The following is a 72,089-nucleotide window of genomic DNA, read 5'->3' on the forward strand; positions in this document are numbered from 1 at the left end:
TAAATGGCTTGCGCTCAAAAATGGTAGCTTCAAATGTGGTAAATGCATCAATTGCCAGTTTATACTAACTTCCGATGTTTTTGTTGACCCTAGAACTTCAAACTCTTATCCAATTCATTTTCATCTCACCTGTGACAGCCGCTTTGTCGTGTATGCGATTACTTGCACATGCAAGTTGGTATATATTGGAAAAACAATAAGGACATTGAAAGAACGTATTGCAATGCATCGCTCCTCGTTGAAGAAAGCCCTTACTGTCATCGATGCTACTACTCCGCCTGTGGCCAGGCATTTCCATCGGGATACGGTCGTTTTATCGAATGACATTAGGTCGAATGTCATTTGGTCGACCCCACTAGGTCGTATGTGTAAAAAGGTCGACATGGGTTTATGTCGAACTTCCGACTATGTCGACTGCCATTAGGTCGACTGGGGTTAGGTCGAATTGCTCTTTTGGGGTTTTTTTTGGTGCCGACATGTGCCGACAGGCGGTGGTTCATGCCCTACCATCCACTAGGGCGTGGAGGAGGTTATTAAAGCTGTGGCGAGCGAAGCGAGCCACCGTGCCCGAAGCATTGCGAGCGAAGCAAGCGATGCGAGGGTCCGATTCACTATGTCAACAGTGTCCATGTCGACACTGTTGACATTTCGGCCAAAAAAAAACCAAAAAGAGCAATTCGACCTAACCCCAGTCGACCTAATGGCAGTCGACATAGTCGGAAGTTCAACATAAACCCATGTCGACCTTTTCACACATTCGACCTAGTGGGGTCGACCAAATGACATTCGACCTAATGTCATTCTATAAAACGAACTGTATCCATTTCCATCAGTTAAAGCACTCCATGAAGGACTTTCACTTTATGCCCGTTGATCACGTCCCCCCACTGAGAAGAGGGGGTGATCGTGGCAACCTATTATTGAGAAGAGAAAGCTTTTGGATTCGTCAACTTGGCTGCATGTCACCTTATGGACTTAATGAGGAATATTCCCTCAGTTGCTTCCTTTGAATGTGGTTATTTAACTGGACATTTTTCATATCTCTCTGCATATTTTCTTTTTTCTTATTTACAGGGTTTATTGCACTTTTATTGTGATGTTTTTTGTATGTTATATATATGGCTGGGTTATCATTTTGCATTTCATCTGCTGTCCCACCGTAAATATCCAGCAACTATACACCAAGCGCTGCCCAGCATCATGGTCCCTTTAAGTGATTACTGCGCTTTATATGTATTTATGCCTACTCGCTAATACGGTGTATCCCGTCAGTTTGCCGGCATCGCTGTTCATTTGGCTGAGATGTGCAACATTGTTAGACCTTGCCATGGTAACGGACGCCAGTACTGGGTTTGTACCTAGTCTGACGCCGTAGATCCAGGCGTTAGGTTTGTTCTATGTATATGCGGCGGGTTGCCATGGAGACGGACGCGGGGAAGGACTTTTTGCCTGTACCCGCGTAACGTCATATCCGGCTGTCCGTACTGCATACAGCGCGCTTCCGGGCTTATTTCTTAGTGATAGCGGGCATGCACAGGTGAGAGTTGTTGGCGACAATCATACAGGTGTTTTAATTCACTTTGGATTGGCCTTGCTATATATATGTGGTCTAACTGATAGCCATTTATGCTCCTGACGACGGTAACCATACCGAAACGGCCGTCGGGCATCAGTGGCTTGAAAGTGGACACCCATGCTAACTTTTGCTGGATTGTGGTAACGTTCCTTGCTTGGACTGTCATAATGCTGACACTGTTTACCTTACATGGTGTGTCCCCATGTTGTTTTTTCTATTTTTGACTTTCATATATAAAAGATTTTTTTCCACTTGGAAATGGATGTGCTGGCTTCCTTCATTACTCTATACGTTACCTTATGTGGCCCTGGCACTCCGGTGCTGTTGATCTAAGTGTGCGAATTGCTTTGGACTATATATATATATATATATATATATATATATATATATATATATTCCACTGGTGCTGCCTGCACTGAATCTGCCAGTATTATTTAGTTACTCAGTCCACTGTTGCCACTGACAGTGCTACTGCCTACCTAGTACATACTAGGCTGCTACAAATATATCTAATTTAATTCAAAAATAATACTTGTGCTGTGTGGGACTGTAAAAAATAATTACATGCTGCTGGTGCACTGACGTGTGCCACTGCCAAGCAGTACCTAATAATTAATTATTATAAATTCTGCTGGTGCACAATATTAGTATTGCTGACGTATCTACCTGTCTTGTGCCTAGTAGTACTGTCTTATCTACCTGTCTGGTGCCTAGTACTGCCATATCTACCATCTGGTCTGGGGCTCACTGCCTAATACTGGCGTACCTGTGTGGTCTGTGGCTCACTGCCTAATAAATACTGCCGTATATCTACCTGTGTGGTCCGGGGCTCACTGCCTAATACTCCCATACCTGTGTGGTCTGGGGCTCACTGCCTAATACTGCCGTGCCTGTGTGGTCTGTGGCTCACTGCCTAATACTGCCGTATCTACCGTCTGGTCCGGGGGTCACTGCCTAATAAATAATGCCGTATATCTACCTTTGTGGTCTGGGGCTCTCTGCCTAATACTGCCGTACCTGTCTGGTCTGTGGCTCACTGCCTAATACTTCCGTATCTAACGTCTGGTCTGGGGCTCACTGCCTAATAAATACTGCCATATATCTACCTGTGTGGTCTGGGGCTCACTGCCTAATTGATACTGACATATATCTACCTTTGTGGTCTGGGGCTCTCTGCCTAATACTGCCCTACCTGTCTGGTCTGAGGCTCACTGCCTAATACTGCCGTACCTGTCTGGTCTGTGGCTCACTGCCTAATAAATACTGCCGTATATCTACCTTTGTGGTCTGGGGCTCTCTGCCTAATACTGCCGTACCTGTGTGGTCTGGGGCTCACTGCCTAATACTGCCGTACCTGTGTGGTCTGGGGCTCACTGCCTAATAAATACTGCCGTATATCTACCTGTGTGGTCTGGGGCTCAATGCCTAATAAATACTGCCGTATATCTACCTGTGTGGTCTGGGGCTCACTGCCTAATAAATACTGCCGTATATCTACCTTTGTGGTATGGGGCTCTCTGCCTAATACTGCCATACCTGTCTGGTCTGGGGCTCACTGCCTAATACTGCTGTATCTGTATAACTGCCTGCTGGTGCATACTCACTGACATATATTAATTGCACTCCAGTGGCGCTGTCCTGTGACATAACTCCACAAAAATAATGGAGATCCAAAATATGGAGGTTAACAAACAAAGGAAAGATGAAGATCCATTTCCTCATAGTTCTGAAGCTGCTGCCACTAGTCATGATATAGACGATGAAATGCCAACAACGTCGTCTGCCACGGCCGATGCCCAGTGTGATAGCAGAGGGCATGTACAATCGAAACCAAACTTCCGTAAAAGGAATAAAAATATGAAATGTAAATCGTTGGAAGAGAAACTTAAACTTGACAATATGCCATTTACGACACGGAGTGGCAATGAACGGCTAAGGCCATGGCCTAACTTCATGACTAGTGGTGCAGCTTCAGATGACGAAGAGAGTCCTCCTCTCTCCCCGCCCAATAGGAAATTAAAGAGAGTTAGGCTGACACCGACTCAAAAAAGTCTGAAAAAATTTCAGAAAAAAAAACAGATAAAAATTCGGAAAATAAATCAGCCTTCTAAAGACATGTCCCAAATCCCCACGGAGAGTCCTAGGGTGGCGGTGGTTGTGATGCCAGACCTTCCCATCACTGTACGTGAAGAGGTGGCTCTTTCCACCATTTGCAGTACGCCTGCATATGCTGGAAGGATCACCCACAGTCCAGTTCCAGATTTTATTAGTGAAGGTGATGTTGTACACCAGGAGGAGGATATTGATGTAGCTGGCACTGAGGAGGAAGTTGTCGAGGAGGATGGAGAGTTGAGTTGCTTAAATGACGCACCAGGGGGGAATGAGGCACCTGTGGGGGAAAAAGTTGTTGTCCATGGGATGAAAAAGTCCATCATCATGCCTGGACAAAGGACCAATAAATCCACCTCTGCGGTCTGGAATTTTTTTTATCCGCATCCGGACAACAAAAGTATTGCCATTTGTAGCTTATGTAAAACTCCAATAAGCAGGGGTAAGGATCTTGCCCACCTAGGGACAACCTCCCTTTAACTTCACCTAAAGACGCGTCATGGTTCAGTGTTTAGTCCAGAAAGTGCGGCTAGCAGTCCAGCAACACCTAAATCACTTGGTCCTCCTTTTGGAGCCAAGTGCCTGAAAAGCACACCACCAACTCCCTCCTCGACAAATTCCTCCTCGATCCGGATAGGGGGGAGTCCTGCAGTCCATCTCACCTGCATGAATGACTCCTTTCGTAGCAGCGCTACGCCTACTACTACTGCCGCTGCTCCTGAAAGTCAGTCATCATCCCAGAGGGGAAGTCGTACGACCGCTAAGTCTTTAACTAAGCAATTGACTGTCCAACAGTCGTTTTCCATGAGGATGAAATACGACAGCAGTCATCCTATGGCAAAGCAGATAACTGCGGCCTTGACAGCTATGTTGGTGTTAGACGTGCGTCCGGTGTCGGCCATCAATGGAGTGGGATTTAAATGGTTGATGCAGGTATTGTGTCCCCGGTACCAAATCCCGTCTAGATTCCACTTCGCTAGGCAGGCGATACCCGCAATGTACAGGGACGTCAGAAAAAGTGTCCTCAGTGCCCTGAAAATTGCGGCTGTACCCACTGTACACTTAACTACAGACATGTGGACAAGTGGATCAGGGCAAACTAAGGACTATATGACTGACAGCCCACTGGGAAGATGCACCGCCTTCCACAGCAGCAGCATCTCCTGCACGCCAGCTCCTTCCAAGGCAGGCTACGCTGTGTATCACCGGTTTCAAGAAGAGGCACAACGCTGACAACCTCTTAGAGAAACTGAGGGAAATCATCTCCCTGTGGCTTATCCCCCTTAGACTCTCCTGGGGATTTGTGGTGTCGGACAACGCCAGTAACATTGTGCGGGCATTAAACATGGGCAATTTCCAGCACGTGCCATGTTTTGCCCACACAATAAATTTGGTGGTGCAGCATTTCATAAAAAATGACAGGAGTGTGCAGGAGATGCTTGTGGTGGCACGCAAAATTTGCGGACACTTTCGGCATTCTGCCACTGCCTGCCGAAGGCTGGAGTGGGAGCAAAAACTCTGCAACCTGCCCTGCCATCAGCTGAAACAAGAGGTGGTGACGCGCTGGAACTCCACCCTCTATATGCTACAGAGAATGGAGGAGCAGCAAAAGGCCATTCAAGCCTACACGGCCACCTACGACATAGGCAGAGGAGCGGGGCTGCACCTGACTCAAGCGCAGTGGAGGCTGATTTCCGTGTTGTGCAAGGTTCTCCAGCCGTTTGAAGTAGCCACACGTGAAGTCAGTTCCGACACTGCCTGCATTAGTCAGGTGATTCCCCTGATCAGGCTGTTACAAAAGCAGCTGGAGAAAGTGAAGGAGGAGCTAAAGTGTAGTGATTCCGCAAAGCATGTCGCTATTGTGGATGAAGCCCTCCATACGCTTTGCCAGGATACGAGGGTGGTCAGTCTGTTAAAGTCAGAGGAATACATTTTGGCCACAGTGCTCGATCCTCGGTTTAAAGCGTATGTTGTGTCTCTGTTTCCAGCGGACACAAGTCTACAAAAGGTGCAAAGACCTGCTGGTCAGGAGATTGTCATCTGAAGGGGACCGTGACACGGCCCCAGCTCCTCCTTCATTTTCTCCCCCACCTGTGCCTGTGAGGAAACAGCTGCGATTTCCCACACAACCCACTGGTGGGGATGCAGGGCAGGCAGGAGGGAGTTTGGACATCTGGTCCAGACTCAAGGACCTGCCAACGATTGCTGACATGTCTACTCTCGGTGCATTGGATGCTGTCAACATTGAAAAAATGGTGGATGATCACTTTGGTGACAGCATCCAAGTAGACATGTCAGACAGTCCTTACCTGTACTGGCAGGAAAAAAAGGAAGTTTGGAAACCCCTGTACAAACTGGCTCTATTTTACCTGAGTTGTCCCCCCTCCAGTGTGTACTCCGAAAGAGTATTCAGTGCAGCGGGGAACCTGGTCAGTGAGTGGCGAAGGAGGTTGCTCCCGAAAAATGTTGAGAAAATGATGTTTATAAAAATGAATTATCACTTATTCAATGAAGACCAGGAATTGCCTCCAGAGATTATAACGGGACCTGTGATTGTGGAGTCCAGTGGGGACGAATTGATAATCTTTGAGAATGAGGAAGTACACACTGAAGGGGGCGAGGAATCAGTGGAGGAGGAGGATGACGATGAGTGACGATGACATCTTGTTGCTGTAGAGCCAGTTTATACAGGGAGATATTATGAATAGTTTTTTTGGTGTGAGGGCCCAAAAAAAACAATCATTTCAGCCACCGTTTTGTAGGCCCTGTCGCTGAAATGTTTGGTTTGTTAAAGTGTGCATGTCCTATTTTCGCAACAAAAGGGTGGGTGGGAGGGCCCAAGGACAATTCCATCTTGCATCACCATTAATTATTCCTACTGCTGAGTGTCATTCATATCTGGGACTTGTCTTTTCAATGCATACAACTGTTTGCATTCCACTAACGAGAGTAATTGATTGCTGCACCAATCGCCCACTGCTGGTTGCAACTCTCACCCTGCATTAATTTGGGAGTCTGCCACTGCAGCCTTTTTTTTTGGAGCCTTGAGACTTTTAGGGATGCTGTACTAGCCGACACCTTTAGGTGGACTCTGGTCTGTCTTGTATCAAGCACAGTGGTCTCATGTGCATGAGATTGTTCTCTGTCCTCTTTTAGAATTGTGTAACCATCACCATCTTCATGGGTGAGAATGTGATCTCCCTGACCTGGGGGAGTCAGGGCTGGGGCAGGAAGGGTACAGGCTGAGTGGGGGCACCCTTGTACTCTGCTGCTGTTGCCGGCTCCGGCCAGTAGAGTCTCCTTGGTGTCACGGCTGGCACTCTGCAGGGCCTCCCTCTTGCCTTCCTCATGATGTTGGCTGCTGGCTCTCTCTCTGTGTGCGTCGCTGTCCATCACAGATGGGTCTCCTGCATGGAAATGCAGGCTCTCTCCTCTCTAGCGGGTCTCACTTCTGCATGCTTCCAGGCTGCGCACTCTGCTGCTCTCCTCTCTGTGGATCTTTAGGGTGCCCAGCGTGTCTTCTCTCTCTAAGCACGCGTCATCCTCTCTCATGCTGCTGCAAACCCTTCTCCGTCACGCTGCACAGTTTCATGTCACCTCTGAGCTCTCCTTTCGCGCTCCCTGGGCAGCCAATCAGGGGGGTGTCAGGCTCCCTGCACATGGACTAAGCTGGGGCTGTTTAACCCCTCACATCCCAGCAGTTTTCCTCTGAGCAGCATTGGCTGCAATTAAACTTCTTTGGGGGCACAGGGGGTATGCTGTAGTGGGCTGCCACACAAGACCATTCACATTTTTTGAAATATGGCTATCCACAGGTTGCTCAGTCTGCCATTTGAGATTGGGATCTTTCAGCACAGAGACAAACTGCACATAAGGGTAAGGATCAGGCAAGTTGTTAAACGGGGTTTCGACCATGAAAAAATCACATCATTAAATTAATTAATAATCAATCAATCACAATCAAGACAGATAGGGGTCTTATGAAATATTAAACTGACCAAAACAGATACACACTCTGCACCATCGAGCAGGTGATCGCTGACATGCCAGGTGCAATGGTCTTTAGCACCCTGAATGCCAAGTGTGGGTTTTGACAGAACCCTCTGGACAGAGCCTCTTCCATGCTTACTGCTTTCATGACCCCTATTGGGTGCTACGTCTTCCAGCGCATGCCCTATGGCATCACCACGGGCAGCAAAGTTTTCCAGCGCTGCATGGAGCAACAGTTTGCTGGCTCTCCCTGTGACATAATCTCTGTCAGCATCCTTATCTGCACAGCCGGGTCCATCAGTTACTGCCACTGCTGCAACCAATGCTAGTGATGGTTTACATTACATTACATCTTCCATCTGCCACCTTAAAATTGATTAGCCCCCTCCCCTACACCCATTAGGCAATGATTTAAGAGACGACTGGTAATAAATGAATAATAATCACAAAATTAAACAATCAGATTACATTAATTAATCATAAGCACACAATCAAGCCAGATAGGGGTCTTGTTGGATGTTAAAGTGATCAAAACAGTTACACACTTGCAGACAAACTCTGTGCTGCACAAAATGCCCACCGCTCCTTGGCTGCACATGGTAAACAGTGCATGATCAAGCAAGATAGGGGTCTTTTTTGGGCCTATTTTTTTAAACTGCCATCCTGTCTGACACTGCAGTGCCACTCTTACATGAGCCACGTGTTTGTGCCACACACTTGTGTGGCTTAGCATAGTTATCCAGCTACCTCAGTGCAAACTTTTGCCCTAAAAACAATATTGTGAGGTGTGAGGTGTTCAGAATAGACTGGACATGAGTGTAAATGAATGTTATTGAGGTTAATATAGCATAGGAGCAAAAAAAAAACACCCAAATTCTGCAATTTTAGCAGTTTTTATGCTTTTTTAACAAAAAAAATCATAACCCAAAACCCAAAAAATCCAAACACAAAACACTTAGGAGGTGTTTTGCCAAAACCCATTAGAACCCAAAACCTCAAGGTAATCAGAACCCAAAACCCGAAAAGTGGCCGGTGCACGTCTCTAGTATGGGGACCTTTAGTCGTACTTGCTTAATTTTGAAAACTAGTTTCAGGGAGATTCTAATTGATAGGGAAAAGTGTCTAAATTGCACACCCTCAGTAATGAAAGGTGCCATCTGCTGAGAATAAAAAGGTTTACAGAGAGAGAGAGAGAGAGAGAGAGGGTGCAAATGCACTATGCAATCATTACATCAATAATAAGAGGTTGTTAGTATATAATTGGCCAGTGATATTGGCCCGCCCACAAATCGTCCAGGTCACCTCTTGTCGAGCAGGTCCCTAACACTATGGGGTCACCACCTGGGATGCAGGGAACCCCAAACATGATCCAGCTAAGGACCTCCCCCCCCCCCAGGGCATCACAATAAAGAATAGTGATAGTAAAGTGGTAAAATTATAAGTATGAAGGTCCCTACTATATGTTTAAAGGTAGAGAGTATGTGAAATAAAGAGTGCATACATAAATAATAAACAAACATGATGTAAAAAGTGACTGTGTATTTAAGTTGTGATGCCCTGAGACAGTCCAGCGAGAGCAGCCTGGGGGCCCCACGCCCAGATGCCAACCCCAAATTTTTTGACACTATATACAAAACAATAGGACTTACTTGTAATTATGCCTCTATCTCAGTGGAGTCCATGCTGGTTCCCTGCTTAAAAACATAGAGGGTGGTGGGGGAGGGGTGCCAAACTAGATAAGGCATTTTCAAACCCCAGGTGTGTATTCCATATACATAGTAGGGAAAAGTGGCTCTAAATTGCACACCCTCAGTAATGAAAGGTGCCATCTGCTGAGAATAAAATGGTTTACACAGAAAGAGAGAGGGTGCAAATGCACTATGCAATCATTACATTAATAATAAGAGGTTGTTAGTATATCATTGGCCAGTTTTATTGACCTGCCCACCAATTGTCCAGGTCACCTCTTGTCGAGCAGATCCTTAACACTATGGGGTCATGCAGGGAACCCCGAAACATGATCCAGCTAAGGACCAAAATTGATAAAATAATTTTGCACAGCGCCCCATTGAGGGGGCATGTCATGCTCCTCCCAAAGGGCGTGCCTAGTCCCATATATGGAGGGATTGTGAAGGTGGCACCTAGAAGCGTGGGTGTGTACTGCTACATCTGAGAGAAATCATTTAAAATATCTTTTATACAAATGTCAATGAGCCCCAAAGCAGTTAGTAAGAGCTACTATACTTGCTGAAGTGATGGGAAATGGTGTTGATGATTCAATGAAAATGTATCTATCTCTCATTTCTTTTTTCCCAAAAATTGTAACAATGTATGTGGGTAGGGGAAGTGAGGGAGATTGCTAGACTTATGAGGGAGAGAGGGAGATTGCTGTTATTTCAGGGAGTTTCCTGCAGAATGCAGGAGGGTAGGTGGCTATGAGCTTAGTGCATCTGGCCTTAAGGATATGCAAATTTGTGGGACTAACCCCCGGCATGTGGGAGGAGTTGCAAATGTAAACAAACATTCGGACTGCTCTCACAGTGGTGCTCCCAGCCGGGGAAGCCAGCGAATGATCCGGGAGGCCTCTGGTAAGTATGTTTACTCTCAACAGGTACTTCTTGGGAGTCTACATGGACAAGAGGACAGGCCATCAGTGGACCCATAGGTAATGTACAGATGTAGCGGGATTCATCTTTGCAGGGGATGGCGATGGCGTCGCCATCCCCTGCCCCGCCGCCATCTGTATGCCGGAAGGGGACGCGCGCGCACGGGGTGCGCGCACGTCCCCTTACGATGGTGCTGCCCTCGGTCGCCCGGTCTGGGTCGACCACACCCCCCCCCGCAGCCTCCTTGGGTCCCCCCCCTGCCCCCTCGAGCGGGAGGCGGACAGTAATGCGTCCGCCTCGCCGCCCGGATACTGAGACGCGTGTGCGTGGGGGACATATTCATGATTCATCTGTAGGAGTGGAAGATTGTAGTATGTAATAAAGTTTTTTCACTATTTGTACTGATACGCAACTACAAGACGCAGCGGGCCCTTTAATTTCCTGCATGCTGGGACTTGTGGATCTCCAAGTCCCAGCATGTGGGACAGGCTTTCTGGTACTTGTAGTTCTACAACATTACACATTAGTTTAATCTATTTTTCACCAATTATCAGGAAATGAATATGTGATTTTCACGGCACAAAGTGTGATTTTTACTGCAGTTTGCATCCTATTAAGTTGGCGATTTGACGATCATCCTATTAAATGGCACACCTTATATTTTCTGAATTAAAATTTTGGGGGATCTTTTGGGTCTGTTACTGAGTTATATTCTCATTCAATTGATCTCCGTTTTATTTCTATCTCGTCTTTCTGCATCCTGCATACTGTGTAAATATTTAGCAGATTCTCATTATGTTTGTTAGGTTATGAATCTAGCCAAAGTCTTCTCAGAACTCCAGGTGCAGAAAATACGCAGACGCCTGACATTAAACAAAGACGTTATAAAAGCCACCCCATAAAACTGGTTTCCTTATTGGCAGAATCATTACTTGGTTGCACAATTCATAAAGGTACAGTAGCTTGTGTGACACATTCACATATCCTCAAGTGTCCCTGTTACTTGTGCCACTGTTTGAGACCAAAAACCTGGAACCCTTTTAGTTTTCCAAGGAGAAAACTACAATTTATGAGAGTTATTGAATAGTTCTTCCCAAAAACATAGGTAATATTGTGTAATATTGTGCATATGTACAGATCATCAGTGACAGGACAATATAAGACAAATGTACAGGGCTGGTGCAAGGCGCCGGTGCGCTCCGGGGGGGGAGGCGGGGGTTGTGCCAGGAGTGTTGCGGTGCGAGTCTTACTAGCATAGGTGTGCGCACATTGAGTGTTAGGGGTGCATAGGCACCCCCTAATGCTGTGTCCACCCTTATGAACACCTCCCTGCCGCTAGCAATACCCTTTTACCAAATACTTTTGTTTTTTATAACTGTAATCAAATAAAAGAAGCGCCCATCAGTCAATTATGTTTTGCATTATTCATTTTACTAGACCATTGTCATATCACTACATACCTGCGTCATCCATATATGTTTGTGACTTTATTTGCATGTACTGTTACACAGAGTAATTAGAACTGAAATAGGCAGGAGATTATGGTGTGGTGGAGAGACGTTTTATATAGTAGCTAGTGCCAATAGATGATGCTAGAAACGCCTGATTGGTGGTGTTAGACACACTCAATAGGTGGTGCTAGGCACACACCTTTGATGGTGCCCCCCCTAATAAAATGTGCTGTGCACGCCTATGCTTACTAGCACTATTTCTTTAATATTTTAATTACATTTATTTTTTTATTTAGTTTCTTCTCGGTCTCACTTCTATAGCTTTGGCTTCATCTCACTAATCTCTATTAACACTTTAGTATATTCACTGGTGTGCTGCTCTGGGCTTTCTAGCTTATGTTTGTATTTGGGTGCCGCACCCTGCACCTAGATATAGTGCTAGAGACCCCCAATATACCCTAATATTGATTTTGGCTTGTGGCTTGCCGGAATACACATACTTTTGTGCAAATATATCAGGGTTGCCGACTTTTTAATGCTCCTCTCCGGGAGAAGCCCGGAGAGGAGACTTTCCTTACCCGATAGGGGGCGGGGCTTGACGGTGACGTAATTAAGCCCCGCCCCCACTACGGGAAATAGTATAAATTACTGATATCCATGGAGGGGGCGGGGCTAAAATGACGCGATTGTGCCATTTTAGCTCCGCCCCCTCCTCTGAGACCCGCGGATTGCGGCATTTACATGCCGCAAATCGGGGAAATCAGGGGCGTCCCCCAGATTCCGGGAGGGTTGCCCACCCTTCCGGTGGGCCGGGAGGGGGACCCGATTTTCGGGAGACTCCCGGGAATTCCGGTAGGGTCGGCAACCCTGAAATATATGTAACCAATATCTCTGCATTCTATTATCATGTAGTGTTCTAGACTGGTTACGAATACCATTCAGTTAGCTGGGAGAAACTATGTATTGTTACTTACTCAGTTTTACCCCTCCTTTCCATGCACCTGAGTAGTATTACTAAGCTAATTGAGCACTTGCCACCATCTACAGTATATGTAACCCTTTATACTGCCTTTAAAAAAACTGTGATTTTGCCCATGAAAATGCATCAGCCTGTGTTTATCTCAGTTGAAACTGGACCCCCTAAAGTCTTGAGTACAGTGATCGAGTTATGGATTCAGGAAGAACCTGGGTAAGGATGCAGTGTAAATGGGTAACCCAGATCACCTGATTCACATACCCCCCAACTGTCCCATTTAGCCCGGGCTTTTGGGGACATTCCCACAGCCTGCTTGGGGCCAGAAGTGTCCCATGGTTGGGGGGGCAGTTAGGAGTCCCAGATGCCACCCGCTTGTCAGTGGGGAATAGATGCTGTGCGCATGAGCACAGCGTCTATTCCACGCAGGCAGAGGGGTAGCAACAGCAAAATGGGGCATGGTCTCACAAAAGTGACGTAATTTGAAGGCCACGCCCAAATGTCAGCTTTAAGATGTCAGCTGCCCCCTGCACCGCCGGCCCATTGGGCATTCCCATGCTAATGAGCCACCTCCACCATCCGCTCGCAAGGATGGGTGCATGCACACAGCAAACAGTTTATTCACCGTGGGCACACACACCCTGCATCTGCACATGTGCAGAAATGACCCTGCGCATGTGCAGATGCAAAACATAGGACCCCTTGCGAACGAAGGGGTCTGTATGAACAGACCTGATTAAGGTCCCATAACTGCAGTGTCCTGCAGGTAGTCAGAAGGTGCTGTCTGTAATGTTGCTTTCCCTGATGTGCAGACTAGCAGCTGTTCCGATGAAAGTGAATTAAAGTCAAATGCATGCATGAGGCATCCATTCATTTCACAGAGGTTGAGGCTGGTTGCAGCTCAACAACAGCTGGAGTACTGGCCTTGCAAACTCTGGGTGAGATGTACTAAGCTTTGAAAAGTGATAAAATGGAAAGTGATAAACAACCAACCAATCAGCTCCTGCCTGTGTGACAATGCCCCTGTAACGTGTGGTGTGATGGGGTACCTGGACTCTGGACTTGCCGGCTTCAGATCTTCATGGCCTCTTCTTGGAAGAACCTGCGGCAGGGAATGGCACAACCCAAAGAGACCCACAAAAGCAACACTACCACGGTTAGCAGCGACAGTAATTTATTTACTAACACACGCCTGGCCGCTGCAATATTTAAATAGACTGCAAGTGACATAACAAATACTCAATAAACAGACATTTACAGTAAATGATAAAATCAAACAATCACTCTAGTGATTGGAGGGGCAATCGCATCCCTAAAGGGCAACCGCTCTGCAGTGGGTATGGGTCATTGGGTCCACTTAACCAAGGTTGACATGCATTAGGTCAACCACTGAAGGTCGACACTTGAAAAAGGTCGACATGCTTAAAGTGGTCATGGATGGAAGGTTGACAAAAGCAATAGGTCAACAATGGCTAGGTTGATAGTGAAATATTCTCCCCCCATGCCCTAGTAGATGGTAAGGCATGAAATACCGCATTTTGGGACATGTCAGCTCAAATGAAAGTGAAAACCCATGTCAACCTTTTGACTGTCAACCTAGCCAATGTCGACCTAATGCTTGTGTTGACCTTCCATCCATGTCGACCTTAAGCATGTCAACCTAAGCCATGTTGACCGTCAGTGGTCGACCCAATGCATGTCAACCTTCACTGTGTCGACCTAACAATGATACAACCTTTGCAGCTACCTTGAATGCCCCAGAAAACATTCAGACATGCCTCCTTTGCCCAGTCTGCACCCTCCCAACCCCCCAGCACCCTTGGACTGATATGGCACACATGGCAGAACCCCTGGAATTATACGGAACACATGGAAGCACCCTAGGAATTATATGGTACACATGTTGGCACCTCATGAAATTATACGGCAGACATGGTGGCACCCTGTATTTATATGGCATACATGGCATCAGCACACTTATGCTGGCCACACATCAGAACAACTTTTCTCCAACCATCCGACTAGTTGGTTGGATGGAATAAAAACCTGGTACTGGATAGGAGCAAATGTAATTTGTAATTAAGTCATTTGTTTCCCAAATCTGAAAATGGACAACAATTGTCCCTCAGACAATGTACTGTATTTGGACCTATTTGATTTAAACAATTTTACTGAATGTTTTTGTCCAGTCTCCTGAGTTTGTGAGAAAATAGCTTATAGGCATTTGCCCTCATACAGTACCAGATTTTCAGTCCAACCAGCCAACTAGTTGGCTGGTTGGAGGAAAGTTGGTCTGATGTGTGGCCAGCATAAGATTGATACGGCACACTTAACACCTTGCAGTAAGAAAAAAAAAATATATATAAAAAAATAAGCCAGCTCTCCTGGACTGATATGGCACACATGGTGGTACACATGGATTTATACAGCACACATGGTGACACCCCTGGAATATAGAGCACACATGGTAGCACACTTGTAATTATATGCCACACATGTTGTCATCTCTGGAATTATATGGCAGACATGGCGGCACAACTGGAATTATACAGGACACAGGGCAGCACCCCTGGAATGATACAGCACACATGGGGCACCCCTGAAACTATACGGCACACATTGCAGAACCCCTAGAATTGTACAGCACACATGGTAGCACACCTGCAATTATACATCACACATAGCACACCCCTGGAGTTATATGGCACACATGGCAGCACAACTGGAAATATAGAGCACAGGTGGTAGCACACCTAAAGTTATATGTCATGTCACAATGTGTCCCGGATTAAAGGGATGAGTTGGTCACCCTAGTCACCAGTTACCTGCACCGCTGACCTTCAGCTATCTGCACCTGTTGTCACCTGATACCTGCACCGCTGACCTTCAGTTACCTGCACATGTGGTCGCCAGTTACCTGCACCAGATCTGGAGGCACACCTTGCTTGTGAATTGTTGCTACTAAGCTTCATGCTGTAGGAGCTCTCTCTGAACAAGCTCCCAAGACCTGAACCACTCTGGCTGCAAGCACCTGTTACCTGCATCCAGTTCTGTTACCTGTGTCCAGCACTTGTTACCAGTGTACAGCATCAGTTACCTGCACCTGTGGTCACCAGTTACCTGAACCGCTGACCTTCAGCTATCTGCACATGTGGTCACCAGTTACTTGCACCGCTGACCTTCAGCTATCTGCACCTGTGGTCACCTGATACCTGCACCGCTGACCTTCAGCTATCTGCACATGTGGTCACCAGTTACTTGCACCGCTGACCTTCAGCTATCTGCACCTGTGGTCACCTGATACCTGCACCGCTGACCTTCAGCTATCTGCACATGTGGTCACCAGTTACTTGCACCGCTGACCTTCAGCTATCTGCACCTGTGGTCACCTGATACCTGCACCGCTGACCTTCAGTTACCTGCATCTGTGGTTACCTGCACCACTGACCTTCAATTACCTGCATCTGTGCTTCTGCTGCACCAACTCCGTGCTTCCGGCACTTGTGCTTCTGCTGCACCAACTCCGTGCTTCCAGGCACCTGTGCTCCTGCTACAGCTACTCCGTGCTTCCAGGCACCTGTGCTCCTGCTCCATATTCATCAGTCCCAGCTGCCAGCACCCGTGTTCCTCCAGTCCTCTATACCTCCACACCTCCAGCTACAGTTTCCAGGTGTCCGGTCCAAATCCCATGGTGACTTCTTCCAATCCCAGTCATTCTCACTAGCTTCTTCAAAGACTATTACAAACTCTGAGTTTTCATCTGTACCATTTTTCCCATTATGCAGTAAACTGCATTAATCTTATTCACGTGCCTCCGATCTCTGTTTCCATTGGTAATAAGCTAGCCACCAAGGTCACTCCCGGGTCCCAATCCCCAGTTGTGACATGTCACACATGGTGGCTCCCCTGGAGTTATAAGGCACACATGTCAGCACAACTGGTATTATACACAACACATGGGGCACCCCTGGAATTATATGGCACACATGGCTGTACTAACTTTGGGAGAAAAAAGAGTTGCACTGAGGATGCACACCAAAGAAGGAGGATCTTTTTGCAAGGGAGAAAAAGAATCCTTAAATCTTAAAACTTATACTTTTATTGGTATTTGTTAAAAAGAAGAAAGAGCAGATCTGTGTAGATTTTTTAGCATATAGAATCTCACGAGGTGATCTTCTTCTGTGCCTTGTGAAAATTTTTTAAGAGGTTAAGACTTTTACATACATACATATAACATATATAGTGTTTGTGCTGATGCACAGGAAAAGATAGGGGTGTTTATAGGGATTAAAATAAATTTCCCTTTGGCTGGCTACTTATTGATGCTGTGATTTTGGTTCAAGTCCTCATAGAAAGGAAGGTTTGTGTCATTCGATCACTGACTGGTTTAGTTTTTTTTGGTGGGTTATCTCCCACGTATAAATACGTCGGTTTAATTGGATATTATGTTTATCTGGCAGATGTTTATTTCAGGATTACGTGCATTGATTTGGTTTTATTTTGTTTTGGATACACATTAAGTGTATCTACCTCTCAATTTCTCGTGATTCGAGTATTCGGGATAATTCCTCCAGATAGTTGTGTTCAAACTAATTCTCTGGTTCCCTCTGAGTGTTTTCTTTAAATAATTGTTGCCATCTAGTGGCTAATTTCCAATAATGCACGTAAGTAGGCCTGTTTCAGATTTACCCTAGATCCCCACTGTATCTCTCTCCCAATTTATTAGCTCTCTCTCACTGAGCTGTTTTTATTGGCAGCTTTATGTTAATATACTGGTTTTCTGATTTTTTACTACTGAGACTGCTTATCCCAGCAATTCGGCTCTCTCTCACTGAGCTCATATATTTTGCTTAGTGTATTTGGGAATTATTTTTATGTAGACAGTTTCGTTTTCATTTAAGTAACCAGATTGTGGTTTTAATTCCACTTGCTTAATCCAGTATAGTATTACTATCTTATATATTCTGCTTTATGGCGCAGTTAGGATAGTATTAGTATTACAACCCCGGACTCTGTATTTCATGTAAACGCAACTACCCAGGACATACAGAGTCCGGGGCGGACTTACCAGATTCATGATAACATAATCATGAAATACAGAGTCCGGGGTTGGTAAACCCCGCAGAGGTCTAAAAGTATAGCATAAAACGGAATAAGATAAGACCCTCAAAACACAAGAAGTCCCCAAGATAGGGACAAATAGAATAATGAACGCCAGGTCGCTAGCATAATTACATAAACCGAAACCTAAAAGAAAAATACATGTATTACAAACTGAATCCATTAACTTATACACTATTCAGAGTCCGGGGTGAGAGAATAAACCCCGAACTTCCGGGTTGCAGCAAACAGCAACCGCGATTGGCCAAAAAACATACCTCCCAACTGTCACGATTCCGTCGGGACAGTCCCGATTTTCGGGTCCTGTCCCGACATCCCACCCGCGGCAGGCATTGTCCCGCTGCGGGGGGTGGCAGTTGGGAGACCCCCCAATGTAGTAGAATAGACGCTGTGCGCATGCGCACAGCGTCTATTCTCGTATGAAAATGAGGTCGCGGCTAATTAGCATAATCTGCGCCCTCATTTGCATACGCCACGCCCCCTTTTCGGGCGCCCGCGCGGCTTCGCCGTGCGAGTGTCCCTATTTCTTAACATGAAAAGTTGGGAGGTATGTTGCTGGGATAAGCAGTCTCAGTAGTAAAAAATCAGAAAACCAGTATATCAACATAAAACTCACCAGCCCCCCCCCCCCCCTCCCAAAAAAACAGCTCAGTGAGAGAGAGCTAATAAATTGGGAGAGATACAGTGGGGATCTAGGGTAAATCTGAAACAGGCCTACTTACGTGCATTATTGGAAATTAGCCACTAGATGGCAACAATTATTTAAAGAAAACACTCAGAGGGAACCAGAGAATTAGTTTGAACACAACTAGAGAGAGCGAGGGCTGCCTAGGCATGAGGGAATATAAGAGTCGGTGCAGTTTGAGATGGTATGACAAAGATAGAAATCAGAGTGTCACTTACCCATAGAAGTGCAGTGTAGATGGGGTAGCCAATCAGGTGTAGAAGGGGTGGTAGCTTAGGTGGAGATATATAAGAGGTAGTCAGTTGATCCATCTTCCTCTTGAGTCTGGATTCTTCGGTCAGGGATCAGCAGCAGTTAAGTGGCTAATCACTTGCCTTCCTTTCGCTTATTACCCCACTCCTTCCCATAGTTTCCCCACTCCCCAAAGCCACTTGCCTCTGTTTTTTTTTTCCCTTCAAGCCAGAGCCCTGTTCCCTGTGGCTCCGTGACTTGTGGCGGCGGGAGGCCATGTTTCTCACACCCTGCCGTCGCCGCGGCGGGGGGAGGGCTTCGGGGCGGCGAGCAGCATCTTCCCCACCCGCCTGCTCCTTCTTCGGTATGGAGCCGGCTCCCTCCCTGCGGCCCCGTGACCCGTGGCGGCGGGAGGCGGGCAGGCCGCTGTGCTTCTCACCCCCTGCCGCCGCCGCGACGGGGGGAGGGCTGCCGGCTCAACTAGCATCTTCCTCACCCCCCCCCCCCGCTGCTCCGTCGCCGGTACGGAGCCGGCTTCCTCCCTGCGGCTCCGTGACTAGTGGAGGCGGGCAGGCCGCTATGCTGCTCGCCCCCTGTCCATCGCCGCGGCAGCGGGGGAGGGCCGCCGGCTCATCCGCAATGTCCCCACACCCCCCGCCTGGTCCGGAGCTGGCCGTGACTCGTGGCGGCGGGAGGCGCGCAGGACGCGACGCGGCAGGGATCACGTCGGCTTCAATGCCACTAGGTCCTCTCCGGCCGGGACGGCAGTGATCCGGTCCCGGGGGAGGGGCCGCCGGTCAAGCAGGCAATAATAACCTCGGCAGCGGGTAGCGCTGCCGAGGGCCTGAGCCCTCAGTGCATAAGGGTGTCCACTCCAGTGGCACCCGTGTAGCAGGCAGCCAGGCCGATTATAAGTTAACAGACGGCCATAAGGCACTCAGGTCCCAGGCAGCCAATCATCCCCCTTTATTCCCAGCAGCAGTGGCTCCGCTCTGCTGGCCCATACATCAAGGCCAGTTCCCAAACCCATGCTGGGGTTTAGCACGGGGCAGCATATTTTGTCTGGGCATCGCCCCTCCAGGTTCAGCGCATGGGTCATTGCAGCGGTTTCAGGTGCAGACCCAGAGTACAGGTTGCTCCCCATGGGTATAACCCGGGCATTCCTCCCCTGCTTCTCCTCCCCCTTTTTGGCGGGCAGCGGGCTCCCGCATCGTGGCGGTCCCCGCACAGTCATCTCCCAAACAACCTTCCCAGTTCCCTGCCCAGCGGGTTTTAGGGTGCCAGTCCCTCCCGGGGCAAATGCAGGCGCACCAGCCGCACGTGACTCCCGCCCATGCCCCTTATGGCCCGTGCGGCCAGGGTTGGGCAGGCACACCCCCTAACCGGGCCCCCACCGGCGTCATGGTATCCCGGCGCATCATTCCCTTACGCGCCTACTCCCGCCAGCTCTCAGACATTTGCTGGCCCTCAGCCCCCTATTGTCACCCGGTTCCCCCAGTTTATGGGATCCACAAGGGGGTCACAGGGTTTTGATGCAGCATTAACACCTGTCTACGTTTCTCCCGAGGTCTCATATGACGCAAGTCACGCGGCTGCAGCACAGCCTGCAAGGGAGAATGCTCCAGCTGGGGCGCAGAACATGGACGCGACATCAACAGGGACGCAGTCGGCTGTACCTCTCCATACTGCGGCCTCTGCCGCTCCAGAAGCCGCGGAAGTGGATCATCATTCTGGAGAGAACATTACGGCAGGTGCCGCAGGCGCTGAAGTGTGGTCGACAGGTGAACAGGCAACAACGGCGATCGCTTCTCCAGGCAGCTGCAGCAGGGGCGTCGCATGAGGCCAGGTCTCGGGAGGCTGACGACTTTCCGGGCGATGGTGAGCATGATGATTATGATACCTCTGAGTCTTTTCCGGGCCATTCCTATGCCGGCTGCGAGGAGTCAGGAACCATTAGACGCCCCCGCAGGTTTGCAAAGCTTAGCGCGTGCAGTTGCACAGCAAGCAGGGGAAGGGGTTAGCGGGCTAGCAAGACTAAATCCTTCGCTGAGTCCCAGCTTTCCTCTGACATGGTCCATCGCAGCGACACTGCAGGGTCCAGGGGTCTCATATGGACACATAAGGGTAAAATAGCCAAGGGGGAGTTCGTGGATGTTTCAGGTTGCTAGCAACATGTAACTGATTTCGACAAGGCCAAGAAATCGGCCGGTGTCGGTTTTCACCCTAGCTTAAGCACTTCCTTATATTCCATCTGGCTATTTTAACCCTAGACTCAAGGAGCGCAACAGCGTTAGGCGATGCACTTTCCTTGGGCACGGGTTTTTCTCGCTTACAGGGTACGGCTCGAGGGATTAGTATGAGAAATTTCGTCTCACCCACGCCGACACACGGGTTACGCCCGTGGGCCTTAAGCGCGTCAGGACATGATTGCAGGTCATGGGTAAAGGCCACGCTACTTCTTAGTACCATCCCAAGAAGCCATTTTTCCCCTGGCAAGTAGGGTACGAAGCCAGCCGCTAAAGGCCAGTGGTTGGCCTTCAAGGATTCAAAGGGCGATAGAGGCGTCAAATGCCGTTTTCGCCGCATATCCTGGAATTGGGGGGCCAGTCACCACTGCCGAACCATTGCCCAACATGTGTTTTTCGCCCGTGGAAGTAGTACCCAAGAAGGCTCTGGTTAAATACCGGTTAAGCCAGCACCCGCTTGCCCTCGCTGGGCATCCATGAAAGATGCTATTACTGAGTAGGCATGCAAGTGCGTCATCAGCTGTTTGATAAACTACACTGGCTAGTTAATAAGTTGGGCACTGTGCACTCAGGGCCAAGTTGGGCATAGAGTCCTTTCTGCCTCATTACGTACACCCTAACTTAGGGGATCGGTGGCCCACGCCAGGACCAAGGGCCCAGCATGTGTCATATCTGGCCATGCTTAGGGATTGGCACTGCGGCCGGCGGCTGTAGCCTGCCGGCCGACCGAGCCTGCAGGTTTCAGGTCCTTATACAGGGCTGTCGGGCCAAGAAGAAGGCCAATCTAAGGCAGGTCCAGTCATTACTGGGGGTCCCTTAACTTTGAGTGCTGGGCCGCCCCCCAGGGGCGGTGTTTTGCCACAAGTGGGTAGGGGCTACAGCGGGGACTAAGGCTCCCCTTACATGTAGGCTGTCCCGGGAGATACGCTACGACCTGGTCGGCTGGTCTCCACTTCTGGTGGACTTTAATGAGGAGTTTCTTTAGACCGCAGAGCCTTCGCCTATGGCCAGGCTTCAGTTATTTACGCAGGCCCCGGGGGCCCTTGGGTTCCGGGGCATTTTGTCAGGGCGAATGGCGTGCACCCACATGGCCTCAATCATGGATTGGGAAGGGTTTCATGGCTAATTTGGTGCTATTATAGTCTTTCCCATCACTGTAGCGGTGGGTTGGTGGGCTCATACGTTGGCAAGCCAGACGGGAGGTTATGGTGATGTAACCTAGGAGGGGTACGCACCACTAACAACCAGGGCACCTTTTTTCACCCCTGACACTGCTCACACATTTGGTATTACGCTGCTTGCAGGACATCATACATTTCATGGCGCAGCACGTTACAGGGGTCGACCATGGCATCGCCGATGCCCTGTCGCGGTTCTACTTTGCGAAGTTTCGCGAGTTGGTACCGATCGCTGCGCCCCTTGGGCTCACTTATCCAGGTCCTGTAGGGCAGATCGTAGAGCAGACATGGGTGGATTACCTTGCATTCCCTGGCCCCCTCCACCAGTAGGGCATATGCAGCCACGCTGCAGGACGGGGCGGCCTTTTTAGGAATCCCCGGGGAACAGCGGAAGTCGGTCGATGACCGTTGCTGTTTTCGGGCGTGGGCATTATGGCGCGGGCCTGTCCATCTGCCATGTCTGCGGCATTAGCCGAGATATATTCCGTGCTAAGTTACACGGAGAACGGGACCCCACCAAAGCCTTTGCACGAACAAGGGCTTTGAGGGCGAGAGTGCAGACCATGACAGCGGATTCCCGCAAGTCCATCGAGCTGTAGACGCGGTGGAAATTGTAGCCTGTGTTCAGAGCGTAGCGGATAGCACAGAAGAGATGTCACTCCTTCGGGTGGCGTTCTCTTTTGCGTTCTTTAGGGACTTTAGGGTCGGCGGGCTGGTTGCGGCCAGCAAGAATGCCACTGATTTAGGTGCGGTTCGAAGACATGGTCTTCCAGGACGGTTCGTCCTTTGTGTGCTCCGCCGGTCTGAGACCAATCAGTTGGGCAGAGGCCGCTGGCATCCCTTAAGTCCCAGCGGGAAAGGGGATCTGCGCCGTGCGGCTGGCCACGGCATATCTGCCTTTGAGGCCTGCCGCTACGGCCCGGTTCCTCGCACATGCTGATACACGGCCGTGACGCGCTTTCAATTCACTGCTGTGTTTAAGCGCTGTGTGGCTGCGTTGGGTTTGGAGGTCGCCGATTACGGGACGCATCCGTTCCGTATTGGTGCGGCCACCAGCGCAGCAGCGGAGGGCCTTCCAGTGAATGCCATTCAGCAACTCGGCCGCTGGAAGTCCTCCGCTTATAAATCTTATATACGTCTAGATAAGGTTTAGCACGCGCCTTCGGCGCTGGATCCAAAAACTATGTTTACAATCGGTTTTGTAACGGCAGCGTTACGGAATCGACGGTGTGAAGGGAATTTTTAAATTTTTCCTCAGATAGTGGGCTGATTACAATTGGCTTCCCCCCCTCAAGTCCACCGGAGGTTTTTTAAGGTTTTCCCCTTCACTTGGATTCTAGTGTACTAATTCATGTTGTGCATTATATGTCTAACCCTACGTTGTGCATTTATACAGTTTAAGTTTGAATGCTAACCGGTTAGGGTTTTCTTTTTCAGCCCTCCCCCCCCCCTTCAAAGACTCATGCCACTGTCTGGTTCGTCGGGCATTCATACATTTTCTGGGCATCCAACCATCAGTTAGCTGTCAGGGCCCGGGCAGAGCTAGGGGCGAAGGCAGTACATTGGTTCGGTGTCAGGGGTCTCCGGTGGAATGGTCTTTTACCATCATTGTCAGATAAAGAGCGTCGCTGGGGTCGCCCGGATGTTTTCGTGATACACCTAGGAGGTAACGACTTAGGCCGGGGAACCAGCATAGGCCTTATTTTGAGGATCGAGGCTGATCTTTAGACTCTGGTAGGCCTTTGGCCTGGATTGCGGATAGTTTGGTCCGACATAGTGCCTCGTTTCAACTGAAGGGGCTGCTGGAACCCCAAGTCATTAGAGAAGATCAGACGCAAGGTCAACTTTGCGGTCTCCAAAGCGGTCACGTCCATGGGAGGCACAGCGGTTAGACACCCCTCTTTAGCACTGGAGACCCCATCCTTCTACAGAAGTGATGGTGTACATTTGTCGGAATCAGGCATGGCCGTTCTACTTCAGGACTGGTTCAGTTGTTGCAGATAGGGAATTAGGTTTGTGTTACTCTGGTTGACTTAGTTATTGATTGGTTTGGCGGGCTTGGGTTCTACAGTAATTGTCTTTAAGTGGCAATTTTTGAACCCAGCTGTGGCGGGAGGGCGCTCTCGATCAGCAGTCCAGTTTGAAGTACAGGTGGTCACTGTGAGGTATTGCCACCCTCTGCCAGGAAGGCTGGTGAGTTCTGCCCCCGAGGGGGGACGCAGGACACTTTTAGAACTGTCCTCATTAGGCCCTAGGAGGGGCGGCAAGACAGTCACAGCGCAGGCTGGCTTTGAATTCAATGGGGGCGGTTCCTCGCCCTAGTTACAAGTTGGGGCGTTGTAGTCGCCGCCATTGCTAACGTTTATGACTGGCTGGTCGTCAAGCGCTCTCTAGGCCATCCCTTTCAATAGGGTCATACCACAATAAATACCCTTTACCTTTTTAAACTTATGCAGTGGTTGTCCGTGTCGTTATTTCAGGTCACGTGTCCGTGTGAGTTATTTCAGGTCATGTGTCCGTGTGATTTACTGCTAGGGGTAATCAAGGTTTAAGTTGAAAGAAAAGGTTCATCTCAATAATGCATTAGACGCCTTAGAGAGAGCGAGGGCTGCCTAGGCATGAGGGAATATAAGAGTCGGTGCAGTTTGAGATGGTATGACAAAGATAGAAATCAGAGTGTCACTTACCCATAGAAGTGCAGTGTAGATGGGGTAGCCAATCAGGTGTAGAAGGGGTGGTAGCTTAGGTGGAGATATATAAGAGGTAGTCAGATGATCCATCTTCCTCTTGAGTCTGGATTCCCACCCTCCCTCCCTTTTGCTAACCTACCACATGGCCGTCCGGCCATCACCCAAATTTGGCTCTCATCAATTTTAATATTAATTGGCGGGAGGGCGCTCTCGATCAGCAGTCCAGTTTGAAGTACAGGTGGTCACTGTGAGGTATTGCCACCCTCTGCCAGGAAGGCTGGTGAGTTCTGCCCCCGAGGGGGGACGCAGGACACTTTTAGAACTGTCCTCATTAGGCCCTAGGAGGGGCGGCAAGACAGTCACAGCGCAGGCTGGCTTTGAATTCAATGGGGGCGGTTCCTCGCCCTAGTTACAAGTTGGGGCGTTGTAGTCGCCGCCATTGCTAACGTTTATGACTGGCTGGTCGTCAAGCGCTCTCTAGGCCATCCCTTTCAATAGGGTCATACCACAATAAATACCCTTTACCTTTTTAAACTTATGCAGTGGTTGTCCGTGTCGTTATTTCAGGTCACGTGTCCGTGTGAGTTATTTCAGGTCATGTGTCCGTGTGATTTACTGCTAGGGGTAATCAAGGTTTAAGTTGAAAGAAAAGGTTCATCTCAATAATGCATTAGACGCCTTATCTGGAGGAATTATCCCGAATACTCGAATCACGAGAAATTGAGAGGTAGATACACTTAATGTGTATCCAAAACAAAATAAAACCAAATCAATGCACGTAATCCTGAAATAAACATCTGCCAGATAAACATAATATCCAATTAAACTGACGTATTTATACGTGGGAGATAACCCACCAAAAATAACTAAACCAGTCAGTGATCGAATGACACAAACCTTCCTTTCTATGAGGACTTGAACCAAAATCACAGCATCAATAAGTAGCCAGCCAAAGGGAAATTTATTTTAATCCCTATAAACACCCCTATCTTTTCCTGTGCATCAGCACAAACACTATATATGTTATATGTATGTATGTAAAAGTCTTAACCTCTTAAAAAATTTTCACAAGGCACAGAAGAAGATCACCTCGTGAGATTCTATATGCTAAAAAATCTACACAGATCTGCTCTGTCTTCTTTTTAACAAATACCAATAAAAGTATAAGTTTTAAGATTTAAGGATTCTTTTTCTCCCTTGCAAAAAGATCCTCCTTCTTTGGTGTGCATCCTCAGTGCAACTCTTTTTTCTCCCAAAGTTACCTCTACGATTTTGTTGCCCGGATAGCACCCACCGCCTAGATGAATAATATAATGGCGCTCGAATTTATGTTCCCCTAAACAAAATACAAGGGACATCACATAAGAGAAACATGTGTGCGGACCCTCAACCCCCTCCCCTCATCCCTATTATCTACTACACATGGCAGCAGGGGCGGATTGGGGACTAAAAGTGGCCTTGGAAAATTTCTGAAAGTGGCCTCATGTGGGCGGCAACAAATCAATAAAGGGCGGAGCCAACATAACACTCGGCGGGATTATTACATCACTATACTTAGATACATTGGTGAAAGGCAAAACTAATGCCACACACCATAATGCCCATTACACATCATGTCAGCGCTTTACAAATTTCTATACAACAGGGATAGTGCGCGCCGCAGGCGCGCGCCAAAAATTCACACTTCACAGCTTCATTCGCGTTTCGGCAGGGACAGGGGGAGAGGAGCGGTAACTTCATGAGCATCTCGGCGGGACTGGAGGAGAGGAGCAGCAGCAGCATGGACCATGCTGCCAATAATCAATAATGCATGATGATCACATAAAAATATGGGTCCCCGATTGGCGACAACACCGCATAAAGTGCCCTGCTATTATATGTGGCCCCGCTTCCTCTCGCCCACTGTTCTCCGAGTGATGAGTCCCAGAGAACAGCGGGCTTGAGGAGGCAGCCCGCATACAGTAGTATGTCAGTGGTTCCCAAACTTTTTAATTCCAAGGCACCCTTAAGCCAAAATAATTTCCAAACTGTGTAGATCAGGAAAAAAATTACATTCATTTGTTTGTAAAAATAATAAACCCAAATCCCCTGTCTTTTTGCAGTGCATTACTGGTCACTAGGGAAGCCAATCCCGGGGCATTTTTTCAATCCCAGGATTCCGGATTGAAAAATGCTCAATCACGGGATTCCCAGGATTGGCTTCCCTAAAAAAAAAAAAATGCCCTGCATGTTTACTTACATGGAGCCCGGTGGGTGGCTGGGCATGGTGATGTTGCCGGGTGATGTTGCCAGGTGGGGTTACCGGGTGAGGTCGCCGGGAGGGATGGCAGGGAGCTGGGTGGGTAGGCGGGGTCTCCGGTAGCCAGCCAGCACGTTCAGGACACTAGGCCAGGGCTTGACAATTTTTTTTAAAATCTAGGAGCCAGGATGAAAATGTAGGAGCAGAAAAAAAATAGTGACCGTGTGCGCCGAAAAGTAACACCACAATGCCTATCACACATGTCACATACCCACATGCCACAATGCCATTACACATTATGCCACACACTGAAAAACCTTTTGCATACTATACCACACACAATAATGACCATTACATATACCACACACACCGCAATGCCCATTAAACGGTAAACCAAACACTGCAATGCCCATTACATATAATACCACACACAGTAATGCCCATGGCATATTATGACACAGTACTGCTTACCTACATGCTCATTGCTATGGGTGTCTGGCTTGATGCCAGGCAGGGGCAGACTGAGAAAGACAGAGTGTGTCTGGTGCCTCTGTGTAAGTAGCATTAAAACAAAGACACATAAACAGATGGCCTGGCGGTGGGTTATAATGTTCAACACAACAGCCAGCATAGTGGCAGCCCAGTGCACAGCTCTCCCGGCTGCCGCTGTATCAGAGCAGGTCAGCAGCGCGCCTATTTCAAAACTCAAGCACGGAGCCTGACTTATGTAATAGGCGTGCTGCGGACCTGCTCTGATGCAGCGGAAGCCGGGAGAGTTGTGCACCGCTCTGCTGGGCCTGCCGCCGTGCTGGCTGTTATATTGAACATAATAACCCACCGCGGCACCATCTGTTTACTTGTCTGAAACGGGCACCCAAGGCTGGGGACCCGCTACTTACACAGAGGCTGCTGCCGAGCCCTGCACTAGGCTGTCTGTGCGGCCTGCGCAGCGTGACCTATGACCTCATCACGCTGCGAAGGGCCGCACTGTCGCTTACAGGGGAAGTCGGGCAGCGTCTGAGCAGTCTAATCCCGAAATCCCGGGATTGGAATCCCGGTGTTTTGGGGGCCAAATCCCGGGATCCCCGATCCCAGGATTGGCCACCCTACTGGTCACCTGCACCTGGCTCCATTTAATAAAAAAAAAGCCCATGCTTGTAGGAAAAATAAAATTTTATATATATATATATATATATATATATATATATATATATATATATATATATATATATATATATATATATATATATATATATATATATATTAGACAGAGTCATTTACCAGTCTAGAATTAATACAAGGTTTTTTAATCAGGCAGCATGGCAGGAAAAGGATCAACGTTTCGGTCCACCTCTGGATAATATTTTTTGCAGTCAAATATATCATTTAAAAAAGGTTCCTGTACATCCATTCACCAAGACCAGCCCCCTCCTCCCCACCTGCTTACCAGCTAGTCCTCTCTTCCCTATAACATCATATAATACCCCTTTCAGTCCTGCGACCCAGGTTCTGACCCCCTTTCACACCGAGCAGCGGTAATTTGCTGAATAACACGGGTATTTCTTCAATGTGAAAGGGTCAACCCAGGTCTTAAATCCCAGGTCGCTGATCCTGGAGAAGACCAGGGTTGGTGATCTGGGATTTAAGACCCGGCTCCACCCTTTTGCACCGAAAAAAATACCTGTATTAAGTGGCCTACACACGTAGCGTTGTTAAAGCATTCTGAGCCATCTACCATGATCACTCAGCACAATGTGTCAGCGCTGTATGCTGAGCGACCTGTCAGGGCCAGTGTTCTCTGGTGTGGACACTGGCCCTGACAGATGATATGATATCCAGCAGATATTGTCAGGCGATAGTGACAGGGGCCTCATATCGCTATGGCACCTACACACAAAGCGATGAAGGGCCATTTTCCGAGCGTTGTAATTAAATTAAGTAACATCGCTCAGAAAAATGGTCTGACATCTCTAAGTGTGTAGGCCCCATTAGTCTCAAGGAATGTATTGCTCGAATGTTTGTTTGTATTACCTTCATTTGAATATTAACCTAAAGCTGTGTACACAAGGAGCAATATGATCGCCGGCAATATATTGCTCAGCAATCATATTGCTCAGTGTCCCGTTTTCATCAGCGACCAAAGATGGTCGCTGATGAAAATGACTCACTGACGGGAGAAGAGGCAGGGGAAGTCGCTGGACGGAGGAGCATGCTCTTCCAACCAGCGACCATTAGGGGGCTGAAAACGGGAGCGCGCACCCGGCGATTCATCGCCGGTGCACACTCCAATCACTGGCAATATGGTCGCTCAGCAACCATATTGTCAGCAATTTCTGCCCGTGTGTACGCACCTGTACAGTATTAAAATTTAAGAACCATTCCTCCTCAAATAAGGGGGCCAAAGTTCAAAGTAGCCAGAATACAGCAGAGCTAACAGGCTCTTCACAGTAAGTGGCCATTAAAAACAACAGAGGGTGAAGAGAGGGGACATAGGCTGCTAGAGTGGGGACATAGAGGAGCTTACAGTGTGATGTGAAGTTGCAGTGATCTCCTCTCATCTCCATACAGTACAACCCATAGAGAGGGCTGCTGGGGGGAGCCTGGCTTGAGCATCAGGAACTGCAGCTAGCTGGGCTTCTCCCTCCCTCCCGCCCCTTCCAGATAGCAAAGTGCTCTCCAATAGTTGCTGCTCCCCATCTCAGCTCTGTCCTGCTGCAGCTGCTGCCGCCGGGACGTGTGTCACACAGGAGACCAGGGGGGGGATCTAGACTAGGGGAAGTGATCGCCCCCCGTCCTGCTGTATTCGTCCCTGCCTGCACTCATCTCCCTGAGTCCCCGTCGCTGGCAAACACACTGTCCATCCCACTGACTCGGCACAGGCAGTCGCAAGCCAGCTGCTCTGATGCCTGTAGTACTCACCCCCCGCGCTGGCTTGCCTTGCTCTGTGTATACAACTGTACACACGCCGTCTGCCGCTGAGCGGCTGAGCAGCCCCAGGCTAACACAATATTTGAGTCAGTGTGCGCATGCGCAACTTGCGGCGGTGGCGGCCTCACTACTGTCGGCCTCCCGGGAAAGCTCCCGGTACATATAATGGCCAATCCGCCCCTGCATGGCAGCACCCAAGGTAGCACACCTGCAATTATAAATCACACATGGCAGAAACCCTGATTTATACAGCACACATTGCGGCACCCCTGTAACTATATGGCACACATGGCGGGACCCCTGGATTTATACAGCATACATGGTGGCATCCCTGTAAATGATATGGCACAAATGACTGAACCCCTGGACTGATATGGAACAGATGGCATTACCCCTTAACTGATATGGCACACTTAACTTGCAGTTAAAAAAATAATAATAGTAATGCTAATAAACAAAGTGGTCCCTCACAGCAGCCCCATAAGTAGTCCCCCATAGTAATCCCCTTTAGTAATCCCCCACAGTAAACCCCTTTAGTTTTCCCCCATAGTAATCCCTCAAAAATGCCTGCCGTAGGGCTCCCTGCATTCCCCCTGGGTGTTTCTCTGCAAGATGTGAGGCATGGGGGCATGGGCCCCTCTGATTTAAGTGCCCCAGGTGCCACTTAAGATAGCCAGCAATATATTTTTTTTCACAAGACCAGGAGGCATAGTTTAAGGTGCCCATAAACTAGTACAATAGGTGAGGATTTTGTACTAGATGTGATGAAATCTAGTACAAAAAGTACGGGCTGCACATACTTTTTGTGCTGTACGCGAGAGCAAGTGCAAAATGCACCATGTACAGATGGGGCTGGCTTCATCTTTGAAGGGCTGGCGACTATAACGCCAGCCCCCCCTGGGCAACGGAGCGTATCTCCGGTCCCCGCCGCCTCCCCGTTTTCACTGCTCTGGGGGCCCCACAGCGCCTCTGCTGCACAAATCGGGAATAGATGCTTTGCACATGTGCACAGTGTCTATTCTCTGGATTGCAGAGGGGACTCCCAACTGCCCCCCCCCCCCCCCCCGCAAGACACTGCCGGCTCCGGGAGGGACGGGGGAATGTCCCCAAAAACTGGGATGTTCCTGCAGTATGCGGGACAGTTGGGAGGTATGTGTAAGGGCACTTTATGTCCAAGCTCCACTATGCAGTGCAGTTCCACCCAGAGGTGTAACTATAGTGGGTGCAGGATATGCAACTGCTATGGGGCCCCGCAGCTTGGGGGAAGGGGAACAGGGCACAGCACATATAATCCCCTGCACCCTTTTTGAATGATTATATATTTTTTTAATTAGTAATGTGGCGCTGTGCACTGAGTTAGTGACTGGCAGAAGGAAGCGTGATACAGAGAGTGTCAGCAGCATATAGCACCACACTAAAGGACACTACAGCTATCTGTCAGGCACTTGCACACACCTGGAACTGCCTCTTCCCTGCAAAACACCACAGAGCCTGAGATGTGGACCCCCGATGGTAGAATTCACATGTGCCTCCAGTGAACGCTTCCTGTAGAAGTTCTAGCACCCTCCAGCACCAAGACTGTTGCATTTGATCTACAGTTAGCAGCAGGCGGTTGGCAGGGAGAGGGGGGCATATGCATGCCTGACATGGTACTCCGCAGTACGGGCTGTATGGTGATGTGGGAGCCAGTGCCAGTTAGCTGGATTTAAACATCCCTTGCCAATGAATGTCTGCCAGGAGGACCCTTGAGGTTAATGGGGGAGAGATGAGGTGAATGGAAACACCATCCCAAAGCAACTAAACCCATCTAGGAGAACCAGCTTGGAGGAGGGGGTTGTTGACACTGGATATCAGGGGCGGATTGGCCCACCGGGAAACCGGGCCATTTACCGTTGGGCTGGACCGTAAATGACATGAAGCAGCCGCCTTGTCCTCTGGCAGGGCCGTGGACAGCCTGACCGCGATCTCAGAGGTTAGCAGCCGCAGCACTTTGCCCACAGCAAAGTGCTGTACATATATGTGTGTGTGTGTGTCTATATATATATATATATATATATATATATAAAATATATATATATATATATATATATCTTATATATTTGGCTACATCTGTCACTCAAAGTGTGTCTGGAGCTGTAACGCTGGGTGGAGCCTCTGACTCACATGACTGACTCACATGACAGAGAACCAGCCCAGTGAGCCCACAGACAGTGCCATACACCCTCTGCCTCTCCATGTTACACAGCAAAGACACAGCTACTCACCAGACACACCAGGTGAGCGCCCCACATACCTCCCAACATGACCCTCTCCAGGAGGGATAGAATGCTCTGTTTGTGGACTTCCATCTTAATTTATGATTGTCATCACCTGTTTTAAACAGGGTAATTGATAAGAAAGGTGTTTAAGCACAGGTGATGGTAATACATAAATTAAGAAGAAAGTCCAGAAACAGAGCAATGTGTCCCTCCTGGAGAGGGTCATGTTGGGAGGTATGCACCTCCCTCCCTCCCCCCCCCCCCATTCACGGCATCCCCACGATTAAATGGCACATGCAAAACACTGACATGGCTATGGTCGACAATGAAAAAGGTTGCCAAGATTTATTTTTCACTTTTTCAATGTTTTCATATTCATTCTCATGTGTCAACATGGACACCAATGAAGTGCCACACTTACGTCAACATTTACACGTGTTGACCTTTCTGTGTTAATTTTTTCTTGTGGCGATTCGCGGCACCCCCGCGACCCCCTCCCGCGATTTGCAGCACACCCACCGCAATTCGCGGCACCCCCGGTGACTCCCGCGATTCGCAGCCCCATCCCGTGACACACCCCCCCTCCTGCGATTCGCGGCACCCCGCGACCCCCCCTCCCACGATTCGCGCAAACCCCCCGGGCCCCCCCTCCTGTGGTTCACGGTGCCCCCCACGACCCCCCCACCGCGATTCCCCACCCCTGACCCCCCCTCCTGTCATTGCGGCAAGCCCCCGCGACCCACCCTCCCGCGATTCACTGCAACCCCCCGCCCCCCCACGATTCGCGGCATCCACACACCCCCCCGCGACCCCCCCTCCCGCAATTCACGGCATCCACCCACGACCCCTCCTCCCGTGATTCGCGGACACCCCTCACCTCCTCCCTCCCTCCCCCCCCCACTCCCGATTCACGGCAACCCCAGCATTAAATGGCACATGCAAAACACTGGCACGGCTATGGTCGACAATGAAAAAGGTTGACAAGATTTATTTTTCACTTTTTCAATGTTTTCATATTCATTCTCATGTGTCGACATGGACACCAATGAAGTGCCACACTTATGTCAACATTTACATGTGTTGACCTTTCTATGTTGATTTTTTCTTGTGGCGATTCGCGGCACCCCCCGCGACCCCCCTCCCGCTATTTGCAGCACACCCCCCCGCAATTCGCGGCACCCCCGGTAACTCCCGTGTTTCGCAGCCCCACCCCATGACACACCCCCCCTCCTGCGATTCGCGGCACCCCGCGACCCCCCCTCCCACGATTCGCGCCAACCCCCCGGGCCCCCCCTCCCGCGGTTCACGGTGCCCCCCACGAACCCCCCTACCGCGATTCCCCACCCTTGACCCCCCCTCCTGTCATTGCGGCAAGCCGTCGCGACCCACCCTTTCATGATTCACTGCAACCCCCCCCCCCCCACGATTCGCGGCACCCACACACACCCCCCCGCGACCCCCCCTCCCGATATTCATGGCATCCACCCACGACCCCTCCTCCCGTGATTCGCGGACACCCCTCACCTCCTCCCCCCCACCCCCGCGCGCGATTCAGTGCGCTGGCATTACATTAATCTTTTTTGAATTAAAAGAATACACATTTTTATTTTTACTGCAGGAATGCCGGGATGGGAAGGAGTGATATAGGAGGTGGGAGTAGGCACGCCCCCTCGCAAGATCCCAATGGACTTATACTGGGCACTGGCAGCAGTAATTACAAAAAAACTTTTTTCCTTTTCATTTTTTTATTTAATTCAAATAATGCAGCCCCCTCTGTAGCGCTAGCAGCCCCCTCTATGCATAAATCACCCCCCCCCCCAAAGCAGGTTTCCCGCTCACCCCAAATCCTCCAGAAACATGTTGCATGCCTTTGCGCAACTTCCTTCTGCACTTGTGCCGCAGCCATTTTTATGGTGGTTTTTTTTTTACCATGGCTGCAGCTGTGACGTGGAATTCCAGAAAGCTAAATTATAACACACGTAAGCAGTGTGTGTTGTGTGTGCCACCCTTCACCCAAGGGCCCGCATTACACAAATGATAGAAATGCACATGTATCTATAATACACATTTCCACCAAAATCCCGGGTTTTGGAACATAAAGGGTGATTTAGATCTGATTCTCTGGTGCGATTTAACAGCACCCTGCAGTCATGCTGAAATCAGATAGACTGATTGGTGCTGATCTGGAATATTTCTGGATCAGAACTGTTCACATTGCGCATGAGTGCAGTCTCTTGTTCACCTGGCGCTTGGCGACCTCTTCATCTTCAAGCATCGGAAGATCCAACATACCCCAGAACACTGTAAGAGGCCTTGGTTCCAGACTAGCAGCAGCGCAGACAACATGTTCTGTATCCCCCACCTCCAGATAGCCTGCAGATCACTGCCAGGTGGTCTGGGCTACCCATTTACACTCCATCCTTAACCAGGTCGCTTCTTGGTCCAACCCTGACAACTATCTGGGGTGAATTCACAAGAATCAGGATTTTGGGGAGTCATTTTTTACAGAGATACTATATACACAGACTGATGCATGTTCATGGGTAAAAGCCCAGGTTTTTCAAGGCAGTACAAAAAGAGGTACAGGTTGAGAATCCTGTATAACGTGTTTTTTGGGAATAATTTGAATTATTTTTTTTTTACCCCCCCTAACCCTTTTTTATATTTTCCAAGTCCCCCGGCGTGCACGGCAGGCCTTCAGCATCCTCTCCGTCGTCTCCAGCGGTCCCAGGAGTGCATTGCATTGGCAACTCGCACAATGCACTCCTGGGACCGCTGGAGATGACGGAGAGGATGTTGAAGATCTGCCGTGAACGCCGGGGGACAAAGTGGATGCCGAGGGACCATCGGGGCACCACCAGGGGACAGGTAAGTATGTTTTAAAAAAAATGATTCCAAAACCCGGAAAAATCCCTTATTTAGAATGCTCGTGGTCCCGAGCATTTCGGATAAGGGATACTCAACCTGTATCTATAATTCCTGACTGAGCTGAATAATAAAGTTGTCATTGTCCTGTAAAGTGCACTGATGATCTGTACATAAGTACAATATTACATACGTTTTTGGGAAGAATTACTCAGTTACGATTAGAATTTGTAGTTTCCGCTTCAGAAGAAATAATAGGGATCCTAGTGTTTGGGTTCAAACAGTGGCAAAAGTCACCATGGGCACACACACCCTGCATCTGCACATGTGCAGAAATGACCCTGCGCATGTGCAGATGCAAAACATAGGACCCCTTGCGAACGAAGGGGTCTGTATGAACAGACCTGATTAAGGTCCCATAACTGCAGTGTCCTGCAGGTAGTCAGAAGGTGCTGTCTGTAATGTTGCTTTCCCTGATGTGCAGACTAGCAGCTGTTCCGATGAAAGTGAATTAAAGTCAAATGCATGCATGAGGCATCCATTCATTTCACAGAGGTTGAGGCTGGTTGCAGCCCAACAACGCTTGGAGTACTGGCCTTGCAAACTCTGGGTGAGATGTACTAAGCTTTGAAAAGTGATAAAATGGAGAGTGATAAACAACCAACCAATCAGCTCCTGCCTGTGTGACAATGCCCCTGTAACGTGTGGTGTGATGGGGTACCTGGACTCTGGACTTGCCGGCTTCAGATCTTCATGGCCTCTTCTTGGAAGAACCTGTGGCAGGGAATGGCACAACCCAAAGAGACCCACAAAAGCAACACTACCACGGTTAGCAGCGACAGTAATTTATTTACTAACACACGCCTGGCCGCTGCAATATTTAAATAGACTGCAAGTGACATAACAAATACTCAATAAATAGACATTTACAGTAAATGATAAAATCAAACAATCACTCTAGTGATTGGAGGGGCAATCGCATCCCTAAAGGGCAACCGCTCTGCAGTAGGTATGGGTCATTGGGTCCACTTAACCAAGGTTGACATGCATTAGGTCAACCACTGAAGGTCGACACTTGAAAAAGGTCAACATGCTTAAAGTGGTCATGGATGGAAGGTTGACAAAAGCAATAGGTCAACAATGGCTAGGTTGATAGTGAAATATTCTCCCCCCATGCCCTAGTAGATGGTAAGGCATGAAATACCGCATTTTGGGACATGTCAGCTCAAATGAAAGTGAAAACCCATGTCAACCTTTTGACTGTCAACCTAGCCAATGTCGACCTAATGCTTGTGTTGACCTTCCATCCATGTCGACCTTAAGCATGTCAACCTAAGCCATGTTGACCGTCAGTGGTCGACCCAATGCATGTCAACCTTCACTGTGTCGACCTAACAATGATACAACCTTTGCAGCTACCTTGAATGCCCCAGAAAACATTCAGACATGCCTCCTTTGCCCAGTCTGCACCCTCCCAACCCCCCAGCACCCTTGGACTGATATGGCACACATGGCAGAACCCCTGGAATTATACGGAACACATGGAAGCACCCTTGGAATTATATGGTACACATGTTGGCACCTCATGAAATTATACGGCAGACATGGTGGCACCCTGTATTTATATGGCATACATGGCATCAGCACACTTATGCTGGCCACACATCAGAACAACTTTTCTCCAACCATCCGACTAGTTGGTTGGATGGAATAAAAACCTGGTACTGGATAGGAGCAAATGTAATTTGTAATTAAGTCATTTGTTTCCCAAATCTGAAAATGGACAACAACTGTCCCTCAGACAATGTACTGTTGTTGGACCTAATTTGATTTAAACAATTTTACTGAATGTTTTTGTCCAGTCTCCTGAGTTTGTGAGAAAATAGCTTATAGGCTGTTGCCCTCATACAGTACCAGATTTTCAGTCCAACCAGCCAACTAGTTGGCTGGTTGGAGGAAAGTTGGTCTGATGTGTGGCCAGCATAAGATTGATACGGCACACTTAACACCTTGCAGTAAGAAAAAAAATAAATAAAAAATATATAAAAAAATAAGCCAGCTCTCCTGGACTGATATGGCACACATGGTGGTACACATGGATTTATACAGCACACATGGTGACACCCCTGGAATATAGAGCACACATGGTAGCACACTTGTAATTATATGTCACACATGGTGTCATCCCTGGAATTATATGGCACACGTGGCGGATCAACTGGAATTATACAGGACACAGGGCAGCACCCCTGGACTGATACAGCACACATGGGGCACCCCTGAAACTATACGGCACACATTGCAGAACCCCTAGAATTGTACAGCACACATGGTAGCACACCTGCAATTATACCCTGGAGTTATATGGCACACATGGCAGCACAACTGGAAATATAGAGCACAGGTGGTAGCACACCTAAAGTTATATGTCATGTCACAATGTGTCCCGGATTAAAGGGATGAGTTGGTCACCCTAGTCACCAGTTACCTGCACCGCTGACCTTCAGTTACCTGCGGTCACCAGTTACCTGCACCGCTGACCTTCAGTTACCTGCACATGTGGTCGCCAGTTACCTGCACCAGATCTGGAGGCACACCTTGCTTGTGAATTGTTGCTACTGAGCTTCATGCTGTAGGAGCTCTCTCTGAACAAGCTCCCAAGACCTGAACCACTCTGTTACCTGCATCCAGTTCTGTTACCTGTGTCCAGCACTTGTTACCAGTGTACAGCATCAGTTACCTGCACCTGTGGTCACCAGTTACCTGCATTGCTGACCTTCAGTTACCTGCACCTGTGGTCACCTGATACCTGCACCGCTGACCTTCAGTTACCTGCATCTGTGGTTACCTGCACCGCTGACCTTCAGCTATCTGCACCTGTGGTCACCTGATACCTGCACCGCTGACCTTCAGTTACCTGCATCTGTGGTTACCTGCACCGCTGACCTTCAATTACCTGCATCTGTGCTTCTGCTGCACCAACTGCGTGCTTCCAGGCACCTGTGCTCCTGCTACAGATACTCCGTGCTTCCAGGCACCTGTGCTCCTGCTACAGCTACTCCGTGCTTCCAGGCACCTGTGCTCCTGCTACAGCTACTCCGTGCTTCCAGGCACCTGTGCTCCTGCTACAGCTACTCCGTGCTTCCAGGCACCTGTGCTCCTGCTACAGCTACTCCGTGCTTCCAGGCACCTGTGCTCCTGCTACAGCTACTCCGTGCTTCCAGGCACCTGTGCTCCTGCTACAGCTACTCCGTGCTTCCAGGCACCTGTGCTACAGCTACTCCGTGCTTCCAGGCACCTGTGCTCCTGCTACAGCTACTCCGTGCTTCCAGGCACCTGTGCTCCTGCTCCATATTCATCAGTCCCAGCTGCCAGCACCCGTGTTCCTCCAGTCCTCTATACCTCCACACCTCCAGCTACAGTTTCCAGGTGTCCGGTCCAAATCCCATGGTGACTTCTTCCAATCCCAGTCATTCTCACTAGCTTCTTCAAAGACTATTACAAACTCTGAGTTATCATCTGTACCATTTTTCCCATTATGCAGTAAACTTCATTAATCTTATTCACGTGCCTCCGATCTCTGTTTCCATTGGTAATAAGCTAGCCACCAAGGTCACTCCCGGGTCCCAATCCCCAGTTGTGACATGTCACACATGGTGGCTCCCCTGGAGTTATAAGGCACACATGTCAGCACAACTGGTATTATACACAACACATGGGGCACCCCTGGAATTATATGGCACACATGGCTGTACTAACTTTGGGAGAAAAAAGAGTTGCACTGAGGATGCACACCAAAGAAGGAGGATCTTTTTGCAAGGGAGAAAAAGAATCCTTAAATCTTAAAACTTATACTTTTATTGGTATTTGTTAAAAAGAAGACAGAGCAGATCTGTGTAGATTTTTTAGCATATAGAATCTCACGAGGTGATCTTCTTCTGTGCCTTGTGAAAAATTTTTAAGAGGTTAAGACTTTTACATACATACATATAACATATATAGTGTTTGTGCTGATGCACAGGAAAAGATAGGGGTGTTTATAGGGATTAAAATAAATTTCTCTTTGGCTGGCTACTTATTGATGCTGTGATTTTGGTTCAAGTCCTCATAGAAAGGAAGGTTTGTGTCATTCGATCACTGACTGGTTTAGTTATTTTTGGTGGGTTATCTCCCACGTATAAATATGTCGGTTTAATTGGATATTATGTTTATCTGGCAGATGTTTATTTCAGGATTACGTGCATTGATTTGGTTTTATTTTGTTTTGGATACACATTAAGTGTATCTACCTCTCAATTTCTCGTGATTCGAGTATTCGGGATAATTCCTCCAGATAGTTGTGTTCAAACTAATTCTCTGGTTTGGATGCGGTCATTTGGTCTACTGCATTATGGTCGAATGTCATTACATCGAATCCATTAGGTCGAATTGCTAAAAGGTCGACATGATTCTAGGTCGACATGGGAAAAGGTCGAAATGATTCTAGGTCGAAAGGTCATTAGTTCGACAGGTCATTAGGTTGAAAAGGTCATTAGTTCGACATTGTCTAGGTCGACATTCACAAAGTCGACATGGGGTTTTTCACTGTTTTTTGAGCCGACATGTGCTGACAGGCGGTATTTCATGCCCTACCATCCACTAGGGCGTGGTGGGAGAATAAAATAGTGTGCCGAGCGTAGCGAGGCACCGTGCCCGACGCATAGCGAGCGCAGCGAGCGATGCGAGGGGATGCAGTGCACTTTAAACTGTGTCCATGTCGACTGTGTTGACATTCAGGTAAAAAAACAGTGAAAAACCCCATGTCGACTTTGTGAATGTCGACCTAGACAATGTCGAACTAATGACCTTTTCGACCTAATGACCTGTCGAACTAATGACCTTTCGACCTAGAATCATTTCGACCTTTTCCCATGTCGACCTTTTAGCAATTCGACCTAATGGATTCGATGTAATGACATTCGACCATAATGCATTCGACCAAACGATCCCAACCCCTCTGGTTCCCTCTGAGTGTTTTCTTTAAATAATTGTTGCCATCTAGTGGCTAATTTCCAATAATGCACGTAAGTAGGCCTGTTTCAGATTTACCCTAGATCCCCACTGTATCTCTCTCCCAATTTATTAGCTCTATCTCACTGAGCTGTTTTTATTGGCAGCTTTATGTTGATATACTGGTTTTCTGATTTTTTACTACTGAGACTGCTTATCCCAGCAATTCGGCTCTCTCTCACTGAGCTCATATATTTTGCTTAGTGTATTTGGGAATTATTTTTATGTAGACAGTTTCGGTTTCATTTAAGTAACCAGATTGTGGTTTTAATTCCACTTGCTTAATCCAGTATAGTATTACTATCTTATATATTCTGCTTTATGGCGCAGTTAGGATAGTATTAGAGGTGGTTGTATGTAATTTGTTTACTTCACGTCTCTAAAATACTGGTTTTCTGGTATCTTATAAATCTGCTGTCTCAGTAGTTCCACTCTCTCTCACTGAACTGACACAAATTATTAATGTGTTTCAGGGTTATTTCTAGTGTGTTAGCAGTCTCACGTTTATACTCAGATTGTGGTTTAGATTCCACTCTTTCTGTTCAGTGTGTTAATACTGTCCAATATATTCTGCTTTTATCAGTGCAGTCAGGAAAGTATTTAGAACAGTGATATATTTTATATCTGGTTTCAGCAGTTTCCAGGTGAGTGAGTCAAGTGTTTGGGACAATTCCTCCAGATAGTTATTCACAAACTAGTTTTCTGGTTCCCTCTGAGTACTTTCTTTCAGTAATTATTGCCATCTAGTGGCTATTTTTGAATAGTACATATGGATACATTTATTTCCAATTATCCTAGTTTCCTGCTGTATCTCTCTCTCAATTTTTAGCTCTTTCTCACTGAGCTATTTTTTGGGGGAGCAGATAAATTTATTTCACAGCTTTGTGTTGTTATGCTGGTTTTCTGGTATTTTGTAAGACTGCTTATCTCGGCAATTCGGCTCTCTCTCACTGAGCTCATGTATTTTGCTGAGTGTACCTGAGGATTTGTTCAGGCAGTAATTATTAGCATGTTTACTGATTGCAGTTTTATTTTATTTCAATAGCCAGATTGTGGTTTTAATTCCACTTACTTTGCCCAGTAAAATATTACTATCTTGTATATTCTGCCTTTTTCTGGCGTAGTTAGAATAGTTGTTTAATCAACATCTCTGGTATACTGGTTTTCTGGTGTTTTGTGGACCTGCTGTCTTAGTGAATCAGCCCTCTCTCACTGAGCTGTCACAGATTACTAATATATTTCACAGTTATTTCTAACACTTTAGCAGTCTCAAATTTATATTTATATTGTGGTTTAAATTCCACTTATTCTATCCAGTATATCAATATTCTCCAATATATTCTGCTTCTATCCAGGGCAGCCGAAAGGAATGCCGGGCCCCGGTAAAATTTTGGGGGCGTGGCCTAAGTGTGTGTGTTGTGGGAACCTCCCACACTCAGGCCACGCCCCCAAAATGTTTAGAGGAGGGTGAAAGAAAACTCTAAAAACCGTAATCTCAGAAGAAGCACACATCTACAGCATGTGCTGTGCTGACTGCAGGCTCAGCATGTCCTCTCACGCTGTCAATGAGACACTCATGCTGAGCCTGCTGTCAGCACAGCACATGCTGTAGAAGTGTGTGCTACTGTTGCTACCCGGGAGGGATGGAGGGGGAAGGGAGGGTTCAGACCAGGGCCCCTGCGGGGCACCTTCAGCAAGCGTGGGCCCGGGTAATTAGTACCCGCTCCCCCCCTCTCTCGGCTCCCCTGCTTCTATCAGCGCAGTCTTGGATAATATTAAAGATAGTAATATATTTAGTCTGGTTTCAGTACTGATTTTGCTCAGATAACTATTAAGTTTCCTTTCAGAGACTTGTATCTGTTCTCAATTATATCACAGCATCATTACATCATTATTTATACATTTTATTGATTTTTGCAACAAAAGTAGCCAGCTTGGGAGGGGTTAACACGTGTTTCACAGGCCTAGCTTCATCAGAGCCACAAGCCGAATGTCTCCTGCGTCTGATCCTTATTGACAACTGTCAGCCAATCATTTGGCTGTTAGTTGTCACCTGTTATTGGTGGTCCAATGGGGTTATTTCCTCTTTGCCCTGAGTGCGGATGCTGATTCCGTCCTTTCTATGACAGGCCGCCCATGTGATCGGCGTCTGACATCATTGCGCCTGTCACATGGTGTTTTTTGGCCAATCGCGGTTGCTGTTTGCTGCAACCCGGAAGTTCGGGGTTTATTCTCTCACCCCGGACTCTGAATAGTGTATAAGTTAATGGATTCAGTTTGTAATACATGTATTTTTCTTTTAGGTTTCCGTTTATGTAATTATGCTAGCGACCTGGCGTTCATTATTCTATTTGTCCCTATCTTGGGGACTTCTTGTGTTTTGAGGGTCTTATCTTATTTCGTTTTATGCTATACTTTTAGACCTCTGCGGGGTTTACCAACCCCGGACTCTGTATTTCATGATTATGTTATCATGAATCTGGTAAGTCCGCCCCGGACTCTGTATGTCCTGGGTAGTTGCGTTTACATGAAATACAGAGTCCGGGGTTGTAATACTAATACTATCCTAACTGCGCCATAAAGCAGAATATATAAGATAGTAATACTATACTGGATTAAGCAAGTGGAATTAAAACCACAATCTGGTTACTTAAATGAAACCGAAACTGTCTACATAAAAATAATTCCCAAATACACTAAGCAAAATATATGAGCTCAGTGAGAGAGAGCCGAATTGCTGGGATAAGCAGTCTCAGTAGTAAAAAATCAGAAAACCAGTATATCAACATAAAGCTGGGAAATAAACTCACCAGCCCCCCCCCCCCCCCTCCCAATAAAAACAGCTCAGTGAGAGAGAGCTAATAAATTGGGAGAGAGATACAGTGGGGATCTAGGGTAAATCTGAAACAGGCCTACTTACGTGCATTATTGGAAATTAGCCACTAGATGGCAACATTTATTAAAAGAAAACACTCAGAGGGAACCAGAGAATTAGTTTGAACACAACTATCTGGAGGAATTATCCCGAATACTCGAATCACGAGAAATTGAGAGGTAGATACACTTAATGTGTATCCAAAACAAAATAAAACCAAATCAATGCACGTAATCCTGAAATAAACATCTGCCAGATAAACATAATATCCAATTAAACCGACGTATTTATACGTGGGAGATAACCCACCAAAAATAACTAAACCAGTCAGTGATCGAATGACACAAACCTTCCTTTCTATGAGGACTTGAACCAAAATCACAGCATCAATAAGTAGCCAGCCAAAGGGAAATTTATTTTAATCCCTATAAACACCCCTATCTTTTCCTGTGCATCAGCACAAACACTATATATGTTATATGTACAGTATGTATGTAAAAGTCTTAACCTCTTAAAAAATTTTCACAAGGCACAGAAGAAGATCACCTCGTGAGATTCTATATGCTAAAAAATCTACACAGATCTGCTCTGTCTTCTTTTTAACAAATACCAATAAAAGTATAAGTTTTAAGATTTAAGGATTCTTTTTCTCCCTTGCAAAAAGATCCTCCTTCTTTGGTGTGCATCCTCAGTGCAACTCTTTTTTCTCCCAAAGTTACCTCTACGATTTTGTTGCCCGGATAGCACCCACCGCCTAGATGAATAAAATAATGGCGCTCGAATTTATGTTCCCCTAAACAAAATACAAGGGACATCACATAAGAGAAACATGTGTGCGGACCCTCAACCCCCTCCCCTCATCCCTATTATCTACTACACATGGCAGCAGGGGCGGGCTGGGCCGGGGGGCAGAGTGCCATATGCCCCCCGGGCCGCTTACCCACCCACTGGCTGCGGGCCGTGCTGCGGCTGGATCAGCTTCTCCAGCCCTCCTGCACTGGCCGCGGCTTACAGAACACGGCCGCGGCTACAGGAAAATGGCCGCCGGCCCCCTGCACTGAGGACATGTTCTCAGTGCAGGAGGCCGGCGGCCATTTTCCTGTAGCCGCGGCCGTGTTCTGGAAGCCGCGGCCAGCGCAGGAGGGCTGGAGAAGCTGATCCAGCCGCAGCACGGCCCGCAGCTAGCGAGTGGGTAAGCGCTCTCCCCCCCCCCTCCCTCACCCCAGCATATGTGTTTCTGTCACTGTGGGGGGCATATCTGGCACTGTGTGGGGGCATATCTGGCACTGTGTGGGGGCATATCTGGCACTGTGTGGGGGCATATCTGGCACTGTGTGGGGGCATATCTGGCACTGTGTGGGGGCATATGTGTATCTGGCACTGTGGGGGGCATATCTGGCACTGTGGGGGCATATATGTATTTGGCACTGTGGGGGCATATGTGTATCTGGCACAGTGGGGCATATGTGTATTTGGCACTGTGGGGGCATATGTTTATCTGGCACTGTGGGGGCATATGTGTATTTGGCACTGTGGGGGCATATGTGTATCTGGCACTGTGGGGCATATGTGTATTTGGCACTGTGGGGGCATATCTGGCACTGTGGGGGCATATGTGTATCTGGCACTGTGGGGGCATATGTGTATCTGGCACTGTGGGGACATATGTGTATCTGGCACTGTGGGGGCATATGTGTCTGGCACTGTGGGGGCATATGTGTATTTGGCACTGTGGGGGCATATGTGTATTTGGCACTGTGGGGGCATATGTGTCTCTGGCACTGTGGGGGCATATGTGTCTCTGGCACTGTGGGGGCATATCTGGCACTGTGGGGGCATATGTGTCTTTGGCACTGTGGGGGAATATGTGTCTCTGGCACTGAGGGGGCATATGTGTCTCTGGCACTGTGGGGGCATATGTGTCTCTGGCACTGTGGGGGCATATCTGGCACTGTGGGGGCATATGTGTCTTTGGCACTGTGGGGGAATATGTGTCTCTGGCACTGTGGGGGCATATGTGTCTCTGGCACTGTGGGGGCATATGTGTCTCTGGCACTCTGGGGGCATATCTGGCACTGTGGAGGAATATGCGTATTTGGCACTGTGGCAGTAATGGACATTACGGTGTGGGGAGCATTGGGTAATTGCCATCACAGTATGGGGTGTAATGGGCATCAAGGTGTGCAGCATAATGTGTAATTAGCATCACAGTGTGCGGTGTATTGAGTAATTAGCATCGCAGTGTTTGGGCGTAATGTGTAACTGGCATCATGGTGTTCAGCATAATGTGTAATTGGCATTACGGCATGTGGCTTTATGTGTAATGGGTATTACAAGGTTCGCTAAAATGTGCAATCTGCAGGTACACAATACAATCATGGTACAGGCAACGCCCCTTATGATAGGCCACGCCCCTAATTTTTCGGCGCGCCTACGGCGCGCAAAAGCATTCCTTGCGACGGTGACTTGGCTGATTATGGGCCAGTGCTCTGGACTTGCCCCCTAGGCTAAAAGTTGCCAGCCAGCCCCTGCATGGCAGCACCCAAGGTAGCACACCTGCAATTATAAATCACACATGGCAGAAACCCTGATTTATACAGCACACATTGCGGCACCCCTGTAACTATATGGCACACATGGCGGGACCCCTGGATTTATACAGCATACATGGTGGCATCCCTGTAAATGATATGGCACAAATGACTGAACCCCTGGACTGATATGGAACAGATGGCATTACCCCTTAACTGATATGGCACACTTAAGTTGCAGTTAAAAAAAATAATAATAGTAATGCTAATAAACAAAGTGGTCCCTCACAGCAGCCCCATAAGTAGTCCCCCATAGTAATCCCCTTTAGTAATCCCCCATAGTAATCCCTCAAAAATGCCTGCCGTAGGGCTCCCTGCATTCCCCCTGGGTGTTTCTCTGCAAGATGTGAGGCATGGGGGCATGGGCCCCTCTGATTTAAGTGCCCCAGGTGCCACTTAAGATAGCCAGCAATATATTTTTTTTTCACAAGACCAGGAGGCATAGTTTAAGGTGCCCATAAACTAGTACAATAGGTGAGGATTTTGTACTAGATGTGATGAAATCTTGTACAAAAAGTACGGGCTGCACATACTTTTTGTGCTGTGCGCGAGAGCAAGTGCAAAATGCACCATGTACAGATGGGGCTGGCTTCATCTTTGAAGGGCTGGCGACTATAACGCCAGCCCCCCCTGGGCAACGGAGCGTATCTCCGGTCCCCGCCGCCTCCCCGTTTTCACTGCTCTGGGGGCCCCACAGCGCCTCTGCTGCACAAATCGGGAATAGATGCTTTGCACATGTGCACAGTGTCTATTCTCTGGATTGCAGAGGGGACTCCCAACTGCCCCCCCCCCCCCCCCCCCCGCAAGACACTGCCGGCTCCGGGAGGGACGGGGGAACGTCCCCAAAAACTGGGATGTCCCTGCAGTATGCGGGACAGTTGGGAGGTATGTGTAAGGGCACTTTATGTCCAAGCTCCACTATGCAGTGCAGTTCCACCCAGAGGTGTAACTATAGTGGGTGCAGGATATGCAACTGCTATGGGGCCCCGCAGCTTGGGGGAAGGGGAACAGGGCACAGCACATATAATCCCCTGCACCCTTTTTGAATGATTATATATTTTTTTAATTAGTAATGTGGCGCTGTGCACTGAGTTAGTGACTGGCAGAAGGAAGCGTGATACAGAGAGTGTCAGCAGCATATAAAACCACACTAAAGGACACTACAGCTATCTGTCAGGCACTTGCACACACCTGGAACTGCCTCTTCCCTGCAAAACACCACAGAGCCTGAGATGTGGACCCCCGATGGTAGAATTCACATGTGCCTCCAGTGAACGCTTCCTGTAGAAGTTCTAGCACCCTCCAGCACCAAGACTGTTGCATTTGATCTACAGTTAGCAGCAGGCGGTTGGCAGGGAGAGGGGGGCATATGCATGCCTGACATGGTACTCCGCAGTACGGGCTGTATGGTGATGTGGGAGCCAGTGCCAGTTAGCTGGATTTAAACATCCCTTGCCAATGAATGTCTGCCAGGAGGACCCTTGAGGTTAATGGGGGAGAGATGAGGTGAATGGAAACACCATCCCAAAGCAACTAAACCCATCTAGGAGAACCAGCTTGGAGGAGGGGGTTGTTGACACTGGATATCAGGGGCGGATTGGCCCACCGGGAAACCGGGCCATTTACCGTTGGGCTGGACCGTAAATGACATGAAGCAGCCGCCTTGTCCTCTGGCAGGGCTGTGGACAGCCTGACCGCGATCTCAGAGGTTAGCAGCCGCAGCACTTTGCCCACAGCAAAGTGCTGTACATATATGTATGTGTGTGTGTCTATATATATATATATATAATATATATATATATATATATATATATATATATATATATATACTTTGAACGGCACTCCATGTACTGTCAAAACAATGACCGGGGTGCTCACACAGAGAAGTAGATAGACGTGGGTAACAGTGGCACACGCTCGGGTTTACACAAGAAGCAGTCAGACTACAGCAGTAGTTTCCAACGTTTCGGAGTTTAATCCGTTGTCAAGGAGAGAACAAATTACAATGAACAAAGTACTTACATATATAGATGTGCACCGGATCCCACCTCATGGCATTCTGCCCGTCACACACTACTCACAGTACGGAGCTTCCTGGTTGGTCACGTGATCGGGACCAGACAGCTGATCTCACACGGGGTTCCCTGGATAGCACATCTATATATGTAAGTACTTTGTTCATTGTAATTTGTTCTCTCCTTGACAACGGATTAAACTCCGAAACGTTGGAAACTACTGCTGTAGTCTGACTGCTTCTTGTGTAAACCCGAGCGTGTGCCACTGTTACCCACGTCTATATATATATATATATATATATATATATATATATATATTATATATTTGGCTACATCTGTCACTCAAAGTGTGTCTGGAGCTGTAACGCTGGGTGGAGCCTCTGACTAACATGACTGACTCACATGACAGAGAACCAGCCCAGTGAGCCCACAGACAGTGCCATACACCCTCTGCCTCTCCATGTTACACAGCAAAGACACAGCTACTCACCAGACACACCAGGTGAGCGCCCCACATACCTCCCAACATGACCCTCTCCAGGAGGGATAGAATGCTCTGTTTGTGGACTTCCATCTTAATTTATGATTGTCATCACCTGTTTTAAACAGGGTAATTGATAAGAAAGGTGTTTAAGCACAGGTGATGGTAATACATAAATTAAGAAGAAAGTCCAGAAACAGAGCAATGTGTCCCTCCTGGAGAGGGTCATGTTGGGAGGTATGCACCCCCCTCCCTCCCTCCCCCCCCCATTCACGGCATCCCCACGATTAAATGGCACATGCAAAACACTGACATGGCTATGGTCGACAATGAAAAAGGTTGCCAAGATTTATTTTTCACTTTTTTCAATGTTTTCATATTCATTCTCATGTGTCAACATGGACACCAATGAAGTGCCACACTTATGTCAACATTTACATGTGTTGACCTTTCTGTGTTGATTTTTTCTTGTGGCGATTCGCGGCACCCCCGCGACCCCCTCCCGCGATTTGCAGCACACCCCCCGCAATTCGCGGCACCCCCGGTGACTCCCGCGATTCGCAGCCTCACCCCGTGACACACCCCCCCCCCTCCTGCGATTCGCGGCACCCCGCGACCCCCCCTCCCACGATTCGCGCAAACCCCCCGGGCCCCCCCTCCCGTGGTTCACGGTGCCCCCCACGACCCCCCCACCGCGATTCCCCACCCCTGACCCCCCCTCCTGTCATTGCGGCAAGCCCCCGCGACCCACCCTCCCGCGATTCACTGCAACCCCCCGCCCCCCCCCCCACGATTCGCGGCACCCACACACCCCCCCCCCCCCCCCCGTGACCCCCCCTCCCGAAATTCACGGCATCCACCCACGACCCCTCCTTCCGTGATTCGCGGACACCCCTCACCTCCTCCCTCCCCCCCACCCCCGCGCGCGATTCATGGCAACCCCAGGATTAAATGGCACATGCAAAACACTGGCACGGCTATGGTCGACAATGAAAAAGGTTGGCATGAGTTTTTGAAGATTTATTTTTCTATTTTTTAATGTTTTCATATTAATTCTCATGTGTCGACATGGACACCCATGAAGTGCCACACTTATATCAACATTTACATGTGTTGAACTTTCTGTGTTGATTTTTTCTTGTAGCAATTTTTTTCCAGTGACAACTATGAACTATGTGCACATCAACCTACACGTCATCAACCAATTCTTTGTATAATATATAACACCTGTTCTGTTTTACTGTAGGTGTTTTAAGTCAGACCTTTTACTGCTACAATTACTGTTTATGTAAATGCATTCTGAATGACAGCAACATCCTACCATCCTTCTACAAGAATATTTAACCAACTAGGTGATTCATCGCGCCCCGTGCCTCCCCCTCCCGCAATTCACGGACCCCCCGCGCACCCCCCTCCCGCGATTCGCAACCCCCCCTCGCGCAATTCACGCCCCCTCCCACGCTTTGCGGCCCCCTGCCCTCTCCCGCGATTCGCCGACACCTGCGCCCCCCCTCCCTTGATTCACGGCACCCCCGCGCCCCTCCTGCAATTCACTGCACCCCTAAGCCCCTCTTTAGTCCCCCGTATACTCACACACCCCTATCACTACCCAGCTTCCTGCTCTCCTGAACCGGCCACGGCCCTCCTCACGTGCCGACCTGACGCGGGAGGCGCAGACACTGATGCCGTAGGCGAATGCGCTGCAAGGCCAGGGGCAGGCAGATGATCATCATCTGCGGCAAATAGGGCAGGCAGCCGGGCTGAGCGCCGTGGGCGCGGGGAACGGGAAGCCGGAGACCGGGACATGTCTACCAGGGATAAGGTGCTTAATTATATGGACAAGTGGGAGCTCAGGGAGAAGTGTCCACTCACCAAAATTTCAGCAGGAAAGAGAGGAAGACTCCTCCCTTTCCTGCCCTAATGTTCAGCTAACTCTGCCATTCCAAAGCACCTTATTGGATCCTCGAGTCACATGCTTTCCAAGGGTCACACACACAGCCTGGGATGTTTAACCCATTCCATGCCTAGTGCTGGCATTACATTAATCTAATTTGAATTAAAAGAATACACATTTTTATTTTTACTGCAGGAATGCCGGGATGGGAAGGAGTGATATAGGAGGTGGGAGTAGGCACGCCCCCTCGCAAGATCCCAATGGACTTATACTGGGCACTCGCAGCAGTAATTACAAAAAAAATTTTTTCCTTTTCATTTTTTTATTTAATTCAAATAATGCAGCCCCCTCTGTAGCGCTAGCAGCCCCCTCTATGCATAAATCACCCCCCCCCCCAAAGCAGGTTTCCCGCTCACCCCAAATCCTCCAGAAACATGTTGCATGCCTTTGCGCAACTTCCTTCTGCACTTGTGCCGCAGCCATTTTTATGGTGGTTTTTTTTTTACCATGGCTGCAGCTGTGATGTGGAATTCCAGAAAGCTAAATTATAACACACGTAAGCAGTGTGTGTTGTGTGTGCCACCCTTCACCCAAGGGCCCGCATTACACAAATGATAGAAATGCACATGTATCTATAATACACATTTCCACCAAAATCCCGGGTTTTGGAACATAAAGGGTGATTTAGATCTGATTCTCTGGTGCGATTTAACAGCACCCTGCAGTCATGCTGAAATCAGATAGATTGATTGGTGCTGATCTGGAATATTTCTGGATCAGAACTGTTCACATTGCGCATGAGTGCAGTCTCTTGTTCACCTGGCGCTTGGCGACCTCTTCATCTTCAAGCATCGGAAGATCCAACATACCCCAGAACACTGTAAGAGGCCTTGGTTCCAGACTAGCAGCAGCGCATACAACATGTTCTGTATCCCCCACCTCCAGATAGCCTGCAGATCACTGCCAGGTGGTCTGGGCTACCCATTTACACTCCATCCTTAACCAGGTCGCTTCTTGGTCAAACCCTGACAACTATCTGGGGTGAATTCACAAGAATCAGGATTTTGGGGAGTCATTTTTTACAAAGATACTATATACACAGACTGATGCATGTTCATGGGCAAAAGCCCAGGTTTTTCAAGGCAGTACAAAAAGAGGTACAGGTTGAGAATCCTGTATCCGGGCATCCCTTATCCGAATTATTCCAAAAAACGTGTTTTTTGGGAATAATTTGAATTATTTTTTTTTACCCCTCCTAACCCTTTTTTATATTTTCCAAGTCCCCCGGCGTGCACGGCAGGCCTTCAGCATCCTCTCCATCGTCTCCAGCGGTCCCAGGAGTGTATTGCATTGGGAACTCGCACAATGCACTCCTGGGACCGCTGGAGATGACGGAGAGGATGTTGAAGGTCTGCCGTGAACGCCGGGGGACAAAGTGGATGCTGAGGGACCATCGGGGCACCACCAGAGGACAGGTAAGTATGTTTTAAAAAAAATGATTCCAAAACCCGGAAAAATCCCTTATTCAGAATGCTCGTGGTCCCGAGCATTTCGGATAAGGGATACTCAACCTGTATCTATAATTCCTGACTGAGCTGAATAATAAAGTTGTTGTTGTCCTGTAAAGTGCACTGATGATCTGTACATATGTACAATATATCATACGTTTTTGGGAAGAATTACTCAGTTACGATTAGAATTTGTAGTTTCCGCTTCAGAAGAAATAATAGGGATCCTAGTGTTTGGGTTCAAACAGTGGCAAAAGTAACAGGGACACTTGAGGATATGTGAATGTGTCACACAAAGTACTGTACCTTTATGGATTGTGCAACCAAGTAATGATTCTGCCAATAAGGAAACCACACAAAACTTTTATTGGCAAGCTGCTCAATCAGAGGTAATATCATTCAGGTGCCAACAGGGAGGGGTAAATCTGGTTAGGAAAAAAAACAGTTTGTATCCCAATTGCACACTGAATGAGAAATATACATATAATAATCAGATAATACAGAGATCTTGGTTGCATATATCTGCAGATATAGGGCTAAGCCCCCAGGCCGTACGTCAAGGCATCTCTGTCACTGGGGGTCCCTAACACTGGGTATGGGTCTGGGGTGTGGGCCCCCAACATGCCGGCACAGGCTGACTACTCCAGGGCAGCACACAAATGAAAATTAGTAGGGGTTAATAAGAAGCACATAAGTGCTATGTAAGGAAGTGAAGGTGTGGTTAAAATAATACATACAATGTGATAGGGAAAAACATAAATGTTAATAAAGTGTTAGGGTGTGCTAACCTGGAGCAGACCAGCCATACCAACAAAGAGGGAATCACACTCCCAAACCCATCCCATGCACAATAACAAATTTTTGGGCCTAATAGCCCAGTGTAAGGCCACATGATAATGGCTTACAACATCTGAGAGCCAGCTTACCTGGAGATACCCCTGGCTTCTCCAATGGCACTCAGGTGTCAGCAATCCCTCCTAATGCTGACCCATCTATGCCTCTCTCAACTGCACAAAACTTTTATTGGCAAGCTGCTCAATCAGAGGTAATATCATTCAGGTGCCAACAGGGAGGGGTAAATCTGGTTAGGAAAAAAAACAGTTTGTATCCCAATTGCACACTGAATGAGAAATATACATATAATAATCAGATAATACAGATCTATTATCTGATTATTATATGTATATTTCTCATTCAGTGTGCAATTGGGATACAAACTGTTTTTTTTCCCAATAAGGAAACCAGTTTTATGGGGTGGCTTTTATAACGTCTTTGTTTAATGTCAGACGTCTGCGTATTTTCTGCACCTGGAGTTCTGAGAAGACTTTTTGGCTAGATTCATAACCTAACAAACAAAATAGAGAATCTGCAAAGAATTGACACAATAAAATGCAGGTTGATGAGATAGAAATGAAACAGAGATCGATTGAATGAGAATATAACTCAGTAACAGACCCTAAAATTCCCCAAAATGTACATTCATAAAATAGAAGATATTTATTTTTATATAGAGGTTATCACTTACTTATATAGAGGTTATCACTCACACATCTAGAAAACTAAGAATAATATAACACTGAACAGCCAGGAGAGTTAACAGATGGTTTTCTTTTGGTAGATAGGAGATGGACGAAGATTGGATATATATACAGCAGATGGCAGGGCTGCCATCAGAAATGATGGGGCCCAGGACTGACAAAATAGATGGCTCCCAGGGAGAGTGGGCAGAGATGGGAAGAGCTGTGAAATATTGTGGATGGATCATGGGTAGAGCTAGAATAAGGGATAAGAAGGGGCAGATACACAGTTGTGCTCATAAGTTTACATACCATAGCAGAATTTGTGATTTTCTGGCCATTTGCCAGAGAATATGAATGAAAACTCACAAACTTTTCATTCACTCATGGTTATTGGTTGGATGAAGCCATTTATTGTCAAACAACTGTGTTTACTCTTTTTAAATCATAATGACAACAGAAACTACCCAAATGACCCCGATCAAACATTTACATACCCCAGTTTTTAATGCCGTGTATTGTAGTACTGAGGCTCTTTATTTTCTCAGATGGTAAAGCTGCCCATTCTTCTTGGCAAAAACCCTCCAGTTCCTGTAAATTCTTGGGCTGTCTTGCATGAACCGCACATTTGAGATCTTTCCAGAGTGGCTTAATGATATTGAGGTCAGGAGACTGAGATGGCCACTCCAGAACCTTCACTTTATTCTGCTGTAGCCAATGACAGGTTGACTTTGCCTTGTGTTTTGGATCATTGTCAGGTTGGTATGTCCAAGTACGTCCCATGCACAGCTTCCGGGCTGATGAGTTCAAATTTTCCTCCAGTACTGCAGCATTCATCTTGCCATTTATTTTGACCAAGTTTCCAGTGCCTTTGTAGCTTACATATCCCCAAAACATCAGCGATCCACCTTCGTGTTTCACAGTAGGAATAGTGTACCTGTCATCATAGGCCTTGTTGACTCCTCTCCAAATGTAACGTTTATGGTTGTGGTCAGAAAGTAAAATTTTGGTCTCATCACTCCAAATGACTTTGTTCCAGAAGTTTTGAGGCTTGTCTCTGTGCTGTTTGGAGTATTGTAAGTGGGATGCTTTGTGGCATTTGCATAATAATGGCTATCTTCTGGCGACTCGACCATGCAGCACAATTTTCTTCAAATGCCTCCTTAATGTGCATTTTGAAACAACCACGCCACTTTTCTTCTTTTCTTCTTTTAAAATGACTTATATCCAAATGTAGATGAGCCCCATAGCAGTTAGTAAGAGCTACTACTGTATACTTCCTAAAGTGCTGGGAAATGGTGCTGATGGTTCAATGTAAATATATCTAACTCTCGTTCCTTTTTCCAATAAAAATGTAACAGTTTAATGTGGGCTAGGTGAAATGAGGGAGATTGCTATACTAATGAGGGAGATTGCTGTTATTTCAGGGAGTCTCCTGCAGAATGCCACAGGTGATGGCAATCATACCGGGGATGTCCAAGAACAGAGCATTTTCTTCCTGAAGGAGAGGGTCAGGTAGGCAACCCTGCTATATTCCACAGTTTTTCAAAGTATGTCCTCAGGACCCCAAACAGTGCATGTCAAGTAAAATAAATAACTCCACCTGTGGAACTTTTAAAATATTTCAGTCAGTAATGAATGTACCTGGAAAATGTGACCTGTGTGGGGTCCTTAGGACCAAGTTTGAGAACCACTGCTATATTCAGATGGAGTTCTGTGGAATCATACACTGTTAAGTGTTTCTCCATGTTATGTCTGGCCTGCAGCCATGCAAACAGAGGGCTAGTAAGAGGTGGTGGCAAATGTAGCAATTGATATAATAAGAGAGGTAGAACAAGACAAACACATAAAAGGGTTAAAGAGAAGACAGAGACCCAATGCAGAGATGGATGGGGAGATTAAAGAAAGACAAACATAAAAAAATTAGACCGTTGGTAAAAGATTGAGAAAAACACACACAAAGGGAGTTATTCTGGTTCACTCGCAAAGGCACAATCACTTTCTGTTGGACACAACCATATGCACTGCAGGTGGGGCTGATGTAACATGTGCAGAGAGATTTAGATTTGGGTGTTTTATTGTTTCTGTGAGGTATCCGGACTGATAATAGACTGACTCATGATAGACTGTCATATGGTCGACCACTAATGGTCAACATGGTAAAAAGGTCAACATGGAAAAGGTCAACACGAAAAAGGTAAACATGCATATTTTAAAAAATTCTCAGCCGACATGTGCTGACAGGTGGTACTTCATGCCCTACCATTCACTAGGGCATGGAGGAAGAATAAAATAGTGTGCCGAGCGCAGCATGGCGAGCGCAGCGGTACACTTAGACAGTGTCCATGTCGACCTATGTCAACATAGACACACTAAAAACATTAAAAATGCATGTCGACCTTTAGACCATGTCGACCTTAAAACCCTGTCGACCTTGTGACTGTCTAACATTAGTGGTCGACCATATGACTGTCTATCATGAGTCAGTCTATGATTTATACCATAACCTTTCTGTGCAGGGTAAATACTGGCAGCCTTATTTTTACACTGCAAGATAGATATCAGTTTGAAGTACATACTCCACCTCTTGAAAAAGTTTCTGGTCACTATAGAAATGAAATGCGTGGACAGACGTCACTTCCGCTATACGTCTGCACATCTGCATTCTCCGTGGATCCAGCCTCTGCACTATCAGCTGTTCTGCCGCATCTCCCGATACATGAGACGCTGGGGCCTGTCAGCAGCCTGCACCTCAACCCAGCCATAACGGTAACCACTCACCTGGCTACACCCCTGCAGGCAAACCTACCCTGGAATACCTCTTAAAATTTGGCATGTTGAGAAGTCCCCCGGTTCACTACAATTCTGCAGGGTCATCTATTTGGGACATCTATTATTACTCACAGGTTTGACCCGCCGATCCATCAGGCTCCCTGTCCTCCAACAGCCAACAACATTTGTTACGTAGGGTGAGCAAAAACAAACTTACATCAATTTATGCCGTTGTCTGACTGTACCATTGCCTAACAGACTGCTTTATGCGTGTTTAGCTTACACGCTCATTGGCTCTGTGTATAGCTGGATGCCAGCTGCCCGCCCTTATCCCTGCTTTTGCACGGAGAAATGCCCGAGTGGTCTGGAGCACTCAGCGACAATCGAATGATGGGGGAGGTTCCCACAGTTGGAGGAGGTGTTCACATGAAAAATCCACTCGCGGGCCGTTCGGTCGGCGTCTTACCGCATTCAGACGGTGTGAGCGATCTGTACGGAAGGCGGGGCTAAAAACACTCAGTTCCTGTCCGCAAATATGCATCCGTCCGATTCAACCAGAATAAGGCCCTATGTGACACTCCTGCAGTAAAAAGAGTTATACTTTTAATAAAAAAATGGCTGCACCCCTGGATTGATACAGACTTAACAGCAGCCCATAAATTATACAGCACACTTGGCTCACCCCTGGACTGTGAAGGCACACTTAGCAGCACCCCATGAATTATACAGCAGACTTTGCAGCAACCCATGAATTATATGACACACTTGGCTCACCCCAGGAATTATGCATCACATAAGTGGGCATCTCTGACTTGATATAGCACACATGGAATTATACGGCACAGATGGTGGCACCCCTGGACTGATACGGCACACATGGCGGCAGGCATGGAATTATACGGCAGACAAATTCCTGCAGTAAAAATAAAAATGTGTATTCTTTTAATTCAAAAAAGATTAATGTAATGCCAGCACTAGGCATGGAATGGGTTAAACATCCCAGGCTGTGTGTGTGACCCTTGGAAAGCATGTGACTCGGGGATCCAATAAGGTGCTTTGGAATGGCAGAGTTAGCTGAACATTAGGGCAGGAAAGGGAGGAGTCTTTCTCTCTTTCCTGCTGAAATTTTGGTGAGTGGACGCTTCTCCCTGAGGTCCCACTTGTCCATATAATTAAGCACCTTATCCCTGCTAGACATGTCCCGGTCTCCGGCTTCCCGGTCCCCGCACCCACGGCGCTCTGCCCGGCTGCCTGCCCTATTTGCCGCAGATGATCATCTGCCCGCCCCTGGCCTTGCAGCGCGATCGCCCACTGCATCAGTGCCTGCGCCTCCCGCGTCAGGTCGGCACGTGAGGAGGGCCGTGGCTGCTAGTCCCAGCCCCCGGGCTGCGGGCGCGGTTGCGGCCTCCTCGGGGTCAGCTGGTGGGCGGCGTGGCGCAGCGGCGCGTGTCATTGGGCGGTGGTCGGCCTGATGCTGCCCCTGCATTCCCAGCCCCGGCCTCTGCTGGGAGTCAGCGGGGGGGGGGGGGGGGGGGTCCTGGGTGGCGAGAGGCGACGAGGTCGCAGAGGAGCGTGTCTACTCTGCCTGAGAGGAGCCTCATTCAAAGCCCTGGTGGGTCTGACCACGGCAGTGCGGCTAAGGCCCGCAAGCGGGCTGCCAAGTATGCCAAAAAAGGCTGCTGGGCGTTTGGCACAAGGGACCAAGTGTAGGAAGAAGGCAACCTTGTCCCATAGAGAGCGTAAGAGGCGTAAACTTCCTGGGGTTGGTTCACTGCGACTACATGGCAGTGTTGAGGGGCCTTAGGGAGAGTTGCAGGGTTAAAATACAAAAAGGGGACTTTGTAGATGTATTTAGCCTGACAGAGGAGTCCAAAAAGGCATTCAAGGAGGCTAAGGGGGGAATAGGCGTGGAGGCCTACCGCTCCTATAATAATTACCTGGCAGGTTTCTGCGTTTTCGCGGCCTGCTACCTGGAGGACAGACCCGACTAGCATATGAATGTCATTCGGTACATTCATATGGTCCATGACATGCACCTCAAATATGGCGGCACCGCTTGGCGTACCTATGACGAGCAGTTCCGGCGCAAGCAGGATTGCTTGCATATATTAGACCTGAGGTGTAAGGATGTGGAGGTGTGGATGGAAGTGGTCAGGGTCCATTTGAGTGCAGTTGAGGGCGTCGCTATGGCTGCCGCGACGGCTGCGGCCCCCTCCACTGCACCCAGGGTATCCTCGGTGCCCCCACAAGTGCAGCGTGCTGCGCCCGGGGGCCGGGCTTCGGGGCCCGGACAGGCGAAGGGGAAGGGTTATGCCTATAACAACTCCTCTTGTCAGCTGGGCCAAAAATGCAGGCTTAAACATGTCTGCATCAATTGTTCTGGGAACCATCCAGCCTCAAACTGCTTTCGGGGCGGCCGCCCCGGCAAAGGGGCGGGCGCAGGTTCCGCCTCCAAGGCGGGCCCCTCCGTGAATCCTCGATAGGACTCATACCCCTGTTAGGGTCGAGGCGATGGCCGGCTGGCTTAGCCGATACCCTGATAGGGCAACTGCAGAGTTTTTTTTTCAGGGTTTCAGTCAGGGGTTCCAGTTGCCAGTCCAGGGCGTAGTTAGAGGGGGCTTCTTCAGAAACCTGCAGTCTGCCCGTTCACTCCCTGAAGTGTTAAGGGAAAAAGTGGACAAAGAGTTACAGTTAGGGCGTATGGCCGGCCCTTTTGCTCAGCCTCCAGTAGATGGTCTGGTTATCTCACCGGTGGGTGTCGTGCCTAAGAAGGTTCCTGGCAAATTCTGTCTAATTCAACATCTGTCTTACCCTGCGGGTTTCTCTGTCAATGGCGCCATCCCGGAAGCGTGCTGCTCAGTGGCTTATCAGTCATTTGACGATGCTCTGGCTATGGTTCGGTCGTACTGAACAGGGGCCCTTATGGCTAAGATCGATGTTGAGTCCGTGTTCTGGCTACTTCCATTGCACCCCAATGCTTTCAGGTTAATGGGCTATCGCATAGGAGAAGAGTATTTCATCGACAAATGTTTGCCGATGGGGTATTCGGTATCCTGTGCCTTTTTTGAGAGATTCAGTACCTTTTTGCATTGGTGTGTGGAGCAGTCGTCAGGGGAGAGCGGGATCGCTCATTACCTTGACGACTTTCTGTGTGTCGGTCCGGCCGGGTCCCCTCGTTGTGCCAACATCGTGGACAGTATCCGTTCTCTTTTCCGTCACTTCGGGGTCCCGATTGCGGAGGAGAAAACGGAGGGCCCTGTTACATGTCTTTCCTTTCTGGGGATCCAGATTGACTCCGTGCAGGGGCTGTGCTCCCTGCCGCGGGATAAGGTCAAGAAACTCGGGGAGGCCATAGACGTTTGTCGCCGGGCCAAGAAAGTCCCATTACGTCAGGCTCAGTCTTTGCTGGGGCAGCTACATTTAGCTTGCAAAGTTATCCCTATGGGCCGGTTATTTTGTAGAAAGTTGGAGCGTGCGACTGCAGGAGTGGCCAGGGCGCATCACCTCGTCCGCCTGTCAAGTGAGATCAGGCGAGACCTGGAGGTTTGGGCTGCATTTCTCCAGCATTTTAACAGTGTGTGGATCTGATTGGCTCCGGTAGTGGACAATCTTCAGTTGCTTTTGTTCACTGATGCCGCAGGTTCCACTGGTTTTGGTTGCTTTTTAGCTGGTAGTTAGTGCGTTGCCCCTTGGCCCCCTGGTTGGTTTGAGTCATGCCTGACGCGAGACTTGCTGCTGTTGGAGTTGTTCCCCATCATGGTTTCCATGGAGATCTGGGGGCCTCGTCTGGCAAACAGGAGTCTGCTTTTCTGGTGTGATAATTTAGGGGTCTCGTTTCCAGTGGCAGCATTTTAGGGAATTAGCCCCCGTTGCTGACTCTGTGGGGGTAACCTGCCCCTCTTCTGTTTGGCAGGTGATTGGGTCAGACTGGGAGGTGGCGCTCTGCTAGTTATAAGAAATATATTAGGCCTCACCTCCTGCCCTGAGCGCGCTGTGTGTGTCTTGTTTGTTTTGTTTGGATGCTGGATGATCCTTTGTTACCCTTACCCAGGGGCGGATTGGCCATTAAAGTCACCGGGAGGTTTCCCGGGAGGCCGGCCGCCCCTGAGGCCGAAAGCTGTACTGCAGGTGACTGCCCCTCTTCCTGCTTCACGCATATGCACAGCGTGAGCAGGAGGAGGCCAGCCAGAACGAACACCAGCAGCAGCTCATCAGGTAGTGGAGCTGCTGCTGGGAAGACAGCGGGGATCGATGCCACAGGGGGATTCAAAGGAACCACCCCCTCCCCTCTCCCCCCGTGACACACAGGACCCCCTTGCCTTGCCCCCTGCTGCTGCTGCACTCACAGTACACAGTACAGGCAGCGACACCAGCAACATCAAGCACAGCAGACAGCAGAGGCTGAGCTGAGAGCTAATTCCCAGCTCCCAAGTCACAAGTCCCAAACCCCCTCACCTACAACATTAGTGTCACAGCAGTCAGCAAAGACTGGACTGGGGGCGGAGCTACACAGGGATGCAAGTGGGCGGGGCTACACGGACGAGGGGGCATAGCTACACAAGATAACACCAGCAGGGCTGATGAAAGGAGAGGGTGATCTGCCTGCCACACAGATTGCAAGGTAAAAAAAAAGTTTGAGAGAGTGTACTGTCATAATGTTGTGGGCATTATGTCCAGAAGCAGCCATTCTCATTGTACCTGTCTCCAGCGTGCCAATCGCCACGGTGCGCTGAGGACTCTGACATGTGTGCGTCTCCAATGCCCGCCCCATTCCCGGCAATGGACATGCGAGTGTCCCATGTATGCTGGTGGGCCACCTGCTTTTTTGGAGCATCTGGCTCGCCAGCAGCAACAATGACGCTACTACTGTCATCAACTGTTGTGGGCATAACATATAGGCAGCACTACTACTGTCGGCAACTGGTGGGGGCACTACATATAGGCAGCACTACTACTGTCGGCAGCTGGTGTGGGCACTACGTATAGGCAGCACTACTACTGTCGGCAACTGGTGTGGGCACTACGTATAGGCAGCACTACTACTGTCGGCAGCTGGTGTGGGCACTACGTATAGGCAGCACTACTACTGTCGGGAGCTGGTGTGGGGGCACTACATAAAGGCAGCGCTACTACTGTCTGCAACTGGCGTGGGAGTTCGGTGTAAGAAGCGCTACTACTGTCTGCATTTGGTGTGGGTGTTACGCATCATTACTTCTATTGGCAACTGGTGTAGGCATAACACTTGGCTGGGCAACACCGGCCCTCCAGATGTTGATGAACTACACATCCCAGGATGCTTTGCATTAGTTTTGCTATGTGGCCATGCTGAAACTGATGCAAGGCATCCTGAGATGTGTAGTTCATTAACATCTGGAGGGCCGGTGTTGCCCAGCCCTGGCATAACATATAGGCAGCGCTACTACTGTCAGCAACTGGTGTGGACATTAGGTATAAGCAGCGCTACTACTGTCGGCAACTAGTGTGGGCATTAGGTATAAGCAGCGCTACTACTGTTAGCAACTGGTGTGGGCATTAGGTATAGGCAGCGCTACTACTGTCAGCAACTGGTGTGGGCATTTGGTATAAGCAGCGCTACTACTGTCGGCAACTAGTGTAGGCATTAGGTAAATGCAGCGCTACTACTGTCGGCAACTAGTGTGGGCATTACTTATAGGCAGCGCTACTACTGTCAGCAACTGGTGTGGGCATTAGGTAAAAGCAGCGCTACTAATGTCAGCAAGTGGTGTGAGCATTAGGTAAAAGCAGCGCTACTAATGTCAGCAACTGGTGTGGGCATTAGGTATAAGCAGCACTACTACTGTCAGCAACTGGTGTGGGTGCATGTATAATCAGTGCTAAGACTTTTGGCAACTGGTGTGGGCGTTACGTTAGTTAGTGCTACTACTGAGGGCAACAGTGGACATTATATATAAGTAGGGATGTGCAGGCTCGGATTGCCCAGATCCGAGCCCGCGCGAACGCCGTGGATCCAAGCGGCGTTCAGAGTTTACTGCCTGCCTCGGATCTGGGCACGCGGGCAAAACGTCATCACCCGGAGTCAGGATTCTTGCTAGATCCGGATCTCTATATAAGTCTCGGCAGCAGCGCCATTCTTCATTCGGCATATGAAAGTCAGACAACACGGATGTGTCCGTGCTGTCCGCAAGGAGGGTAAAACTATGGGGGACAAAGTAACTGTAATGGGGAACAAACTAAAAAAATATATATATATAGATATATTTTTACTGAAGGGCTGCCCGGTATCAGTTCAGCTGTCCTGCCCAGTGTCCAATATCAGTCTAGCTGTGCTGCCCAGTTTACCGTATCAGTCCAGGGGAGCTGTCCCCGTTTTTTTATTTAAATAAAAAAGGTGTTGTTTTTTTTTACCTGCAAGGGGTGTTAAGTGTCCCATATCATTCCAGCTGTGCTGCCGTGTCCTGTATCAGTCCAGGGATGCCCACATGTATGACGTATAATTCCATGGGTGCCCCCATGTGTCCCGTATCAGTCCAGGGGTGCCTGCATGTTTACCTTATAATTCCATGTCTGCCGCTATGTGTGCCTTATCAGTCCAGGGGTGCCGCCATCTGTGCCGTATAATTCCAAGTGTGCTCTATCAGATCAGGGGTGCTTGCATGTGTGACGCATAATTCCTGGGGTGAGCAAAGTGTGTCATATAATTCATAGGTTGCTGCCAAGTCAGTTGTATAATTCATGGGGTGCTGCTAAGTGTGTCGTATCAGTCCAGGGGTGAGCCAAGTGTGCTGTATAATTCATGGGGTGCTGCTAAGTGTGCCGTTTCAATCTAGGGTTGCTGCAATTTTTCATTAATATAATAAAAAAGTTTTTTTCTTTTTACTGCAGGAGTGTCACCATGTGTGCTGTATAATTCCATGTGTGCTGTATCAGTGCACGGGTTCCGCCATATGTGCCGTATAATACCATGCTTGCCGCCATGTGTGCTGTATCAGGTCAGGGGTGCCACCCAGTGGCGTAACTACAGAGGGTGCAGCTGCTATGGTGCCCAGCGGGTGTGAGGGGCCCGAGGGCCCAGCAAACTGCACCCTGCATTAAATTTGTACTGACCCGGGCCGGACAGCTAGCGGCGGTGGCAGGTTGCACAATAAAGGGTGAGGAGGGCCAGTTGATCCAGGCTCTCCCCTCCCCTTTCCTACTCCCTCTCTGGTGGCACTGGTGCCGGGGCTCACGTCACAACCTAGTGACCAGCCCCAGCGTGTAAACTAAACCTAACTGCTGTGAGCAGCAGCGCGCTGTGACGCTGAGGCATGCCGACGCCTTACAGCAGGGAAGCTAGCCGCTGGAGCCGGGGCACGGCGGGCAGGAGGCACAGCACCTGAGACCTGGTGGGAGGCCGTCCGCGGAGAGCCGGTGCAAGGGGAGACCTGGCTGGCTCTGGATACCCAGCGGTAGACCTGTCCCTGGAGACCGGGCGCTGCTGGAGGTAACCAAACTTTACTAAAGGGAAAGTGGAAAGGTCTTTGTCTCCCCTTCTCACTCTTTCCCTCTCCCCGTCTCCCCCCCCCTCTCTCTCCGTATTCTTTCTCTCTTTCTCTCTCCGTCTTCTCTCTCTCTCTGTCTCTGTCTCTGTCTCTCTGTCTCTGGGCGAGATTCTCTATCACAGAAATGCGGTAAAAACCCCGTTATCAGGGTTTTTACCGCATTTCTGTATTCTCTAACCCCCCTTCGCAGTGTCAGCGCTGCGGAGGGAATCGCCAGAAAAAGCTGGCGATCCCCTGCAGAAGCCTATAGGTTTCTTACCGCAGCGCTGTGTGATCCCACGTTATCCTATAGGGAAAACGTTCCAGCTTTGCCTGGCCGTATATCTCCGGTTCCCAGGGGGCTAGAGACACGGGGCTGGGCTTGTTGGAAAGCCCCATCCCTCAGCTACAAAATGGGCTAATGGGTGGTCCTGTGCACCCCAGACCACCCCCTAGATTCGCCTATGCCCCTGGACTGATATGGGACACATGGAGCCACCCCTGGACTGATACGGAACACATGATTGCATCCCTGGACTGATACAGTACACATGCGGGCACCCCTGGACTTGTACAGCACACATGCGGGCACCCCTGAACTGATACAGCACATATGTGGGCACCCCTGGACAGATACAGAACACATGTGGGCACCCCTGGACTGATACAGGACACATGCAGGCACCCCTGGAATTGTACAGCACACATGTGGGCCCCCCTGGACTGATACAGCACACATGTGGGCACCCCTGGACAAACACAGCACACATGTGGGCACCCCTGGATGGATACAGTACACATGCGGGCACCCTGGACTTACACTGGGCACTGGCAGCAGTAGTTACAAAAAAACTTTTTTTCCTTTTCATTTATTTATTTAATTAAAACAATGCAGCCCCCTCTGTAGCGCTAGCAGCCCCCTCTATGCATAAATCACCCCCCCCCCCAAAAGCAGGTTTCCCCCTCACCACAAATCCTCCAAAAACATGTTGCATGCCTTTGCGCAACTCCCTTCTGCACTTGTGCCGCAGCCATTTTTATGGTGTTTTTTTTTTTACCATGGCTGCAGCTGTGACGTGGAATTCCAGAAAGCTAAATTATAACACACGTAAGCTATATACACAGACTGATGCATGTTCATGGGCAAAAGCCCAGGTTTTTCAAGGCAGTACAAAAAGAGGTACAGGTTGAGAATCCTGTATCCGGGCATCCCTTATCCGAATTATTCCAAAAACCGTGTTTTTTGGGAATAATTTGAATTTTTTTTTTTTTACCCTCACTAACCCTTTTTTTATATTTTCCAACTCCCCCAGCATCCACGGCAGGCCTTCAGCATCCTCTCCATCGTCTCCAGCGGTCCCAGGAGTGTATTGCGCGAGCGTGTGCGCGTGCCGGTGACGTCAACGGCGCGCCTGGGAACTCGCACAATGCACTCCTGGGACCGCTGGAGATGACGGAGAGGATGTTGAAGGTCTGCCGTGAACGCCGGGGTACAAAGTGGATGCCGAGGGACCATCGGGGCACCACCAGGGGACAGGTAAGTATGTTTTAAAACAAATGATTCCAAAATCCGGAAAAATCCCTTATTCAGAATGCTCGTGGTCCCGAGCATTTCGGATAAGGGATATTCAACCTGTATCTATAATTCCTGACTGAGCTGAATAATAAAGTTGTCGTTGTCCTGAAAAGTGCACTGATGATCTGTACATAAGTACAATATTACATACGTTTTTGGGAAGAATTACTCAGTTACGATTAGAATTTGAAGTTTCTGCTTCAGAAGAAATAATAGGGATCCTAGTGTTTGGGTTCAAACAGTGGCAAAAGTAACAGGGACACTTGAGGATATGTGAATGTGTCACACAAAGTACTGTACCTTTATGGATTGTGCAACCAAGTAATGATTCTGCCAATAAGGAAACCAGTTTTATGGGGTGGCTTTTATAACGTCTTTGTTTAATGTCAGACGTCTGCGTATTTTCTGCACCTGGAGTTCTGAGAAGACTTTTTGGCTAGATTCATAACCTAACAAACATAATAGAGAATCTGCAAAGAATTGACACAATAAAATGCAGGTTGATGAGATAGAAATGAAACAGAGATCGATTGAATGAGAATATAACTCAGTAACAGACCCTAAAATTCCCCAAAATGTAAATTTATAAAATAGAAGATTTTTATTTTTATATAGAGGTTATAGAGGTTATCACTTACTTATATAGAGGTTATCACTCACACATCTAGAAAACTAAGAATACTATAACACTGAACAGCCAGGAGAGTTAACAGATGGTTTTCTTTTGGTAGATAGGAGATGGACGAAGATTGGATATATATACAGCAGATGGCGGGGTTGCCATCAGAAATTATGGGGCCCAGGACTGACAAAATAGATGGCTCCCAGGGAGAGTGGGCAGAGATGGGAAGAGCTGTGAAATATTGTGGATGGATCATGGGTAGAGCTACAATAAGGGATAAGAAGGGGCAGATACACAGTTGTGCTCATAGGTTTACATACCATAGCAGAATTTGTGATTTTCTGGCCATTTGTCAGAGAATATGAATGAAAACTCACAAACTTTTCTTTCACTTATGGTTATTGGTTGGATGAAGCCATTTAGTGTCAAACAACTGTGTTTACTCTTTTTAAATCATAATGACAACAGAAACTACCCAAATGACCCCGATCAAACATATTTACATACCCCAATTCTTAATGCCGTGTATTGTGGTACTGAGGCTCTTTATTTTCTCAGATGGTAAAGCTGCCCATTCTTCTTGGCAAAAACCCTCCAGTTCCTGTAAATTATTGGGCTGTCTTGCATGAACTGCTCGTTTGAGATCTTCCCAGAGTGGCTTAATGATATTGAGGTCAGGAGACTGAGATGGCCACTCCAGAACCTTCACTTGATTCTGCTGTAGCCAATGACAGGTTGACTTTGCCTTGTGTTTTGGATCATTGTCAGGTTGGTATGTCCAAGTACGTCCCATGCACAGCTTCCGGGCTGATGAGTGCAAATTTTCCTCCAGTACTGCAGCATTCATCTTGCCATTTATTTTGACCAAGTTTCCAGTGCCTTTGTAGCTCACATATCCCCAAAACATCAGCGATCCAACTCTGTGTTTCAAAGTAGGAATAGTGTACCTGTCATCATAGGCCTTGTTGACTCCTCTCCAAATGTAACGTTTATGGTTGTCGTCAGAAAGTTAAATTTTGGTCTCATCACTCCAAATGACTTTGTTCCAGAAGTTTTGAGGCTTGTCTCTGTGCTGTTTGGAGTATTGTAAGTGGGATGCTTTGTGGCATTTGCATAGTAATGGCTATCTTCTGGCGACTCGACCATGCAGCACAATTTTCTTCAAATGCCTCCTTAATGTGCATTTTGAAACAACCACGCCACTTTTCTTCTTTTCTTCTTTTAAAATGACTTATATCCAAATGTAGATGAGCCCCATAGCAGTTAGTAAGAGCTACTACTGTATACTTCCTAAAGTGCTGGGAAATGGTGCTGATGGTTCAATGTAAATATATCTAACTCTCGTTCTTTTTTCCAATAAAAATGTAACAGTTTAATGTGGGCTAGGTGAAATGAGGGAGATTGCTATACTAATGAGGGAGATTGCTGTTATTTCAGGGAGTCTCCTGCAGAATGCCACAGGTGATGGCAATCATACCAGGGATGTCCAAGAACAGAGCATTTTCTTCCTGAAGGAGAGGGTCAGGTAGGCAACCCTGCTATATTCCACAGATTTTCAAAGTATGTCCTCAGGACCCCAAACAGTGCATGTCAAGTAAAATAAATAACTCCACCTGTGGAACTTTTAAAATATTTCAGTCAGTAATGAATGTACCTGGAAAATGTGACCTGTGTGGGGTCCTGAGGACCAAGTTTGAGTACCACTGCTATATTCAGGTGAAGTTCTGTGGAATCATACACTGTTAAGTGTTTCTCCATGTTATGTCTGGCCAGCAGCCATGCAAACAGAGGGCTAGTAAGAGGTGGTGGCAAATGTAGCAATTGATATAATAAGAGAGGTAGAACAAGACAAACACATAAAAGGGTTAAAGAGAAGACAGAGACCCAATGCAGAGATGGATGGGGAGATTAAAGAAAGACAAACATAAAAAAAATTAGACCGTTGGTAAAAAGATTGAGAAAAACACACACAAAGGGGGTTATTCTGGTTCACTTGCAAAGGCACAATCACTCTCTATTGGACAAAACCATATGCACTGCAGGTGGGGCTGATGTAACATGTGCAGAGAGATTTAGATTTGGGTGTTTTATTGTTTCCGTGAGGTATCCGGACTGATAATAGACTGACTCATGATAGACTGTCATATGGTCGACAGGGTAAAAAGGTCAACAGGGTCAAAAGGTCAACATGGAAAAGGACAACACGAAAAAGGTAGACATGCATATCTTAAAAAATTCTCAACCGACATGTGCTGACAGGTGGTACTTCATGCCCTACCATCCACTAGGGCATGGAGGAAGAATAAAATAGTGTGCCGAGCGCAGCGGTACACTTAGACAGTGTCCATGTCAACCTATGTCAACATAGACACACTAAAAACATTAAAAACGCATTTCGACCTTAAAACCCTGTTGACCTTAAAACCCTGTCGACCTTGCGACTGTCTATCAGCTGTTCTGCCGCATCTCCCGAGTCAGCAGCCTGCACCTTAACCCAGCCATAATGGTAACCACTCGCCTGGCTACACCCCTGCAGGCATACCTACCCCCGCTTCACTACAATTCTGCAGGGTCATCTATTTGGGACATCTCTTGTTACTCACGGGGTTGAGCCGCCGATCCATCGGGCTCCCCGTCCTCCAACAGCCAACAACATTTGTTACGGAGGGTGAGCAAAAACAAACTTACATCAATTTATGCCGTTGTCTGACTGTACCATTGCCTAACAGACTGCTTTATGCGTGTTCAGCTTACACGCTCATTGGCTTTGTGTATAGCTGGATGCCAGTTGCCCACAGATGGAGGAGGTGTTCACATGAAAAATCCGTTCGGTCCGTTCGGTCATCGTCTTACCGCATTCGGACGGTGTGAGCGATCTGTACGGAAGGCGGGGCTAAGAACACTCAGTTCCTGTCCGCAAATATGCATCCGTCCGATTCAACCAGAATAAGGCCCTATGTGACACTCCTGCAGTAAAAAGAGTTATACTTTTAATAAAGAAATCGCTGCACCCCTGGATTGATACAGACTTAACAGCAGCCCATAAAATATACAGCACACTTGGCTCAGCCCTGGACTGTGAAGGCACACTTAGCAGCACCCCATGAATTATACAGCAGACTTAGCAGCACCCATGAATTATATGACACACTTGGCTCACCCCAGGAATTATGAGTCACACATGCAGGCATCTCTGACTTGATATAGCACACATGGAATTATACGGCACAGATGGTGGCACCCCTAGACTGATACGGCACACATGGCGGCAGGCATGGAATTATACGGTAGACAAATTCCTGCAGTAAAAATAAAAATGTGTATTCTTTTAATTCAAAAAAGATTAATGTAATGCCAGCACTAGGCATGGAATGGGTTAAACATCCCAGGCTGTGTGTGTGACCCTTGAAAAGCATGTGACTCGGGGATCCAATAAGGTGCTTTGGAATGGCAGATTTAGCTGAACATTAGGGCAGGAAAGGGAGGAGTCTTCCTCTCTTTCGTGCTGAAATTTTGGTGAGTGGATGCTTCTCCCTGAGCACCCACTTGTCCATATAATTAAGCACCTTATCCCTGGTAGACATGTCCCGGTCTCCGGTGGGTGTCGTGCCTAAGAAGGTTCCTGGCAAATTCTGTCGAATTCAACATCTGTCTTACCCTGCGGTTTTCTCTGTCAATGACGCCATCCCGGAAGCGTGCTGTTCAGTGGCTTATCAGTCATTTGACTGTACTGTACAGGGGCCCTTATGGCTAAGATCGATGTTGAGTCCGCGTTCCAGCTACTTCCATTGCACCCCAATGCTTTAAGGTTAATGGGCTTTCGCATAGGAGCAGAGTATTTCATCAACAAATGTTTGCCGATGGGGTGTTCGGTATCCTGTGCCTTTTTTGAGAGATTCAGTACCTTTTTGCATTGGTGTGTGGAGCAGTCATCAGGGGAGAGCGGGATCGCTCATTACCTTGACGACTTTCTGTGTGTCGGTCTGGCCGGGTCCCCTCGTTGTGTCAACATCCTGGACAGTATCCGTTCTCTTTTCCGTCACTTCAGGGTCCCGATTGCGGAGGAGAAAATGGAGGGTCCTGTTACATGTCTTTCCTTTCTGGGGATCCAGATTGACTCCGTGCAGGGGCTGTGCTCCCTGCCGCGGGATAAGGTCACGAAACTCGGGGAGGCCATAGACGTTTGTCGCCGGGCCAAGAAAGTCCTATTACGTCAGGCTCAGTCTTTGCTGGGGCAGCTACATTTAGCTTGCAAAGTTATCCCTATGGGCCGGTTATTTTGTAGAAAGTTGGAGCGTGCCACTGCAGGAGTGGCCAGGGCGCATCACCTCGTCCGCCTGTCGAGTGAGATCAGGCAAGACCTGGAGGTTTGGGCTGCATTCCTCCAGCATTTTAACAGTGTGCGGATCTGGTTGGCTCCGGTAGTGGACAATCTTCAGTTGCAGTTGTTCACTGATGCCGCAGGTTCCACTGGTTTTGGTTGCTTTTTAGCTGGTAGTTGGTGCTTTGCCCCTTGGCCCCCTGGTTGGTTTGAGTCAGGCCTGACACGAGACTTGCTGCTGTTGGAGTTGTTCCCCATCATGGTTTCCATGGAGATCTGGGGGCCTCGCCTGGTAAACAGGAGTCTGCTTTTCTGGTGTGATAATTTAGGGGGCAGGTTCACGCCATCAACAACCAGAGGGCAAAATCGCTTGTTGTGTTGCGCATGTTGAGTCACCTGTTTCTCCAATGTTTGCACTTCAACATATTGTTCAGGGCAAGCCATGTGCCGGGGGTCGGGAATGAAGTGGCTGATGCCCTTTCTCGTTTCCAGTGGCAGCATTTTAGGGAATTAGCCCCCGATGCTGACTCTGTGGGGGTAACCTGCCCCTCTTCTGTTTTGCAGGTAATCGGGTCAGACTGGAGGGGTAAGCTGAGTCCTCCCTGGCACCTGCTACCCTTAGGACATATCGCCAGGCCTAGGTGGAGTGGGAGGAGATCTCTGGAGGGGCCGTGCATGCAGGTAGGCGGGGGTATAGGCATTTGTCGTCCTTCCTATGGCATTTGTACAGCGCAGGCAGGTCCAGGGCAGTGGCTGCACGTTACTTAGCGGGGATATCCTTTTTCAGTAAACTTAAAGGCTATCCTGATTACACAAAAAGTTTCTTGGTTTCTAGAGCAATGAAGGGTTGGTCCCGTGTTTCCCCGGTTCCCCCGGATGCCCGGCGTCCTATAGATGTTTCCATGCTCCCAGCTATGATGGATGGGGTGGGTCACTGTGCTGACTCAGTGTATGAGACCCTTCTATTCCGCCTGGCCTTTTCTTTGGCATTCCACGGGGCACGGGGTGAAATTGTAGCGCCGGCTAAGTCTAGAGAGGCAGTCCTTCTGATGTTTGATGTACGCGTAGATTATGGGGCCCTATGGGTTCGGCTTAGGCGGTCTAAGACAGATCAGGCTGCTAGGGGTAGATGGGTGGTATTAGCACCCGTGAGTCCAGTCGGGGTTTGTCCGGTGGCTCTTGCCTCGCAGTATAGGTTGGTGCGACCGTCCCGAGAGGGCTCTTGCATTATGACGAGTCTCCGGTGACTCTTTATCAGTTTCGCTGGATGCTGCGTCACTGTTTGGCGGGGATGGGTCTCTCCCCTCGGGAGTTCGGTACCCATTCCTTCCGCATTGGGGCGGCCACATCTGCTGCTGCAGCCGGGCGACCGATTGGGGAAATTAAGGCTTTAGGGAGGTGGCGCTCTGCTAGTTATAAGAAATATATTAGACCTCACCTCCTGCCCTGAGCGCGCTGTGCTGTCTTGTTTTTTTTGTCTGGATGCTGGATGATCCTTTGTTACCCCTACCCTTGTCCTTCCTACTCGGGGATTAGCTACGCTCTGCTGTTGGGCCAGAGTCCAGAGTTTTCTCACTTTTTGCCTGACCTGACAGACTGAATTGACCTTTTAATTCGGCTATAGTCTTAATTAAGAGTCCCTCAGCAGGTCCAGTCTTTTTTTCTCCGGACGAGTACACCTTTCATTCCGCATCCCCTTCCATGTCATGATACCCTCCCTTGTTTGTTGACTCTTTCCTTCTGTGTCCTGGTATGGCTTCAATTGTGAAGCATGTCTCTGGCACCAATACGTGCTGCAATCAGAATCTCAATTTTTTTTTCTTTTTTGGCAGATCCTCTAGTGCAATACCATGTCCCTTCATTTCAATCCAACCTTACTTAAGGCTTCTCTTTTCTTCTCTCTTTTATAGGTGTAGGATACGATAGGTTAAAGGTGTGGTTAGTGGGTCATTCCATTATCTATTGGGCTGCTAGGTTGGTTGCCTCTGGGGAAGGGCCTGAATTTCCTTGCTCTTAATCCATTATGTGGTTGGGTGTTAGGAGAATGGCTTGGGGCGACTTAAAGTCATTCCTTATGGTGAATGTTCGCAGGTTCGATGTGCCCGAAGTCCTGGTGCTTCATCTAGGTGGCAACGACCTTAGGAAAATGTCCCAGTTGAGATTGCGGGCCCGGATCTTGAGTGATTTGGAGTCCATTTGTGCAGCCTGGCCACACTGTCAGTT

This window comes from Crinia signifera, chromosome 4 (assembly GCF_055691185.1).
Source record: "Crinia signifera chromosome 4, ASM5569118v1, whole genome shotgun sequence".
Classification (NCBI taxonomy): Eukaryota; Metazoa; Chordata; class Amphibia; order Anura; family Myobatrachidae; genus Crinia; species Crinia signifera.